Source organism: Pinus tabuliformis, chromosome Q (assembly GCF_031772625.1).
Source record: "Pinus tabuliformis cultivar Carrire ecotype Pingquan chromosome Q, CPIR1, whole genome shotgun sequence".
Lineage (NCBI taxonomy): Eukaryota > Viridiplantae > Streptophyta > Pinopsida > Pinales > Pinaceae > Pinus > Pinus tabuliformis.
The window spans coordinates 791,742,674-791,814,762 of NC_142296.1; positions in this window are offsets into that span (position 1 = coordinate 791,742,674).

The window sequence follows — 72,089 nt, forward strand, 5'->3', positions numbered from 1 at the left end:
TCAAGGAAAAGAAATTTCAAGAAGGTGATTGGGATTTGTTTAATGATTCTATGTATAAAGACTTCAAGGGCAAGTTAAGGAAAATATGGCTAGGACCTTATGTTGTAGAAAGATGCCATATCATGACCATAGATGAAGAGGCCATTCCTTTACTTGTTAATGGACACCGACTAAAAATTTACAATAGACCATTGTCAAAACAAGAATTCATTGATTATATCAATAAAACAGTGATGGTAGTGGAGCAAGTTTTAGCTCCCACCTCATCAAATCACTGATAGAAAAAAGAAAAATAATAAGGACTCAGGTGAAAACCTCCATGAGGCACTTGAGTCCCACTATCAGGTTGAAAACCTCTTGGGGCGGCCCAATGGTGTCGATATAAAAAAAAAAAAGAGAGAGAATAAATGAGAATAAAAAGATCCCTGGGTGAAAATATCTCTTGAGGTGCCCAGGGCAAACAGCTAGGATGAAAACCTCTCAGAGGTAGCCTAATTGGTTTCAAAAAAAAAGAGAAAAAAAAAAAAGAGAGAAAAGAGAAAAATCATGAAAATTTCTATTTTGTAGGCCAGCAAGAAGGACGATCAAAGAGCAAAGGAGGATCACCAAGAGACCTATTTCACTCACGTTTTATTTTTCCACTCATTTTCATTCATCACTCTACCATTTCTCTCATTTTTTCCACTCATTTCCTTTAGTTTACAAAGGGACTGTGTTTTCTACAGGATCCCATGAAAGCCTACAGGATGATCCTATAGGAATCACACTAACCCAGGAATACTACAGGAAAAAATGACCTACTATTTCAATGAAATTTCACCCCTACATCATCATTCCATGACCATACCTATGTCCACCTTCATCACCCCTGCATTCACCCTTAAAAAAAAAAATATCAGTTTCAAAAAAAAAAAATCAGTCTTCGAAAAAGAAGGAAATAGAGAGCAATAGGGAGCATCACCTGAGTATTCCTCATTCTCCACACTCCTAGTATCCTCTCCATCCATGTCACCATCCTCACACTCCCAATAGAAGGTATGATTAAGAGTTCTAAGGGTGAAGCAGCTACAGGACATCCTGTAGGAAATCCTGTAGCAGCCTATCCCACATAATAAAAATCATAAGAACAACAAGCTCCTAGAATGATGATCCAAGAGAAAAATGGACTCCAACACAACGACAACACCATCATCTTCAACACCAAGTACCTACACCACAAAAAATCATCAGAGAACAACAGAAAAGGGAAGAAGAAAAACATGTAGCCAATACACACAGTAAGCATCTTCGGTCTTCAACCACTGTAGCAAGGTATTAAGCACCACAGGTAAGTATCCCACTCACTCTCTCATGTGCATAATGTAGTCAAAAGATGTAAAGGTTATGATTAAGTTGGTTTATAAGCGAAAGGTGGCCAGTTAACTTGGCCACCTTCAATCAGTCAACAAATAAAAAACAATTTCTCCTCTCACATGTGTAGCAGTCAACTAAAAATAGAAAGGAGAAGGACAAAATAAATTAAGGCTATGGAAGCATGAAATGGGAGTTGATTACGAGGAAGTGGGGAATGATGAGGTGGGGACCAACAGTCCAAAAATGGAAATCGTACCTCGGATGCCAGCACACCACCTCAACCCAAATGACCATAAGAGGAAATAATTGTCGTCCCCGTGCATTCATGCATTCACTTCCTCAAGTCTCACTCTCACAAGTCGCTCTCATACCTAGGCAACCTATAGCAAGGAAGACACCATCGTCTTTTTGCACCGAAATTCCTACATGATTGCACATGAAATCCTACAGGACTACACACAGGATTCCTACAGGATACACATACAGTCTACAGGATAGGCTGAGAGGAATTTCAGAGGGGAAAACTTGGGGGTTGACCACAACAAACATTATGAAGAGGTAGGCTCTGTAATTAAATTCCTCTTTCCAAGGAAATTGATTAAAAAATCCTCTAGTTTAAGTGAATTTGGCAGTTGTGCAAGAGAATTGTCCACACAGTCATCTTAGTTTTTTTACTTCTACATGTCTAGTCAATTTAACGTCTTAAATTGCTCTACATAAATTATCAATCCGGGTATCGTAAACTGATGAAGTGTGGTGCACTATATGTGCTTAGTTAACCTCTTTCTTACTTCGTTGTTTTATAAAGTTATAATGTTCAACTCTTCCTAACCCTCTGCTTCCAACATATAGTACTATGTTAAGCACGATTAAGAAGTAGTCAGAAATAAGTCCAAAAAGTAATCAAGCTCTAAGGTGACAAGTAAGAAAAACCACTTTAAAGACCAGTTATAATGTTCAACTCTTCCTAACTCTCTGCTTCCAACATATAGTACTATGTGAAACACGATTAAGAAGTAGTTAGAAATAAGTCTAAAAAGTAATCAAACTTTAAACTTCCAAAGAAAGAGCTTGAAAGAAATAACTTGAAATGAAACTGAAAGCAAAGCATAAAAACCACTTTCTAATGGCACTAGACACCATTCATGCTGCTGCAAATAAAAAGGTAAGAAAATCACTTTAAAAACCGATGATAATGTTTATCTCTTCCTAACTCTCTGCTTCCAACATATGGTACTATGTAAAACACGATTAGGAAGTAGCTAGAGATGAGTTTAAAAAGTGATCAAAAATGAGAAAAATCCACTTTAAAGACTAGTTATAATATTCAGCTCTTTCTAACTCTCTGCTTCTAACATATGGTACTATGTAAAGCACGATTAGAAAGTAGTTAAAGATTAATCTAAAAAGTACTCAAAGCCAGTTGTAATTTATTAGTATTCTGATCTCTAAAAGATAAACAATTTATGATAAAGAGACCATCAATATGTTAACATACAACTTTGAGAAACTAAACTAGAAGTAAGCTAGAAAATCAAAGTAAAGGCAGCAACTTTGAATCTGTCAACTGAAAATACCATCAGATATAAAGCAAATACAACAAAGACACACAATCCCGAGAGAAAATAAAATGCAGTAATTCAAACTGTACAAGGCAGGGGCCCCCTACTACCTATGAAATCAAAGCAAAATTAAACACACTTGCATAAATTAAAATTGCATGAATGAAAATCTAATCTATTCTACAAAGCAATATTTACAAAATGAAATCTACTCTACTTACATCCTAATATGCTCCTTGACATCTACTTCACATCTCCTTCCATGTTGAGAACATCAAAGCTTTATTCAATTTCTTCAAAAGTACAAAGTACAAAAGCTTTCAAAAGCCATGGGAATAACAAGCTAAAAGGACTAAGAAAAGACTAAAGGAAAAGACTAGCAAATGAAGGAGAGAGATCTCCTATTTATACAAAAAGATGAGAGCCACCTCATTAATGATAGTCCATGAATCTCTCCCTCTACCTCTAGAGTCCTAATCAAAATAGGAACTGATAAGACACATGTCTTTTTAGAGTTACAATACAATTAGGAGATGTGACACATATCCTCATGATCCCATGATTCTTTCCAACCAAATTCAAATTTGGCCTTAGAGTGCCACATAAGGGTCTTCTAGAAGCCTCCTTTCAACCTACACATGTCAACAATCTCAACCCATTTGTTAGGTATAAGCATATGCACATTATTTTCTAATGTTTAACCACAAATTCACTTAAAAGGCTTAGAAATAATAAATATTGGAAAAACATAAAGGTGGCCCAATGATAATGAAAGTGGGATGAATGTGGTGACATAGTAGTGAAATGGAGGTGAAATGGAGGTGATATAATGGAAATAATAGTGAAAGTAATGGAAATGAATGACATTTTCAAGACTCAACATACCCCCCAACTGAAGCTATTGCATGTCCTCATGCAATATATATTACATTAACTCTTTTGATCCTTGAGCTTTGGCTTAACTTTGCATGATATCATTTGATAACTTCATATTTTTGCAAAGTGTTTCACTTGAATTGCAACATGGTTGGTTCTTGTGTTACAACCAATTTTTTTCTTTTGTTGCCTTCTATTTTGATCTTTGAACTTTGCATAATGATATTTTGATTATTGTTGCAAAGTATATCTTTATTGGATTGCATGATGGTTGGTTCTTGTGTGACAACCATGATTTTGTTTGTATCCTATTTATCCTTTAAGCACTTTTTCAAAAGCCATTGTATGCTCATAATAGCAATGTAATAATTAATATATGTTGGAAGTATGTGAGCTCGTAAATATCATATGGATATGGTGAGATATGAATATGAATGTATTCCCCCCCCAACTGATGGTATTGGCAATTTTATGAAATGAGGAAGAGAAATGTTTTTCCAACAATTATCATTCTAGCTTTTTATGGAATTCTATGGTTAAAAGTTAGAAAATTCCGTACCTTCACTTACCCTTTGGAATGGATGAGTTGTATGTGTGGTGGCTGAAATATTCTGATCATATTCTTCTTCAAGTGGCTGAACAAGAGGAGTCATGGATAGAGAGATAAGATGGCTTTTTATTGCTTCTACTAAAACTTGCTGAATCTGCTCCAAAACGCTAAAAATAATAGTCTTCATGTCTTCAAAACTCATTGGCACAATTCCTACTATGTGAAAAGATGTTCTGATGTCGAACATAGTAGGAAATTGTTGTCTTAGTGACCATTAATGGATGCCACTAGTCAACACGAGAACTCTCACCATTGATGACAATGAGAGTCAAGATGCCCAAACACATCTTGCTAGGTACGAATGAATTTGCTGATGTCGAGTCACCTAGAAGATCTAACGAACAAGGGACATTAATGTATTCCCATTGTTTGTCAGCATGAGGACTTGCCATTAAGGCATGCAAGCCTCAAGGTGTTTTTACAAAGAACTTAGACTCAAAGGACTATGGACTCAATAATTTGCATTGAAGCAGGGCTTATTTGCAGAATGAAAATGACAAGGAATGGAAAATGGAAATGGAAAATGGCAATGGAGAACAGAAATGGAAATGGCAATAAGCATGTGAATGAGCCTCTTGCTTTTATTTGTGGGTTATGAATGGATAAAAGAGATGGAAAGTGTATGTGAATGTAAGTGAAAAGTATGGAGTGGAATGAGGTGAATGGTTTATTATGAAGTATGGATGTGATGGATGGATGTGATGGAGACAATAGTATCTGAAAGTTTTTCAAGTATTTGGATCTGATTTTGCATCAACATATTTCCTCTTTGTTGCTGATCATCCTCTCATGAAACAAATTGGTCTCTTAGAGAGACACCATTCTCTTGTAGTCATTTGTCCTTCCTCCTGGAACTTGCAAAAAAAACTAATACTTCTTCTGCAATGGAATGTAAAATTATCAAAGGAGAGAGGTGGCCAATCTCTCTAGTTATGATATTTATACACAAAACTAAGAATTTGTATTAATGAAACAAGTTCTCAAAGGAAAAATCAAAAGAATTTATACCTGCTTTGGAATTAGTGCCTCAAGTTGATGTTGCTTCTTTTCAGCAATTTATTTCATTATTTGCCATTTCAAACTCTAATGATATATTTCTCATTGTATAGATCTTGTTGAGATCTTTCCAATGGTACTTAAATCATCAAAATCTGATTTTGTATGAAAAAGATAAGCTGATTTGAACAATGAGGTTTTTCTGGCTGCGGAATCAGAGAATAGCTGCGGAATTGGACTTTAGCTGTGGAATGTGCACAGTTCTGTAGCTAAAAATCTTGGATACAAAGTTAGCCATTCATCTTTCATTATCAGTCCAAAATTAATCAATACCTTCAGAAAAGTGAGAAAATAACTTGTTCATTTCATTGATTCAAAATTATTATTTTTTTTCTTGACATGCAGCGACTCAGTGTGGCGACTCAATGTGGCGACTTTGTGATAACACACAATTTGACTTCCCTTTGACCGGGGTCTTTTTCATCAAATTTGACCGAATGAATAGGACACCATCCATGTACTGACATTTCCCTAGCTACCCATGTGACTTGTTTTGCTTGATGACACCTGCAACCTAGAGTTTAACAAAACAGCTGCGGAATCTGGGATTGGCTGCGGAAACGCTGTATTGGCTGCGGAAAGTGCAGAGTGTAGAAAGTACTGTGAAATGGAGTGGCTGTGTGCGTGGAAGAGAAAAAAAATGTGCCCCTCATCCCACGGGACTCCTGGGAAGACACTGCCAACCGCCATACAATTTAATCAGTTCCAAAATTGTTACAATCCATTCCTACTTTTATATATCTTTGATGCATAAGACAATAGAATGGTTGCCAATCACAAATTTGCCAGCTATCCAGTTAAATATATCCCTCACATATCTATCATAATTATAACCAATCATAGCTATTTCACTGAGTTACCAATAACAAAGTGTTTTATCTAATCCAAGGTGTCTTATCCCACTGATGTGTCTGGAAATACGGGTGTCTATTCAAACCCAGTTGTGTACCTTATCACCTTGGATCGTTTCAATAGGATTATGTTTTTAAATTCTTCAAGATTGTCATTGTCCAATTACAGAACTTCTGCCAACACTGCATTCTAGCTATTTCCCAAACGATTTCTTCATTCACTTCATCCCACAAAACTTCAACCTTCGTACCGTATGAAAGAATACATAAATCTCTGTCTTTACGCAATGCCTTATGATACTGAATGTTTGAAGGTGTTGTGAGTCAAGATACGTCCACATGAAAACCAATTTCATATCTAGGAGTTTCAATCGCTGATCAGAAAGATTGAATTTATAAATTGCTCCACTTTAGTTCCATTTCTTCCCAACATTTAACCGGCAACGACTTCATGGGATTTAATGACAGAGAGTCGTGTTCAATTGAAACACGTCTCTAAACAGGTGTAAAGTCGTGTAATTGGTTTTATATGCCAGCATGTAATTTATCCCCATTAGAACTCCTTCCCTCAGGCACGCGGAGTTAATCAATTAATCAAACTATCAGTTAATAACTCAATTTTTCACGCGCGGCAGTCAAAAATGGGCTCCAAAGAACCGAAAATTTCTCCCAGACCGCCACAAATTTCCTCAAACGGTTTCTGGGTTATCTAATTAACCCACCTGGAAAAAAAACCCATGTTTTATTTTTTTGAAATTCATCTCCATGTGGGAAAATCGAACGTTTGAAGTTTGACATTTTTTCTGTGTTTACGTTTTTTTTTTTTTTTTTTTTTTTTTTTTCTGAGTTTTACTGTTCTGAATTGTTGCATTCGGCCTTTCTTGTTTGATCTACTATTTTGCAGGTGTGTTACACATCCCGGCTTGCTCAATACGCTCCCGTTCATCAACCCTATTAAGCTTGTGATCTTTAGACAGAGAGACAGAGTTGAAGGATTGGGGCGACTGATTGTCACAGGTTATCTGAAACGTTTCCAAACAATTGCTGTAGTGATTAATAATGATTCCTTGCATTTTTAAAACAACGACTTAAGAATTTTGTTGAGCTCAGGTTGTTTATATCACAGGTTTTGTAGGTGGCGGAAATCTAAGTAGCAGCAATTGAGCTTATTGATTCATTCTAGCTCAGATCAATCTCAAAATAATTATGGTGAATGTTGAACTCATCCCATGAAGTAGACCTGTAATCTGGTGGATATAATGGCAGAGGAAATTGGCTCCAACAGTAAGAGGATTTGACCCCTGAAATAAGATAAAATTCAGCTAACAAATTTGTCCTTTTGTCAGCAAATGCAATCGGCTTACATGCTCTCGCCCTTGGAGAAAAATGACTACTCTGCCCTTAATAATTTAATGAATCACCAGAGGCTACCTTCAAGAATTCGACCCTCTGTTTCTAATCGATAATGTAGCTATCCAAAGGTGAAATCAACTCAAAAATCTGCCACTAAATGATGAATGCCTCCTACAGGAATCAATAGGTCAAAGCTTGAACAGGGAGGCATATTTTTTTTATTGAAGCCACAGTGAAAACTAAGAATGGAGATAGCCATAGATTGTTTTTCTCTCTTTTTTTTTTCTCTGAAATTGTAAAATTTTATAAAAAGGATTAATGATTTTCAATTTCAGGCAGCAAATACTTCAAGAAAAACATGTTAAAAACAAGACTTTGACTGAGGTCCTAGGCTGGTTTTTCATCGATCTGAGCTGGGTGACTAGGATAGGATCCATGTCGGGACAATTCTGGAGATGCCCATGTGGTCGGTTTTTTCATTAGATGCCTGTAACCTGCTAAACCTTGAAACAGCTGCGGAATTGTCAGCTAGCTGCGGAATTGTCAGATAGCTGCGGGATCAGGGCAGTTTCTGCAGCTAAGTTGCAAAACCTTATTTGAACAGGACACAGTGTTTTGAAGACCACTACAAAGCATAACCAGACAATTTTGGACAATTTGAACCTATCAAAGCAGTTGAGTTTCATTTTTTCATTTTTTTTTTTTCATTTTTTTTTTTTGAATCAATTGAAATGTTTGAAGTTTATTTTGTCTCCTATTTTTTTTTTTTTTTTTTTTTTTTTTAACAATTCTTTTTCTGATCCTCCAGATCACACAGAGTGCAAGAGGAGAGCATACTCAATAATTATTATTTTGTCTTTTTTTTTACTTAACAATCCTTTTTCTGATCCTCTAGATCACACAAAGTGCAAGAGGAGAGCATACTCAAGGATTATTAATTTTTTTTAGATGTAAGAAATAAGGTCTCCTAATTACACTTCCCCGGCAACGGCGCCAAAATGTCTAGTCAATTTAACGTCTTAAATTGCTCTACATAAATTATCAATCCGGGTATCGTAAACTGATGAAGTGTGGTGCACTATATGTGCTTAGTTAACCTCTTTCTTACTTCGTTGTTTTATAAAGTTATAATGTTCAACTCTTCCTAACCCTCTGCTTCCAACATATAGTACTATGTTAAGCACGATTAAGAAGTAGTCAGAAATAAGTCCAAAAAGTAATCAAGCTCTAAGGTGACAAGTAAGAAAAACCACTTTAAAGACCAGTTATAATGTTCAACTCTTCCTAACTCTCTGCTTCCAACATATAGTACTATGTGAAACACGATTAAGAAGTAGTTAGAGATAAGTCTAAAAAGTAATCAAACTTTAAACTTGCAAAGAAAGAGCTTGAAAGAAATAACTTGAAATGAAACTGAAAGCAAAGCATAAAAACCACTTTCTAATGGCACTAGACACCATTCATGCTGCTGCAAATAAAAAGGTAAGAAATCACTTTAAAAACCAATGATAATGTTTATCTCTTCCTAACTCTCTACTTCCAACATATGGTACTATGTAAAACACGATTAGGAAGTAGCTAGAGATGAGTTTAAAAAGTGATCAAAAATGAGAAAAATCCACTTTAAAGACTAGTTATAATATTCAGCTCTTTCTAACTCTCTGCTTCTAACATATGGTACTATGTAAAGCACGATTAGAAAGTAGTTAAAGATTAATCTAAAAAGTACTCAAAGCTAGTTGTAATTTATTAGTATTCTGATCTCTAAAAGATAAACAATTTATGATAAAGAGACCATCAATATATTAACATACAACTTTGAGAAACTAAACTAGAAGTAAGCTAGAAAATCAAATTAAAGGCAACAACTTTGAATCTGTCAACTGAAAATACCATCAGATATAAAGCAAATACAACAAAGACACACAATCCCAGGAGAAAATAAAATGCAGTAATTCAAACTGTACAAGGCAGGGGCCCCCTACTACCTATGAAATCAAAGCAAAATTAAACACACTTGCATAAATTAAAATTGCATGAATGAATGAAAATCTATTCTACAAAGAAATATTTACAAAATGAAATCTACTCTACTTACATCCTAATATGCTCCTTGACATCTACTTCACATCTCCTTCCATGTTGAGAACATCAAAGCTTTATTCAATTTCTTCAAAAGTACAAAGTACAAAAGCTTTCAAAAGCCATGGGACTAACAAGCTAAAAGGACTAAGAAAAGACTAAAGGAAAAGACTAGCAAATGAAGGAGAGAGATCTCCTATTTATACAAAAAGATGAGAGCCACCTCATTAATGATAGTCCATGAATCTCTCCCTCTACCTCTAGAGTCCTAATCAAAATAGGAACTGATAAGACACATGTCTTTTTAGAGTTACAATACAATTAGGAGATGTGACACATATCCTCATGATCCCATGATTCTTTCCAACCAAATTCGAATTTGGCCTTAGAGTGCCACATAAGGGTCTTCTAGAAGCCTCCTTTCAACCTACACATGTCAACAATCTCAACCCATTTGTTAGGTATAAGCATATGCACATTATTTTCTAATGTTTAACCACAAATTCACTTAAAAGGCTTAGAAATAATAAATATTGGAAAAACATAAAGGTGGCCCAATGATAATGAAAGTGGGATGAATGTGGTGACATAGTAGTGAAATGGAGGTGAAATGGAGGTGATATAATGGACATAATAGTGAAAGTGTAATGGAAATGAATGACATTTTCAAGACTCAACACTACATTTGAAAATTGTATCAACCATCTCATCTTCTCAAACCCTCACCAACCAAGATGACAGGAGGGTTTAATAAGAGGGAGCCCACTAACACTGTGAGAATCCAACAACACCCTCAGGTACTGGAAATCTTCACAAGGCATAATTGGATGGGGTTTTTTGAAAAGTTAAGGGGTTATGATGATGAGGTGGCCCGATATTTTTCTCTCTCCCTTATTCCACTCACTAGAGTCCATGCCACTGTTGTGGTAAGAGGCCTCTCCATAGAACTCACCCCTGAACTCATCAGTAGAGTTACCACACTTCCATTAGGAGTACCATGGAGGAAGGAGGATAAAGGAGATAGCCAGGTTTCCAAAAGGAAATTCTTTTTAGAAGGTGAGGAACCCACTGAGGACAAAAATGGAGTAAGGAGAGAAATTATGCCATATCCCTAGAATGAGGTAAGCTACCAACTTATCAAATACATTTCATGTGAGGGTAGGTATAGTGTGGTCTATGGCTATCATTTTAGGCTTCTTGAAGAATTAAGATTTGGATCAAAAACACCTCCTCACCACAGGCTCATCATAGCATACTTCCTGTCGCAATCACTAATAAACTCAAGCATCAAAGTGCAAGAGGGAAATTCCCAACAGTTAATTCACCATGGCTTAATTATAATCCTTATATAAGATGCCCTCCAAAACCTCAGAATTCTTATACAATGGTCAATTTTTCAGAGACATGTAGGCAGAGGAAGACATCAAAGCTCTCACATATGATGTTAGTCCTACTGTCAATGAAGAGGAAGAGGAAGAGATTGAAGCAAAGGAAGAAGAAGTAGAGCAGGAAGAAGAAGAAACAGAAGGAGATGAAGATGAGATGGATGAAGAAGAAGATGAAATAGAAGAAAATGAGAAAGATGAAGAAGAAGAGGAGAAAGGGGAGGAGGATGATGAAGAAATAGAGGAGGATGTTAAGGAGGAAACTGATAAAGATGATGAGGATCTACAAGAGGAAGAAGAAAAGAAAGACATAGGTGAAGAAATTAAAGGGGAAGAGGGGACAAAAAACAAGGAGGATACATCTAGGGTGTCTCCAAAACCCACTGAGAGAGAGGCAGCAACTGCCCTCACTGCTCTTAACACCCCCATGAAGAAAGAAGGCAAACGATAGAGGCAGACCACCTTATATTTCGGGACAAGGAAAAGCACAAGAATAAGGCAAGGGAAACCCCAAACACCAACCAAAATTCCCATTGTGATTGAAGACTCACCTAAAAAAAAGGAGAAAATGCCTCTCCTTAAGTCTCCTATCACCTATGTGAGAAGGCCTATGACTAGATCAACCTCCTCCAAGGGAAAATAAATCCTACATGATACACAATAGAATCTATAGGAAGCAGAAGCAATCCTACAGGATACTCTATTGAACCTACAAAAGACACAAAAATTGGAAAAGGAGGTAGGCAACAGTAAGGAACTAAATAAGAGGACCCAAAGTCAAAAGAACCTAGCCCCTAACCTAACCTTGACTCCTACTACAAGTTTATTGAAGGAGGCAGGGTCATACCTCAAAAATTTGATATTCCACTATTCTTCGAGCTTAAGAAGGAGAGAGCTAGAACTCATCGATGGATGTAGATCACCAAAATCAAGGGGGTGGAATACATTGGGCACCTGGAGGAGAAGCTCAAGGAGATGAGTAGAGAACTAAGTAGCATGAGAGACAGAGAGGCCGTAACGCAAAATCAACTAGAAACATAAAATGCATGGTTGAGAGGACCACTACAAGAAAGAGAGAATCAATTGGCATGTATGGTCGGTCTCTCTTTGGAAGCAATAGTGTAGGATGCCAGCTAAATCTCATGCCCTATGCCTCAAGGAACAGTGGTTGCAGTTCTAGATCAAGACCCTAGCATAGGGAGGCACCGTGCCATTTAAGGACTACAGGTAGTTCATTGATCTTTGTGATCATAGCACACTAGAATATAGGGCCAAGATGTCTGAGTTTTATTTGCACAACATGGCCTTAATAGACATGAATGTATGGGACCCTAATGCCAAGGTAGGAGATTTACAGTTGATGGCTTTGGCATCATGGCTGAACCATGAGGAATCCAGGGCTGCAAAGCTGAAGAAGATATTGGCAAGAGAACAAACTAAACCTCTTATGATCAGAGCTGAACAATCAGATCACATGGCCCTCATCAGTACCCATAATTTGATTGCAAATGATCCTCAACTTGAAGCTAGATATCTTGTTGCCTAAGAGCAAGCAATTTCACATTTTGAGGACATGTTCAGGCTGTTATGGGATGATAGCATACATGATTGCCTGAGGAGATGGAACACATTTTCATATAGCTTAAATATAAGAGAGTACCACTCTCCTCAAAGATTGAGAGAAACACTAAACATGACACCCATGTACAAGCAATCTATACAAAGGCTGAAATTCAATTGGATTGGCCTAAAACTCAGTCCACCACTACTCTTAGGAATGCTAGAAGGAAGGAAGGAAGAAGAAGAAAAGAGGCAGTGGGAGGAGGTAGAAAGGAAAGCAGGCTTCTATGAACAAGAAGAGGAAACCACAGTAGAAGCGTGGGATGTTAGGGAGGCCACTAGAGCTATGAAGGATATGGATATTGATTGAGTTGCTCAGAGGATGAGCAACATTTTCAGTAGGGGAGTGATGATAAGCCTCATCATTAGGTAATTATATGGGCCTTAATTCACCTCCTAGCTTAGTCAAACCAACTTTTCTCACAACTTATTACATGTTTTTTATTATATTTTTTTATGAGATGAGTTAGAGTTGGATATTATTCCTAGTGGACTAATATGCATTGAATGGAGGATTGAAGGAGAATATCAAGGAATTTTGGCAAATACAAGGGAGAGGGATTGTAGGAGGTAATTCATCCTCATTTACTTCTCCCCCATTCGAATATTCCTCCATCTATCACACCAGCTCATAGTGCAAGTAGCCAAGCCATGAGGATTAGAAGGCAACCGAGAAAGTGAGAGACAAAGAGCTAGTTTATCTCGAGTTTGGGAGTTGATTCTCCCTGATTTTAAGGAATTCGTTGGGGAATTCAGTTTTATAAGTAAGGAGGCCTAGATACTCATTAGGATTCGAATTTTTGTTGTAAAAATCTAAGCTATTTTCGATCTCCAGACTTGTGAAAGTTTTATTGATGTAATTTTTTGTTTTGGTAATAAGAATGAGTTTTGTTTTGAGCCAGCACTGAGTTAAATTAGAGGGTTGAATCTCTTGGGTTAGGTCCCAACCCTAGTAGCCAAGGCTCCTCTTTCTTTTATCTATATGTTTAGATTAGTTTCATAGCTTCATTTTTAATTTTATTAGATGTGTTTTCATTATAAGTAGTGTACATTTGATTGGTTGTTTATTAGTTTGCTTCCATTTGTGCCTAAGTTCAGTAGCAGGTTAGCAGGGATAAAAGGAGTACCAAAAGTTTTTTAGTGGGTGTCTTCGCCTCATTTCCTCCCTTTGGGATCATGATTTGAGGAAGGGACCCTTATGCATCCCCAAAAACAAAGATTTCTATTTCTTGCATAATCTTTAGAGGTTACTATATTTAAGTTAGCATTTGATCAATTTTGCAAAGTAGGATTTCATTGTCATCTCTTATATCTTCACTCTTTCATTAGATCTGATCCATGCTTTCTTTCCTTTCAACAACTTTCCTCATGCATAATGTAGGCAGTTAGTTCATTAATTCTGCTTTTCTAGCTTATGAGAATGCTTCTTGTTTGCATAGCTCTGTGGTAATTATACATGTTTTATGTAGAGCAGGTGCTTCAGGAGGAGACAAATACTTCATAGCCAGCAACCACCTTCCACTCCATCCACCATAGTCATTCATTATTTTCACCATCACCTTCACTAGTTTTCATCATTTTTCATGGAAATTCTTCCAAGCACATTGAACGAATCCGACCATCCTCTATCTTTGTTGTTGATTCCTGAGTTATCATAAACATTTCCTCACTTCATTCCACCCATCTACCACCTTCCCTAAGCCTTTAATCACCTCCAACACCTTCCATTTTTCTCTCGGCTATATCATGTAGGTTTACAGGGAATCCTATAGGTTTCTAGTACATCCTGTAGGTTTTCCTGAAATGGCCTATTTTGACGCCGAATTGAGGGAAAACTTCTAGGAAGTCACCAAAAGCCTCCCAAGGGTCTCCCACACCATCCAACCATCTCCTAACCCTTCCATCCATCCTCCAACATCCTTGATTCACCTACCCTATCACCAAAAGAAATTAGTTTGCATACTTGATTTTGCACAAAAAGGCAAAAAGACAAAACATGTTTATTTCATTTCCTTTACTTGCACATTAGTGATGTTTGATGCTTCTTACTTCCATGCTTAGATAGTAGCATGGTTTCCATTTCTTCCATCAAGAAACCAAGCTTCTTCTAACTCCATAGAATTTTGGCTTGAAAACCCCAGTGGTCTCTTGCCAACTAAACTGTGACAAAAGGTAGAACCATCACTGTTACTTGTGTATACAACACTGTCACCTCCAAGTTTGTACGAACCCCGGGTTGATAAAGTAAAGCTGGTAGCCTAGGAGTCACAACATTATTGCCGCAATACTGGTGCTCATCACCAACTTTAGGGGGGATAAGGCCAACATAGTAGGGTTTGACTTCACCATTTCAACAGATTCCATTTCCATAGACAATGGAATCCCTAACCACAGAGAAATTTGGTTCAAAGGGTTGGATCTAGATATTGAGAACTACCAAGCATTCTTAAAGCCACCTTACAAGAATGCTCCCAAACACATTTTTCCCTTTAGATAATTTCTTGACAGGTATGCTCCTTTAATGAAGATGAACATGAAGTATGTTACCTGTGAGGGTAAGTTTTCAGGGTTATACCAGTATCACATAAGACTACTCATGCATTTCATAGCCATCAAACCTCTTAACCTAGCTCATTACCTATCTAAAAGCCTGGTTAAGATGATGGAGAAGGTACAGAGCAAAGGGAAAGATCACCAAGCAAACCTATTTCATTATGGGTTGGTAAAAATTATTATTTTGCATCAGTTGTCACAGGTGAACTTATCTTGGGAGGCATTCATGCAGTCAGCTTCTCTTTTGCTTGCTACTAGTCAACCTAGCAGTCAAAGTTCACCATTGGAAAGATCACCAAGACCTTAAAAATTAGATCTACAATAAAACTAGTGACAAGGACACCTACGAAAAAGGTGACAAAAACATATAGCAGAGGTAAGAGGCTTGTGTTTTCTCCTGGCAGTGCAGAAATATTTTAGCCTCCTACTGTTGGACAAGAAGCATCAGGACATCATCATGATGCACCTTTGCATAAAGAAGAACAGGTAGATTTTGATACTCACATGGCAGACCTAGAAGGGCATGAGAAAGACAATTCACCTGAGAAATTCATACAAGAGAAAGAGGTGGAAATCAGAGAGCTTAAGGATGACTTGGCAAAAGAAAACTTCATGATTGCATTCTTATAGCGGGAGAAAGAATGGGAAACTTAAGGTAAATCAGTTTTTTCTTTCTAAACCTAGGGTTTATTTGGTGGAAGATGATGATAAAGGTAAGAGTGTGATATTTGTTTATAATATTGAAGATACAGCTCCTTGGATCAAGCCAAGGAGGCCAAATACTAGAGGACTGAAAATAAATAAAGAAGTAGGGAGTGAGCCATCTCCTCCACTAGGTTAGCAAGACATGAAGGCACCATTACAATAGAATTTGAAAAGGACAGACATTGGCTAGGAATATTCAATTAACACTTGGATATGCTTTTGACAAAGGCCAACAGTGACACCATGTTTCGGAGACACATGGCCATGCACTACTACACCAAGAATTGGATCAACAATATTAGGGTTATAAATTTGAAGAAGAAATTGAAGAAAACCCTAATCAAGTTAAGGAAGAGGGAAAACCTTGATTTTCTTGTTGATACATCATTTATTTTCTAATATATCACTCACAAGATTAAATGAGCAAGATATAAACAATTTTGAAGAAATTTGGGAAATTTTTGAGTTTTTGTGCATTTTTGCAATTTTTGGCAATTTCATACTGCCAGAAGTGCAGCAAGCTTACTTTGTGCTTCTTCCCAGGGGGACTAAATGATGAATGTCGTATATGGTTGGATATATATTCACATTTACATGTCATATATACCATTGTTTTTCCATGTCAGCGTGCAGATTGAGAGAAAAAGTCAAAATACATGCCAAAAAACATGTTTCTGCCTCATTTTTGACCCCCTTGCTATGCTTCTGGAAAAGTCTTGTGAAAAGTGATTTTTAGATGCCTTGGAGAAGTGTTTTTGCATGCTTGAATTTTATAAGGACAAGTAGACATCCATTGATTTCCATATATACCTTCATTTAAGAAAATGGATGAAGAAAAGTCCCTCAAAACTTCCCTCAAACTTCACGTTGTGCTCTTGTCAAATTTGTTGTGCTTCTGAGGAAATTCGTCGTGCTTCTGTCAGGAAGTCAGATTTTCGATTTTCTTTGGTCGAAGTCAAATTTTTTTGATGTAATTACTCTTCTTTGGTATTCTTGTGATTTAATTAAATGTAATTGAGTTGGTAAATGTCAAATTCATGTAGATTCATGCTCATGAAAGCTTGTAAAGTTAAAGTGAATCAGTTTGGTCCAAATTGGGAGTTGGTTTCTAACCTCCCTAGTCTTAGGTATGGTTGGAGATATTCTTGTAAACAGTTCCTATGATGATGGATTCGACCCATGAGAGGGGGAAATGTAGTTCTTAATCTATATGTAGCTTGATCTAAGTCATAGATAGGGTTGGATGTTTGAGAATCATAGCTTGGAGATAGTGTACACTTTCTTGTAGTAATACAACAGGAAATTGTAGCTATTATGTTGGGATTCTTGTGGTATACTTTATTGACAATGTTTTTTATTAGTTTTGTCATCAATTTTAATATTAATTTCTCCTTATTACCATATCATCTCATAGGTGTTTAACAGAATTCATAAGTTATATGCTCTATTCTAATGAGATTTTCATGCTAGTGTTATGTTTCTTCTAATCAAATAATTCATGGTTACATTGTCATTCTGATTCCCTATCTTTTCATCCCTATACCACAATGACAACCTACTTATGTCACTGATAATACCCACCTTTCCCCATTATATCTCTACAATTGATCATCTGAGCCTAGACCTATGAGCTTCATCCAACAAACCCTAAAATCGAACCCTATTGAGCATAATATATAGCCTAACATCTGATTTCCTTCCCAATCATTTTATTGGTTGTGAGGTCCTTGAGATAGCATTCTCTAATTTGGTAGGCTAGCTACTAGATCTAAATATTGGTTTGAGGTTACCTCCATCGGCCTCCTTTCTCAAACTTGGGACATTTAGGATGTTGGTTTTTCTTCTTCTCAAGTGAATCCTCATGATAAATATTAAAATCACATGTGAAAATGAAGAATATTCTAACTCAAAAAGTTTTCCAACTAGTTCTCATTTTCAAACAATTAATCATGCTCATGATTTCAGCATTCAAGAACCCATTCCAATCTATGATTTTTATGATGATTGAATTCTCACTCATATTCATAGTCTTGACCCTCTCTTTAATTCACAAGTTGGTGTTGGAAATCATTCTAATTCCATTATTCTGGCCAATCCTTCTGAAGAGGAAATTACTTCAAGTCAATCTCAATTGTGTTATAACAATAATTGTATTACTACTGCAGATAGTGATTTGAATTTATTGTTATTCCTTCACTTATTTTGTTTGATTTCAATTTTTTTTTTTTCATTTTTCAATCTCTAGATATCTTATGTTGGCATATTGAGCAGTTCAGTATTGAACACTCAATTGATGCATTGCCTGAATGGGAAGATGAAGTTTCAAATCACAATCATGAACATCAAGAGCTATTACTTTTCCAATTCCAATTGATGTTCATTTCTTATCACTTGTTACTTTCCTCTCCAAAGCAGTGCCAACAAGAGAGTGTATCTTTACAATATGACCAACTATCTAATTCTATTAATGATCTTTCGTTGAATCTATCAGATTTCCATCCATATTTCATTGACACATTTGAGATACATTTGGAAAGTTTTCCCTCACATAATATTATTAATAATTTAACATATGTACATAAGGCTGATAAATTTTTGCAAGCCATTGTATCTAAAAATCCATTTCCACAATCTAGCCTATTATCTTCTCCTTTAAACATCTTCCAATCATTAATGGAAATCCATCCAAATTTCTATGATCCAATTGATATTCAACTAGAAAGGACATTTCAAGAGAAGGTAATTGTAAATAAGCTACTTTTTGTAAATACATTAACAATAATTGTACATAATGTTTTCATATTTATTTTTGTTGGTTTAAGTAGATTTATACTTTTTTTAATAATGTTTGATGTGCACATTCATGCAGAAAATAAAAATTTTAAATGGCTACATTGTAAGTTTGATTTCACCTAGCCTTAATCTTATTTTTAGATTAGGATTAGGATAGATTAGATTGTTTTTTGTTCATGTTTTGTAGATTAAATAAGAAGATGATTTTGAACATTTTTTTATTAATACATGGGAAAAGATGAAGATTCATGAGGTAGACTTATTATCAAATTATTTCAGTATGCATTTATGTCTTCATTATCATTTGTTTGTGTGTTTTACTTTAGTTTGTTCTTTTCTTCTTTAGTTTTTCGTCCTTATGTTTGTTTGTCTTCTGGCAAGTTTTCTATAGAATAATTTGGAAGACCGACCTCTACTAATAAAGTAGTTGTGAAAATTTTAATGTGGAAAATTGCCAAAACGCATTCAGAGCAGTCTTCTTTCTCATTTCCAAATATTTCATTTAGTATGATTATGAAAACGTATATGTTTTATTTGGAAGCTAAACTTATAAAAGTAAATAAACCTTGTTTGAATTTTTATAAGTAAATTTTATCACAACTCCCATTAGATTAGAAAATTCATTTTAATGAATAACATACTCACTAAGAAAGACAACATTAACATGCTAGGCATTCTTCTTAACAAGAAACATTATTTTCTTATGTCAATATCATTATTTTTACTTGTTTAAGTTGAGTATTGTTTATATCATGATTTTCTTTTTGTGGTTGTTCGCTTTTGTTTTTTTTTCTAGTTTCTCTTGGCTCTTGATTTTTGGTTTGAGTAAAAAACATTTCTCTTCTAACAACCCTTTTGGAGAGCACTTTTTGACCCAACTTTGGTTTAATATTTGCGAAATTCTTACTCTTACCTAATGAAATTCATTAGTAAAAGGAAGAATAATAAGAAGATAATTAAATTTTTATCTTTCAAACTCACATTGAAACTCTGAATTTGTTTGTATTTTATTATCATTTGGATGTTCTCTTACCTTAATACACATCAGAGAAATCTACTTTACAACATGTCGTGTCCTAAAATAGCTACTAAAGTGACAAAAATAAACAACTAAGTTTAGTATTCTATAACTCTTGCCTACCATCCTATCTCTTAAGGAGAGGATTTGTCTCCCCATATATTAACATAAATCATCAGAGTGTAATTAAAAACTATAAAAATGCCTGAAAGATAGGGGGTCTCCTAAAAGAGCTAGCCTACCATGATCATGGGCATTGATTGTCATGGCATTATCACATCTAGTTACCAAGCCATGATAATGGCTTACAACAATTCACTATAAGACAAGAGGTCTCATCACAAGTCGGCTTTCTCATGACTATCAATTCTTGTGAATGGAAATGTCAATATCGGGTCACCAAGCCAGACAATGGCTTTCAGATTAGCTAAATGAAATATGATTCCTTGGTGATGCCAAACAAAAGATGGGATCCCAAAATTTCCTTGGATTAAAAGGTAACCTTGTCAAGGCTATGGATGCTTCTTGGCAGCAGTGGCTCTACCTATGTAATGAGAGTTTAACCTTTTTCTAAACTTAATCATAAGGTCGTGTTCTTTAATTAAAGTTGTGATTAATTAATTGTTGTTCTAAACATGGTCTTGTTCTTATGATCATCACAAGAGATGTTAAAAATGATTAAACTCTGTTTTGAATTTTTCAAAGATTTCACTAAGTCTGAATTTTAGCAATTTGATGTTATTCAACGTTGTTCCTTTTATTTTAGAGTTTCATTAATATTGTCCCAAAGATATCTAGTTCTTCCCGGTATGTCTCCCTTGTTTTTGTAAAAACACAACCTCCCCCCCCCCATTATTCACTTAATTCTCATTATGAGGACCCTTCAATTGAATGATTGGGCATATTACTATTCGACATTGAGTAATTGGATTGCTCCAATTAGTTTGATTTGTTTTTATATTTCTATCAAAACTTGTTTGATCTCATTTGGACATTTGGCTTTCAAATAGCGCCTAATTGAAGATTGGATTTTTTCATTGCTTTAGCCTTATATAATGTATTTTACCTTTTATTTTATAAATTTGTCTCTTTATAAATAATTATCTTTTTGCAAATATTTATATTTGTAAATATTATTTTTTATTTTGTATCATGCATTTCATAGCCCCCGAGAAAAATACCAAGTCTTATATTACAAAGTGGACTTTATATTATGAATTGGCTTATTGACAAAAGTGGAGAAAGACATATTAAATGCATATATCAAATCTAATATTGGAGCTTTGATATCGGAGGAATTCATTTGAAATCCCTGATATTCAAAGTCTAATCCATAAAGTGGTTGTTTTCAAAAATCTAATGAATATAATAAGTGGCATATAACTTTTGGAACTATATAATAAAGCGGTTGTCGGAGGACCCACATTCCACATCATTGTTTCCATTCCCACATATCATAGGTATTGCATATCGAAGTTTCCTTTCGAGACACATTTTAAAAAATCTAATATCCTCATTCCTAAACCTCTGATCTCTGACTTCCGATAAACATGTCCCTCCGATCTCTAATCTTCAATACAATATTCTTTTTGATATCCGATCTCCAATAGCGATATAACCTCCTGCTCTAATCTCTGATAATCTCTCCATCACAGATATTCCAATATGCCTCCCCCTCCAACTTCTAATATCTGCTAGGCTCTGATATTTGGACCAGATATGATGGTCTACTTAAAAAATTGCATTTGACTACATATAAAAATTTTAAATGGTAACATTTTTAAAATTTCCGATAATCCATTCACCTCTGATATTTAGACCCGATACAGTTTTTTAAAAAGAATTAAATGTGCAATCACGTCCTCTCCATATCGGAGCCACCTAATATCGAAATTATTTCATTTTGTCTCATTTTAAAGTTGCGATGAGCTTACCTTTGTTACCAATCAGCTCTTTCGACGTATAAGTAAAAATCCACTTAATCAATTTAAAAAAGGTCTCTGTGCATAAGTATAGTTTAACACATTTTATAGTTTAGTCTATATTTCTGCCATTCTAATAAAAGTTCACTATAATAAATTAACTATGTTTTCTATTATAATAGAGAGGCGTATATGGCTGATGAGAATTAACATATCCAGTCAACATTCTTGAAGAAACTCCCCTAGGTGGCGCAAAGAAAACTTAAAATGGGCAGGGGTTGTTGAAGGTGTTATTCAAAGATCACCATGCCTGTGAATTCCACTTATCAATTCCAAGCAATTTGTACAATCTTATCAAAGCGCTAACCAAGTGGGGATTTTTTTAAACCATGGAAATCTATATTCAACCAAATCACTAACAAAATAATAACCTCCAGATCTATATCCCTTTAATAAACTCTATTGTTGAGAGATATGGGGTGATTTTTATTACTTCTCCATGTATAAATATGACTTCTTGGATGAGTCCAGGGGGGGAAATAAAATTCACAAGATAAAGTAAAGAGTAGAATAAAGAGGCATTATTAGAATAGGAAATTATTTCACATATTTATGATTTATGTGATTGGGGTTTGGTCTCTTTCAATTTTGAGTTGTGTAAAGAGGAGCAGGGTTTGCACTATTGTAATTGTTGTTTCTATCAACAGAGTTTGTGACTTGGAGGAGGCTTGTTGAGGATCAAATATTGTATTGAGCAGGAGAGGAGGTTTGATTAGTTTGTATAAAAATACTATTATTTTTAATAACAAATTGCATTCCTTTTTGGTAGCAGAATTATGTCTATGGAATTTATATTGTTCACTATTGTCAATATTGATTCTTATATTGTAGATTAGCTATCTGATCTTCAGTACATAAATATGTTATCATTTATCTCTTGTCATTACTTATTAAGATCAGATTTCTGAGTAACTATTTACTTAGAAATATGTTATCTTATTCTAATTTAATAACTAGTAATGCTATGTGAACTAATTCCTAATGCTATTGATTCATTATTTGTTGTTTTCATTAACATTATGTGAAATACTTCCTAATGTTAGTGTTTCAGCGGTTATAATTAATTGATCTATTAAACATATCATGATTAATAATTACAACGTCAATTAAATGAACTATTTCTTTAACCAGATATTCATCATAATCTTTTCATTCTAAAATCCCAATTATTATTAGCCTTGCTTTTGGTTGTATGGAGGACTAATCCTTCATCCAATCAATAGAGTATTAGGGAATATAAAGTTAGATATGCATTTATTTTAAAGACTACATTTCTTGAAGTCCTGTTCTTAAGGAGGCAAAACATTAGAATTGGTTAGGATGAGCCCTAAATCAGCTTAACGGCCCCAATGTTCCAACACAAATTGGATAGTAAATCACTAGTGTTGGTACTTGGAGAATAATTAGTTGTAAATCAATTCCTCTTTAGCCTAGAAATAACTCATAAACATGGTGATGATTCCACATAATTTCATGGTAGCTATGGAAACTATACTATGGTAACATAATGCCCTCTTCCACTTGCACACAAATTAGAAAGTAATTTGAACAATGACATTCCAACCCACCCTCCCCTCCCCCCCAAAAAAATAATTGGAATACATCATTTCCCAAGCTTGCATGCAATCCAGACTTGCATGAGAACTGCATTCTCTTCCCACAAGTTTTGAAATAATAATACTTAAGGTACATAAGACAAGCACTTGAACCTTGGGATAAGGACACTTGGAAATTTATCATAAATTATTTTTAATTCATGACTCCCTAATTCCCCACTTGTTGATTCATTTCCCCCATGGTGCTTCTAAGAAGTTATCGCCCCCAAGTGAATTTGTTTATTAGTTTATTAATTACATTATTAATTCAAATATAATGAAATGGAAAATGAATCAATGATATACTTACAAAATATGTTCAAAAGGGGAATTACATTCTCAAGTCCTTAATCAACTCCTTTCTTCTTGATTAGTAATAGTTAAATTGGAGAAGCTTATTTTTTCCCCTTTTGGTGGCCCTCTATCAAGTTCCCCTTCAAAAACCACCCCACCCAAACCCCAAATATAGTCGCAAACCCTTGATGCATAACCCATCCCTCTATGATTCTTAAATTAAAGCTCTCTTCTCTCCATCTCAGAAACCCATAAGGGGTCCCAAGATATTCCCAAGAAACTTTCTTCTCTCTCTCTCTTCTAGAGTAATGACAAGGAAGAAAATGAACTCCATTGATGATCAACTACTGAAGAATCTTAGAAGAAAACCTCAAAAGGAAAAGTGAGAAGAAACAATGAATAAAGAAACAAATTTATGCATCTAATAATTCATTTAAAGTATGCTAGGTGGAACATATAATCATATTCTCACTAAAACCATTGTGTAGTGTTGTTTTAATCAATCTTAACTGAATGAGACTGCAACATTTAATTGTCAACCCAAGGTAGGCCTTGTTGTTTCAATGGAGTTCGCACTGCTTGTGCTGATACACTCCAGCCAAGAATAAGGAAATGTAGAAAACAATAAAATATGTCGTTGATCTAAAGTGTTGAATCGAACCATGCATGTGGACATAAGAACACTTTACAGAATTAAATCATGCTTCACAACTATCAAAGTAAAGGCGCGCCACACAGGAACTAATATCTACTCCAGTTGGTTACTACCACTCTGTTGATTAACTTAGTGTAACAACATAAGGTAAATTGAAATAGCAGCGAATGTAATCCAAAATTTGTATAGCAATAGTGAGAAACCATAAATCAATTAGGTAAACTAGCATGTACACTACCTCTATCACTGAAATCCCTGCCAAAGAGGATGGCCCTTCCTCCTTAGTAGTGCATAGGAATAACAGAAAAGTAATTAATGAACCAGCTGAAGAGTAGTAACAGCATCACCGTGCTGATTAATATTAAGAATAAACTTAGAATTATAGAAGTAGAGTAACAGTACTTTTCTATATGTCATCTCCTTGTAAATGAAAAATATAGTTCCTTTATATTTTTTACAACTCGAAATTACAAAACAGATTAGTCATGAGAATCTCACGATTCTCATGCTGATAAAAATTAAAAGTAGCTACAACCTATTTCCAAATAAATATACATCAGTTATGATTGCAATTACGTGGGTCTTGTTGCTTCCAAAATAAACAATCCCTACTGTAGATAGTTGCTATGTGGAATAGTACCCACATTTTCCAGCTTCAGTGTAACAACATCGAGTGAATGGCAGCTCAGGATGTTACGACATCATTGGCGACAACACTTTTGGTGTGACAACGGACTCTGTATCAACGTGTAGTGCAACATCATCCTGTAATTACATTCAATGTGTAACAACAACCTGTAACAACATCCAAGGTGTAACAGCGAACCATTCTACCCTTCTCTGCAGTTAATTTGTGTTGCATGTCTGCTCCATAGCTTTTTTCTCACAAGCCATCACCTGAAAAGAAGAAGAGCTTCCCAAAATACTTCTTCAATACTCTCCCAGTTAGCCACAAAAAGGAATAAAGCCTCGTATTATTCGGTAAAATACAACAAAGTAACATGACAGTAGAATAGGTTAAAAAGGTGAGAAAACAGGGAAATGGATCATGTAAAGTCATAGGCCTAGAGGACATAAAGGTCAAAACTGGGGAAAGAATGTGCAGAAAATAGTTAAAAAACCACACCCAACATCTCCTCCTGACTGAAGCAACTGCATGTCCCCATGCAGAGTCTCATCTCCTTCTACTCTACCCTCAATGCAAGTCTGTGAAATTGTATGCACCAGTAGTGTCTTCACCCGAAGCTCTGAACCCTTGAATGGCCATCAACTGATGTTGCCAAGATTCCTCTTCGTAGTCACATAGGTGATAATCTCGCTGATACTCCTCTACTGGCAACCATATCAAAGGAAATTTGAATTTGAGACCAATCCAGAACGCCCCTAGTGTCTGCACAATCCAATTATATTCTGGCACCAATGTAATAGTAGCAAAAAATTTCCTGTACTCAAAAGGATCCCCTTCTTGTAATTTAGCGCTACAGGCCTCAGTGCACTTGAGACAGCCTCCTAGTGCTCAGCTTTTCATATATGCATACAAGATGAGGCAGATCCTCATGATTCTTTTTCTATAGGTGGCTGATTGTTCTCTGATTTCTGGAGTGCTTAGGAACATCTTAAACTCATGCCTGAGTTCGTAAACCATCCCTACTTCAGCTTTGACCCATAATGTTGTTCTCCCCTCATTAGCTTCTGCTGATTTCTTGGCTAGGTGCCACTCAATATGATTCCTCATGAATGAAAGGAAGGCCCACCACTACAAATCCCCCATGTAGGAGAAGACACTCACCACCATCTTCATGTTGACATATTCAAACATGATATTATGCAGGAACAACTCACACAACAATCTTTGGTCATCAAAGTCGCTAAAGCAAAACATTTCCAAAAAAGTACGAGTTGAAGAACTCAAATAGGACCTATTCTCAAAAACTGCCTTTATTTGAAATAAATAATCACGTTCCCAAAGGAACACTAGGTATGACGGGGATGATCACCTGCATGCTATCAAGTTTAGGGCAAGGTCACAGAGCTTAATATTATCATCCATCAGGTCCAAGACCTATCGATTCAGTTGATACAACTGTTCATCCTTCTTCTTTATAGTTTTGTTGTGCCTCTGTGCTTCCTCTTCTCTTTCCCATTCTTATTTTAGCCATTTTTCTCTTAGGGAATCCATCATTATTTTATGTACTTTGAGTGATATCACTCCCTCTTGTAGAGAGAGCGCCGACTGCTTCAATTTTTGCAGCTCTAGAAACAACAACACCTTCTCAGAACACCATCCTCCATCAGGACCTAGTGTTCTTCCACATGCACTATTAATTGAGGGTGTAACAACCTCCTTAGGGTGAAACTATTCCACCTCGGCTGCGGGTTCTTGTGTAACAATAGCTTTTTCAGTGGATTTTGTCACAGTTTTTTTATCTTCCTAGTCAGCTTCCATTTTCACTGTTGGTCCTTCTGTAACAACAATGTTGATTGTAGGCTCATGGATGTTAGCTTCCCCTTCCTTCCCTTGGCTGACTTACTCCTCCACTATTGGTTCTGATGAAACAACAATGTCAGCCAAGGGTTATTATGTATCCATTACCTGATCACTTTCTATGGATTGTGTCATCTCGATTGGTGGTTGTTGTGTAACAACAATGTCTTGAACAGTTTCTTGTGTATCTGTTGTCTTGATGGGGCCTGACCCAGGTTCAGAGTTAACTAGCCAAAAAAATCCCTATACTATTGGCCCTTTCAGCAACAGTCCCCGGAGTGCAGACTGAGGTCTCACTCGAAGTAGTATGGGGGGTGCTAGAACCATGTTTCCACACCCTTGAGATGTCTGAGGGGTTGATTAGGTCCACCTATTAGTCCCTTCATGCAGGTTACTTCGTGCACTTCCCTAGCCTTTGTGCAACCATAACCAAGGGCTGTGGGGCTCCTGCGCTGCTGGAGTAGCAATCTGCACTATTTCCCTAAGTCACACTCGAGATCTTACTTTTCTTCTTATACTAGTAAGTTATCTTTGCGTAAATGGATGCCTTATGTTATAGTTACTTATTCAACACATTCATATGAGGTCATGTAGTAAATAAACAGTAAACTTGCAGTTCATACCCAATAATACATAAAACAGGAAAAGATACACAAAAATATGGTAAAACTTCTCTTTATTAATGCTTCCAAAGGTTACAGACTCGACCTACCCTACGCACTCAGCAGCAGACTACTAGGCCTCTGCGCACTCAGTTGTAGAGCCTTTTCCTACTCTACGACCCAAAGACATAACTGACACTTCAACTCAATGCTTATTTTCCTTCTATTCCATTATGCTTCTATTAGATAGATGTCCCTCTTACACTTAGAGCCTCGCTCTATTTATAAAATCCCATGGTCTGTGGACCAATGAGATCTAAGACAATTAATGAGGTATTACAGACTTATGTGCGTGGATTAGTCTATGTCATTATATGCAATGGATCGATAAGATTAAAAAATGCACAGACTTTGAAGTAGTAAACAAACATAATAGATAACACATGACATAACAAATTTAATAAGGAGTTCACCCAATACTCCTGGGCTACATCTCCTAGTCCAGCCTTCAGTGGTGGCCTCTCTATTATGTATTCAAGCAGAGTTTTGTTTACAACAGTGAGCTCAATTGAGCCACACACACAAATAGATTACAATAAAAAGAGCTTCACTTGAATCCCTCAAGCCTTCTTCGAGTACACAGACTCCCATACAACTCTCAATCTGCTCTAAACTCTGTCTCGCATTTGCTTTTGAATATTGCCTGCCTGTTTGCGCTCTATCTGTGGATTTTAAAGCCATTTTTCGGCTGCCTGTTCGCTTCATCTCCTTTTCCTTCAGTCTCCCTAGCCTCTGTCCGTTCAAATCCCTCTTCCAGCGTTTCCCACGTATGGCATAATGCCTAAAGGGGAGGTGGCCACCAATTCCATAACAGAAGGATGCTTGGGTCCCTCGAACTCCATCAGATTCCCAAACGCAACCATTTTTCATCAAAACAGAAAAATAGGCATAAATAGGAAAAATCTGCCAAAACATGATATGTCGGACTTCTGGATGTCAACATATATGCAATCCCACCTATTAGATTATCGGGTCCGTAATATCGTTGCTCTGATGGGTATCAGCCCCGCCCCACTGCATAGTTTCGATGCAATGCAGCAATGCGATATATCGTAATCGCTCATCGCAATAACCCTCGAGCCATTATAAAGCGCTCATGTAATCCCCCAATAGTGATTTGTTGATCTAACATGGGTCGTCGATCTACGTGCTTGATTGACGGTCCCAATTCACTCCGCCAATCGCTGTCACAATATGTGTATACAAAGCACCGATATCCCACCTATGGTCTTCACAGATTGTGATTCCCGATCCAATCTGGACCGTTGATCGGCCAGATCGGATGGCTACTGTGCATCACTTGTTCCGCTTGTAATTACTCTATTTTTTTCACGATTTCACGGGTTTTGGGCCTCCTGATAGTGTTTCTCCACCCTGCTAAGGGTGTCCCTCTTATGATAATTTTGATCTTTTAAGGGATTTTTAACCTTGGGCATGATTTTTAAAAGATTCATGAAGACTTAGAGGGAATTCTTGGATCCATTTGGATCACGCCTTCCCACTGAAAAAGGCTTTTGGACCACCAAAAGTTGGGTTTCAAGAATCAATCAAGTGAGGATATTGCTGCCTCACTTGTCTAATCTCTATCCATTTTGTACTGCTGGGTTTTGAACCTCTGATTCCTACTCTTAGGTACTTTACATCTCCTTTGCATGTCATCCTCACCTTCCTGTCTAGAACTGTATCTTCCTGTAGCTCATTGAGGTATTCAGGTAATAGATCATCAATGGAAGGCAATTGACTTTTCTCTTCAGGATCTTCAATTAAAGAAGGTTCAAACAGCCTTAAATTTTCTACATTTACTACTAAATAGATGTGCATGTATGCTAGAAAATCAATGTAGAAAGTGTTCTCACCAATTTTCTCAAGTACCTTAAAAGGCCTATACCTTATTGGTTTCAACTTCTTTCCTTCACCTTGCATTCTGTCCTTGCTGATATACATCCATACTTGATCGCCAACTTGGAAGCTGTGCTCCACCCGGTGTTTATCATGCCTTTCCTTGTATTTGGCTTGGCTCTTTTCCAGCTGTTCCTACACTACCTGGTGAATCTCTTGGATTTTTTCAATGAATCTGGTTGCTTTATCCACATCACTATGTCCAGCAACTGCTATATCTTTTTCAAAGACAAAATCCAAGGGAGACCTTGGTATAAAACCAAAATAGGTCTCAAAAGTAGATCTCTGTGTAGAAGAATGTTTAGCACGGTTGTAAGCATGTTGCACATAACATAAGTGTTCATCCCAAATCTTGGGATGCTTGCTGCAATAACCCCTGAGAAACTGGATTACTATCCTATTGACTACCTCTGTTTGGCCATCTGTGTGTGGATGAAAGGCTATGCTTTTCTTCAGTCTGGTGTCCATTAATTCCCACAGACTTGACCAAAACTTCCCAACAAATTGGGAGTCTCAATCAGATACTATGGAAATGGGTAACCCAAAATGCACCCAAACATGCTGAAAGAACAATTTCATTGTTTGTTTAGTCGTAATCTGTTTATTAAAAGGTATTAAAATACACATTTTTCTAAACATGCCCACAATAACATATAAATAGTCATGCCCCTTTCTAGATTTTGGCAATCCCCCAACAAAGTCCATGGAAACACTTTCCCAAGGACGGGAAGGGACTGGTAGTGGAGTGTACAAGCCTAGTTTTCTATTGCTAGGCTTGCTTTTACCACACATGGTACACCCTCTTACATATCTAGAAATTTTTGCATGCATTTTTGGCCAATAGCAGTATCTTTGTAGTTGTGCAATTGTTTTTCTTACACCAAAATGACCTGATGTCAGAGAAATATGTGCTTCCATAATTATATTAATTCTCTCTGTTTGTGGAATGCATAGCTTTCCCAAATGATACAAGAGTCGGTCCTCAACATAGTAATCCAATTCTTCTACCTTTTTGCCATTACTTAAATCTACATATACATCTTTAAAGTCTATATCTTGGGTATATTGTTTAATGTAGCTTTCGTGCATTATTGAATTATGCTTAAGTATAGTAGATGCATTTATGATTAGTCTAGACAACATATCTACAACCTTATTGTGTATGCCATTTTTATATCTAATGACTAAGTGAAACTGTTGTAGGAAACCCATCAACCTATAGTGTCTTGATTGTTGCAATTTAGTTTGTGAGTGCAAGTACGAAGTGGCTGATGATCAGTATGTATTATTTTTTCTTTGCCCATTGTTAGTGTCAGTCTTTCCAGCCTTCCTCCAGTGATCAAATATGCTCTTACAAAGTGGTCTCAGAGTTTCCAAGTCAAATTTTGTCATTTCAAAGAGTTTTCAAGCAAAATTTGGTCACTAGGCATTAGATCTAGGGTTTGCTTTCACTCCTTCTAAAGTTGTCCAAATGTCGGTCTATGTCACTATTGAGCTGATTCTATCATCATTCATAGGAGTTTCATTATCATCTCAGTGTCTAATGAGTCATTTTACACCTTGTCCATGCTTCAGTTGCGCCTAGGTAAGGTCATTTCCCTCTCCTAGGGTTTTGAAGGCAATTTCTCTTGGACGGTCAAATCATCGGCAAAACTTGTATCCTGATGTTCATACACCTTCCCCTATCCTTAAAGTACCTTATCAAACACTTCCCATCCCTTAGATCCGCTAAATTCCTCATTTTTGCATAAGCCCTAGTTTCTAGCTACAACCTGGCAATTTTCTAGGTTTGGTCTGTGTTTTGCCCTTTTGGACCCCTTCCCCTCACTCAATCTCTAAGATTCCACTTTCCCCTACTTCCTAACATCCCTTCCCACTCCCAAAAATTTCCCCAAGAATTTAGAAGCCTCTTATTCCCTTCATTTCGCTCCATTTCGACAAAATTCCTTGTTTCACACATCGGGACAAGTCGCACTCAAATGATGTTCCAGAGCAATAAAAGATAAATTTTGGAAAACTGAGAGAGGGTTTTGTCCACAATATGCCAAATAAGAAAAACCTCCTTCACTTTTTGCACAGGTGTCATGGTTTTAGAGAAATGTCAAAATTACAATCGCCGGATCCAAGGAGGTTGGTCAAGGCACTAAAACGACAAAAAAGGCCCGATCCACTCCAAATTTTGGCCAAAGCCTCTTTGAATGAGCATGGAACTTTATTGGGGACTCTCAGCCCAAATTTCAAGAAATTTGGAGAAAATTTTGTCAATTGTGAATTTTTTGTGCCATTTTCAGGCAATTTGCAGGTTTTTCCCATTAACGGGTCTCACCCCCCGCGCGACCCTTCATCATGACAACTCCATTTTGCAAAAACTCAGCATTTCCAGATTTTTCATGCAAATTTATACATGCTCATGGATGGACTTGAGATTTGATGAAGTTTTGGGCCTCCAGAAAGTCAAAAAACAAGCAAAAAATGACTTTCTGCCACTTTTTTGAACTGCAGAAAGCAGTCTTGGGAGATTTGATTTTTGACAGGGCCAATGAACTCCAAATTCAAAAATTCCAGTTGGGTTGGAAATTAGACTCACATACCTTTCCAACAAGCCTACTCTTTCCCAATTTGGACACCTGGAAGTGCCCCAAAAGTGGCTCCAAAGGCACACGACCCGTCAGGCAGGGGCGCGCGACCCGTCAGGCAAACTTTTCCAAAATGCACTATATAGCTCAGAAAAACGTAGTTTGACCCATTTTGAATTTTTGGGGTGAATTATGATTATCTTTGATGTAATTATTGTACTTTTTAGACACTTTTACTCTGATGTAACATTTCTAGAAGATTCATTCATGGAAAGGGTAAATATTAAATGAATGAATTGGTTTCCTAGCTTATAGAGGCAAGTTGTTTTGACTGCCTAGTTTGTAGTGCTTAGTTTAGAAGTGGTTGAAACAGCTCCTAGGATAGTGAGCTCGACCCATGGAGGCAGGGAAAGAGGTTAGATCATCTATATTATGTACTTTCTTGCTCATTTTCATGGTTGGACTCTTGAGGGAGAAGCTACCATTGTATTATTCACTGTATCTCTGCAATTTTTGGCTAAGGAAGACCAGGGTTTTGCAGTCCTCTTTGGGATTCTTGTGGACTCATGTGTTGATGGTGTGTTTCTCAATGTACTTGTAAGCTTGTTATGTGATTCATTTCCTTTCTTTTACTTCTGCACATTAAACAAATGAAGTGTTAAAGTAAGAATTCATGCTTGCCATGCTCTGCTTTTAAGTTTGTTTAATTTCAATGTTTTCTTCTGTCTAAAGAGAATTCAAAGTTATTGTTTGCTCTCTTTAGCTCTTCATCTTTCGTTCCTGACCATCCACCTCAGTTAAAGGCATCAACACTGTCTCTTACCTCGTCCCAAGGAACCCCCTGCAGAAACTGTGTCCAATCCCCGCACCCAAAATTGCCCTCTCCTCAATTTGCCACCAAAAACCCAAAAAACCCCAAATCAAACCCTTTCTGATCAGTTTACTAGCCTAATATCAGTGATACCTTATTGGTCATCTCATCTATTGAAGATTTTACCGAGATAGACCGGAGAGAGCCTTCTCCTGCCTCGTAGGGCTAGCTACGAGGCTAAATGGTTTGATGTTGCCTTGAGGTTTACCTTTCTCAGCCTGAGGTGAAATTTCAAGCGCTAAAATACTGGCGACCATACTGGGGAGAACAATTTAATCGTTTGCTCATTGTCGTGTTATTTCATAAGTCTTAGACAGAGCCTGAAGTTACGCCAGGTAGCCTTCGAAAATGCTCTTGTTTTACATCAGCGTTAGTAGATAAACGCTGCTTCAGTCAATCTCCGTGAGCTTGTGGATACAACACTTCATTTGCATTTTACCCCAGTACATGTATCAAGTTCAGATCTGATGGTTGATGGTGAACAACGATTAGACACTGACAAGGCTGAAATCATTCACTGGCGACTCCTTCATTGAAAACTCCAGAGACCAATGCTTCATGGTGACTTCACTGCAGGAATATCAGTAGCTTTGAGATTTTCAAGATGGATCGGATTGCAAGAAGATATGCTCCCTTGAGCCGAGATCACATTCCAGGTTTTCCGAATAAGATTCCCAAGGTAGATTGGTCAAGGAATCTGCCTACATTTAATGATGATGGTAAGAAGGATGCTGCTCTACATTTGGTTAGATTTCACATGCATATTCGTAAGTTGAAGATTGATTTTCCTGAAGATTGCTTGATGAAGATATTCTTGGCCACTCTGGAAGGTAAAGCCCAATCATGGTATGAAAGTTTTCCACCTGCTTGTATTTACTGTTTAAAGGATTCTCATGCTATGTTCATTGAAAGATATAAGGACTCTTATCCATCATTGAATTTAGTTCAAGATTGTTGCAAGCATGCCTATAGTTTTATTGAAAGCCTTGAGAAGTTTTATGAAGATGATAATTTCATGGATGAAGAGATCATGGAAGCCCTGTATGAAAAGTCGTTTCAGCAGCACATAGAAATCTTAGAGGATACTTGTCAAGATCAGCAGGTTGAAGATGGCCATATGGTTGTAATTGATGAAATAGAAGAGCTTGTTTCAGATCTATCCACAGAAGAAGACAGCGTGCAGCGTAGTCAACATTCAATTTCAGAATGTGATGCAGTCAAGTTAGCTATTTCAGATCAACATTCAGATCATGATGACCAAGAATACCTTGTGTTAAATCCTGAAAAGGAGAATTTTGTTGTTGAGATCGTAGACAGCGGTATGGATTCAAATGTTCTCAGTCATGCTGCCAGTCTATCATTAGAACCGAGTCTTCATGAGGAGGTCATTCAGTCAGCTCATGAACAGCAAGGTGAGATCTTTGCTCAAGCAAGTGAAAAAGTTTCTTTGAGTGAATTTGTGGCAGACGATGTAAATGATAATATTGTGCTTGATAATATTGAAGAATGTAATAAGGAACTTGATAATTTGGGTGTGATATCATATGAAGATGACCTACCATATTGTCAGACTACAGAAGATCATAGCATTCAGGATTCCATTTCAGATTCTTCCTCATATGTCTCATGTTTTGAGATGTTATTTCAAGAGGAGATCTGCTCATCTACTTGTTCAGAATTTTTTGAGGACTAGGAACATACTCTTTCTGAAGCACATGACGAAGGCAGATCAGAATTTGAAGCAAAAGACACCTTGTTCTTTCAGCAGGAGGTGGCAGTGGCAAATCTTCATGTTTTCCAGGATCCAATGGCAGATTTGTTACAGTCAGCAATGAAAGCGATTGTTGTTGTGTTCAGTGATGAACGAGATCATGGTCAACTATGTTTTTGGATGACCAGTGATAGGTTTGTATTGTTGACCAGAAGATATGATCAGGAGAATCAATCAAGAAGGCATCTGCTTGATTGGTTGCATTGGCATTTTGATATAGTTTGATGTATATTGTTTTGTAAGAAACACAGGTGGTTGTCATCATGATTCCAAATCTTGATGGACTGCTGCCATTCAATAAGCTTTGTAAGATCTTGTTTTAGTTAAGTCAGTCATGAGTCATTTGTGAGTCAGTTTTCAGTCATTTAGGTTTCATAATTGAGTCGGTTTGAATCAATTTTCAGTCAATAAATGTGTCAAAGTTTTGTGTCAAAGGTGTAAATAATGACTCCATTGCCCAATGGTTGAAAGCACTGGTCTGCTCTCCCAGAGGTTTGCGGTTCTTGGCACCTCCAAGGAGCTACCATCCCCATTGGTGACAATGTTAGTGTCAGTCTTTCCAGCCTTCCTCCAGTGATCAAATATGCTCTTACAAAGTGGTCTCAGAGTTTCCAAGTCAAATTTTGTCATTTCAAAGAGTTTTCAAGCAAAATTTGGTCACTAGGCATTAGATCTAGGGTTTGCTTTCACTCCTTCTAAAGTTGTCCAAATGTCGATCTATGTCAATATTCAGCTGATTCTATCATCATTCATAGGATTTTCATTATCATCTCAGTGTCTAATGAGTCATTTTACACCTTGTCCATGCTTCAGTTGCGCCTAGGTAAGGTCATTTCCCTCTCCTAGGGTTTTGAAGGCAATTTCTCTTGGACGGTCAAATCATCGGCAAAACTTGTATCCTGATATTCATACACCTTCCCCTATCCTTAAAGTACCTTATCAAACACTTCCCATCCCTTAGATCCGCCAAATTCCTCATTTTTGCACAAACCCTAGTTTCTAGCTACAACCTGGCAATTTTCTAGGTTTGGCCTGTGTTTTGCCCTTTTTGACCCCTTCCCCTCACTCAATCTCTGCGATTCCACTTTCCCCTGCTTCCTAACATCCCTCCCCACTCCCAAAAATTTCCCCAAGAATTTAGAAGCCCCTTATCCCCTTCATTTCGCTCCATTTCGACAAAATTCCTTGTTTCACACATCGGGACAAGTCGCACTCAAATGATGTTCCAGAGCAATCAAAGATGAATTTTGGAAAAATGAGAGAGGTTTTTGTCGAAAATATGCCAAAGAAGAAAAACCTCCTTCACATTTTTCACAGGTGTCATGGTTTTAGAGAAATGTCAAAATTACAATCGCCGGATCCAAGGAGGTTGGCCAAGGCACTAAAACGACAGAAAAGGCCCGATCCACTCCAAATTTTGGCCAAAGCCTCTTTGACTGAGCATGGTACTTTATTGGGGACTCTCAGCCCAAATTTCAAGAAATTTGGAGAAAATTTTGTCAATTGTGAATTTTTTGTGCCATTTTCAGGCAATTTGCAGGTTTTTCCCATTAACGGGTCTCACCCCCCCCCGCAACCCTTCATCATGGCAACTCCATTTTGCAAAAACTCAGCATTTCCAGATTTTTCATGCAAATTTATACATGCTCATGGATGGACTTGAGATTTGGTGAAGTTTTGGGCCTCTAGAAAGTCAGAAAACAAGCAAAAAATGACTTTCTGCCACTTTTTTGAACTGCAGAAAGCAGTCTTGGGAGATTTGATTTTTGACAGGGCAAATGAACTCCCAATTCAAAAATTCCAGTTGGGTTGGAAAGTAGACTCATAGACCTTTCCAAAAAGCCTACTCTTGCCCAATTGGGACACCTGGAAGTGCCCCAAAAGTGGCTCCAAAGGCGCGCGACCCGTCAGGCAAACTTTTCCAAAATGCACTCTACAGCTCAGAAAAACGCAGTTTGACCCAGTTTGACTTTTTGGGGTGAATTATGATTATCTTTGATGTAATTATTGTACTTTTTAGACACTTTTACTCTTATGTAACATTTCTAGAAGATTCATTCATGAAAAGGGTAAATATTAAATGAATGAATTGGTTTCCTAGCTTATAGAGGCAAGTTGTTTTGACTGCCTAGTTTGTAGTGCTTAGTTTAGAAGTGGTTGAAACAGCTCCTAGGATAGTGAGCTCGACCCATGGAGGCAGGGAAAGAGGTTAAATCATCTATATTATGTACTTTCTTGCTCATTTTCATGGTTGGACTCTTGAGGGAGAAGCTATCATTGTATTATTCACTGTATCTCTGCAATTTTTGGCTAAGGAAGACCAGGGTTTTGCAGTCCTCTTTGGGATTCTTGTGGACTCATGTGTTGATGGTGTGTTTCTCAATGTACTTGTAAGCTTTTTATGTGATTAATTTCCTTTCTTTTACTTCTGCACATTAAACAAATGAAGTGTTAAAGTAAGAATTCATGCTTGCCATGCTCTGCTTTTAAGTTTGTTTAATTTCAATGTTTTCTTCTGTCTAGAGAGAATTCAAAGTTATTGTTTGCTCTCTTTAGATCTTCATCTTTCGTTCCTGACCATCCACCTCAGTTAAAGGCATCAACCTTGTCTCTTACCTCGCCCCAAGGAACCCCCTGCAGAAACTGTGTCCAATCCCCACACCCAAAATTGCCCTCTCCTCAATTTGCCACCAAAAACCCAAAAAACCCCAAATCAAACCCTTTCTGATCAGTTTACTAGCCTAATATTAGTGATACCTTATTGGTCATCTCATCTATTGAAGATTTTACCGAGATAGACCGGAGAGAGCCTTCTCCTGCCCCGTAGGGCTAGCTACGAGGCTAAATGGTTTGATGTTGCCTTGAGGTTTACCTTTCTCAGCCTGAGGTGAAATTTCAAGCGCTAACACCCATTAAGTAATGTTTCCACTTTTTCGCACTCTGGACTAATGCATACAATTCTTTATCATATGTAGGATAATTAACTACTGCAGAATTAAAAATCTCATAATGGTAGCATATGGGTTTACCATGTTGCATCAACACTGCTCCCATGGCATAATCACTAGCATATGTTTCTATCTCAAATGGTTGTTGAAGATTTGGAAATGCTAGTACTTGTGTTGTACTATTTTTTTCTTTCAAGGTGTCGAAGGCTTTTCGCTATTTGCCTCCCCATTGAAACACCTTGTTCAATCCTATCAAAACATGTAAAGGAGCTGCAATTAAGGAAAAGTTAGCAATAAACTTTCTCCAATATTGTGCTACTCCTAGGAAGCTTCTAACTTCTATAGCAGACTTGGGTTTAGGCCAGTTTACAGTGACTGCAACCTTAGAGGGATCTATCTTCAATTCACCACCCCCTACAATATGACCCAAATAATTCAAAGATGTTTTACCAAATTCACATTTTGATAATTTAACATAGAGATTTTCCTTTTTCAAAACATCTAGATTCTTCATTACATGCTTTAAATGTTCTTCCCATGTTTTACTAAATATAAGAATGTCATCCAAATATACAATCACAAAATCATCAATAAAATGCCTGAGTACATCATTCATTACTCTCATGAAAGTGGCAGGAGCATTAGGTAAGCCAAAAGACATAACTAGCCATTCATAGAACCCTTGCTTTGTTTTGAAAGCAATCTTCCATGCATCTTGCTCTGCTACTCTGACCTGATGGCAACCACTTCGTAGGTCCAACTTGGAAAAGTAAACAGCCTCTTTCAGCTGATCTAATAGATCATCTATGTGAGGAAGGGGATAATGATTCTTCATCATTATTTTATTCAGTGCTCGGTAATCAATGCACATCCTCCACGAACCGTCCTTCTTTCTCACAAACACAATTGGAGATCCACATGGTGATGTGCTTGGTCTTATGAACCCTTTCTCGAGCAGCTCCTATATCTGCTTCTTGATTTCTGCATTCTCTAAAGTGGATAACCTATACGTTCCGATGTTAGGCAATGGAGCATCTTGTTACAAATTAATATAATGTACAATTTCCATTTTTGGTGGCAGACCTTTAGGTTCTTGAAATAATATATCATATTCGGAAACAACTTTCGCTAAATCAACTTGATGTTTAGCATCACAACCCTCAAATATATTGGTTTTTTTTAGGTTTTCTTTCCTTTACAACCATCAGTAAAAATTGCTTGCATGAGTTTACAATTCTTTTCATCTACCCTGAGTTTATGAGAGTATAATTATTCTTGAGTTTATGAGCTCTTACAATATATTCGATTCCATCTTTAACAAGTTGATACTTATTTTCAGCTCTATAGAATATGGCTTTTCTATAATACAAGTAAGGACTTCCTAAAACAATCCCACATATATCTAAGGGAACATTATCTAACTCAACCTCATCCAAAAATACTGACCCAAAAGAAATCCTAAGTTTACATTGTCTATTCACTTGTAGTTTTGCTTTATCACATACCCAACCTAATGGATATGGCTTCATGTGACGTGTGGTTAGGAGCCCCAATTTCTTTACAATTGCTTCAGAAATTAAATTTACTTGTGAGCCACTATCAAATAAAGTATCAATCTTTTGATGCTTGGAAATAACTCTAATATGAAAAAGCTCATGTCTTCTTCTCTCATTTTCTTCACTATCAATAGTTTGGGTAGAATTACTAGTAGATGCTTCAGAATTTTTACGTTTTATACCTATGGCTGCAATTTTTGTTTCATCACCTGAGTTTGACCCCAAATCTTTTTGTATGGTAGCAGCAGTCTTCTTCTTCTTGCGATCGAACTTCTTGGGTTTTAGCTCCGGATGCAAAGACCAACAATGTTCATCCTCATGTCCATCCTTCTTGCAATGAGTGCATGAAGGTTTGGCCCTTTGTATAGATCTACCTTCCTCTATTTCCATTTCTGCTTCCTCTTTTCCTTGTTCTTTCTTGCAATGGGTTTGGATGGTCCCCCAATATCTGGGTTCACATTCTTGCCCCTAGCCTCTAGATGGGTAGCCTAGACAGATACCTCATCGATGCTAGTAGGGTTAAACATGAGAATGGTATGTCTCAAATAACTATGTAGACCACCTATATACTTCAGCAAAGTTTCAGGTGAGTCTAAGGAAATGCCTAGAATCAAAGCTCTCTTTCTAAACTCTTGGGTGTAACTTTGTACACTTTTCCCTTTTAATTGGCGAAGAGTTTGCCAACTCATCATAGCTTGCTGCATATAAGCTAGTGGATAGAATTGTTTTTTAATTGCAGAAACAAATTCACTCCAGACAGAAATAATTTTACCATGCTTCTTCAAGTCAGCTTGTGTTCTTCCTTCCCACCATACCAAGGCAGTTCCTCCAAGGCATAGGCTGGCCAGCTGAATCTTACTTCTGTCTGAATCAATGCTCTACACCCTGCAATACACATCAATCTGCCTAATCCAGTTATCCAACTTCTCTGCATTTAACTCTCCATCATATATTGGCAAATCAAATTTAACATCTAATTTAATCAAATATGCTTTCTTCCTTTTATTTTCAGGACTATCAGGAGGTGTGGGAAGATTTTCTTCTTTCCCTTTTCCTTTAGAATGGTCATTTAGGAGAGATTCTTCTATTCCTTTGTCTTGTTTGGAAGTAGAAGAATCTTCACTTCGACCTTTCTTAAATTATCGGTACATTTCCTCTACCAAGGCTCTCATGGTCATGAAACTATCCATGAACTAAGAGTCTGATTCCAAAGGATTTTCTTCTGTCATTTTCCTCTTAGGATAGACTCTACCAATTTCTGGGTTAGTTTCAACCAATCCTCCTTCTCCCAATTTAAGCTTTGATCTAGTTAGCATTCACTAATTAGTCCAGCACAAGCTTGTCTAACCTTAGCAACCTAAAGGTCTGATACCACTTGATTTGGAAATGAGATCTAAGAAAATTAATGAGGTATTATAGACTTATGTGCATGGATTAGTCTATGTCATTATATGTAATGGATCGATAAGATTGCGAAATGCACAGACTATGAAGTAGTAAACAAACATAATAGATAACACACAACACAACAAATTTAATAAGGAGTTCACCTAATACTCCTGGGCTACATCTCTTGGTCCAGCCTTTAGTGGTGGCCTCTCTATTATGTATTCAAGTAGAGTTTTGTTTACAACAGTGAGCTCAATTTGAGCCTCACACACAAACAGATTATAATAACAAGAGCTTCACTTGAATCCCTCAAGCTTCCTCTGAGTACATAGACTCCCACACAGCCCTCAATCTGCTCTAAACTCTATCTTGCATTTGCTTTTGAATAATGCCTTCCTCTTTGTGCTCTGTCTATGGCTTTTAAAGCCACTTTTGGGCTACCTGTTCACTTCATCTCCTTGTCCTTTAGTCTCCTAGGCCATTGTCTGTTCGAATCCCTCTTCCAACGTTTCCCAGGTATGGCATAACACCTGAAGGGTAGGTGGCCACTGATTCCGTAATGGAAGGATTCCTTGGTCCCTTGAACTCCATCAAATTCCCAAACACAGCCATTTTTCATCAACATAGAAAAATAGGCATAAACAGGAAAAATCCGCCAAAACATGATATGTCGGACTTCAAAGTACTTTAAATATGGTTTAATCCCCTATCAGGTCCATAATATTGCTTCAACACTTTTCCATTTGGTTTTTCATTTGTTCACGGAAATGCGTTTTACAAAGGAAAACAAAGTTTTCCAGACTTCAACATATATGTAATCCTGCCTATTAGATTATCGAGTCTGTAACATCATTGCCCTAATGGGTATTGGCCCCGCCCCACTGCATAGTTCCAATGCAATGCAGCGATGCAATATATCACAATCGCTCATCGCCATAACCCTCGGGCCATTATAAAGCACTTTTGTAATCCCCTGATAGTGATTCGTCGATCTAATATGGGCCGTTGATCTACATGCTTGATCGATGGTCCGGATTCACTCCGCCAATCACTATTGCAATATGTGTATATAAAGCACCGATATCCCGCCTATGGTCTCTGCCGATTGCGATTGTTGATCTGATCTGGATTGTTGATTGGCCAGATCAGATGGCTACTATGCATCACTTTCCGCTTTTAATTACTTTGTTTTTTTCACGATTTCACGAGTTTTGGGCCTCCTGATAGTGTTTCTCTGCCCTGCTAAGGCTGTCCCTCTTATGATAATTTTGATCTTTTAAGGGATTTTTAACCTTGGGCATGATTTTTAAAAGATTCATGAAGACTTAGAGGGCATTCTTGGATCCATTTAGATCACATGGGTAGATCTTTCAAACCGACATTACATTACAAAAACAAGGGTGGACAACCCCATGACTCTATTATGACTTTGTGCTCCGCACCCACAAATCGCAGAGTCTTTACAATGGACTTAGTCAAAACTTGGGATTTAAGCCCCAAAACATGCCTTGGGGGGATTCCACACCCAACAATCCCCCAACACAAACATCATGACTCGCCCTTGAGTCACTCTGTTAGTGCAGAGATCTTCGCATAGAGACCCTCCAACTCCACTCGAGCAGTTGCAAGGTCGGCAGTGCACTGAGCGGCTGTCTGCTGAATCTCCTATACACATTGTTCCGAGATCACGGTGTTAGAACTACTTCCCTAGATCTATTCCTACATCTCTTGCATCTGTTTATAGTCTCATGCCTCCTTCCAACTACTTGGAGCGCGACGACTGTGCTTCTATTGGCTAGTCAGATAGTCGGGTCACCCGCGTATGGCTTCAATAGACTACTATTCACTTTGCCTGGGAAAGGTTCTCCATTTAGCTTTACCAGCTCCACTGTGCCTTCATCTATGACCTCCTTAACAACACATGGTCCCAGCCAATGCATTTAGAACTTTCCCAGGAATTTATCAAACTTACTGTCATACAGTAACAATAAATCATTTACCTTGAAGCTACACAACTTAATATGTCAATTGTGCTAGGCCTTTTTGTGCTACTTTTGTACCTACTAATGGAAGCCAACCAGAAACTGTTCCTCTTCAAGTTCTACTAACTCCACGAGCCTCTCCTCCAGGGCTCCATGGTCCGTCATACCTGTGAACGTTGCTATGCGCAAACTAGGCATAATATACTCCATTGGCATGATAGCTTCCACACCATAGACCAACCGGAAAGGTGTCTATCCCGTCAGTTTCTTACATGTTGTCCTATAAGCCCATAGTACAGCAAGTATGTGCAGGTCCCAATCACTCTGCTATGCGTTGCATACTTTGGTCAAAGTAGTCTCCAGTATTTTGTTAAATGCTTCTACTATCCCATTGGCTTGGGGGTGATATGGTCTACTTTTTTGATGATACACCTGAAACTCTTCTGTCAGTGTGTTCATTTTTTTTTTCAGGAAATGTGTACTGTGATCTCTCATCAAGATCTTCGTACATCCAAATCGTGTCAATATGTGTTCAAACAAAATCTTCATGACCATGGCAGCCATGCAATCTTTTACCGGCTGTGCTTCGGCCCAACAAGTCAGGTACTTTGTTGTAGTGATAATGTATCTTGCTCCCATCTTTCCCTAAGGTTTGATAGGTCCTATGAAGTCGATGGCCCATTTTTCAAAGGGCTGCAACATCACTTGCAGATTCAAAGGCATCTCATCCCTCTGCAATGGCTTACCTGTTCTTTGACATACATCACAGGCCTTGTAATGTGCTTTTGAATCCTGATGAAGGGTTGGGCACCACAACCCTACATGGAGAATATTTTTCATGGTCACTCACCTTGCATAATGTCCTCCTATAGCACCCCCATGTGCATCTGTGAGGATATGACTTCGTTCAAATTTAGGTACATACCTTCGTAGTATCTCATCATTTCCCATCTTATATAGGTGCCCTGCAATGACAGAAAAATAAAATGCGTGCACCACCAGTTCCTTCTTCTATTGGACTGAGTACTCTTTTGACGTAGTTATAGTCATGAGAAAATGGATTATGTCTTCAAATTGTCCATCTGCTACACGCACAACAAAGATTTGTGCGTCAGGTAATCCTTCCTCCAAATTAGTAGGTTCCTCTCCCATCTCAATTTGCGACAAGTGATTCAGTCCCACGTTCAGGCATCCAGGCTTCACAACGACCTCAAAATCATATTCTTGGAACAATAAGAGCCACATGCATATGCGCCCCCCCAACACAGGCTTATTGACCAAGTGTTTCAGCATGGATTGATCTGTATACATCTTGAAGTGTCCCCTAGCAAATAGTGCCGATATTTTTGGAGCACATACACCATAGCCAATCCCTCGCGTTCAATTATGGAATAGTTATTTTCTACTTTAGACAACCTATGACTTGTGAATGTGATATGGTGATCCAAGCCCTCTCCACCCTCCTATGTTAGTACTGCTCCCAACACTATACACAATGTGTCAACATGGACATGAAACTCCTCGTCCCATTTTGGGAACACCAAGATCAGCGCAGAGGCCAATTTTTCTTTTAGTACATCTAGGCTCTTCATGCAGTCATCATTCCAGCAAAATGTGACATCCTTTTTCAACAGATTCTCCATCGGCGTGGTGATCTGGGCATAACTTTTGATGAACTTCCTGTAATACCCCATATGTCCCAGGGTAGCGTGCAGCTGTTTGACACTTCGTGATGCTTCCAAATTCAGAATCACCACAATCTTCGTGAGGTCTACCATTAGTCCCTATTTGCAAACCACATGTCCCAATAGGTTCCCAAATGGAACAAGGAACATACACTTCTTGAGGTTCAGCATGATTTGGTGGCATCGTCAGGTATCCAACATCAAGCGTAAGCTCACTACATGGTGCTTAACCAATCCAAATACAGTCCAATCATCCAGATAAACCTCCAGACACTTATGGATATAGTCCTTGAATGTGGTAACAACTATGCGTGAAAATATGGTCGGCGTGTTCTTCAACCCAAATGACATAATGATGTATTGAAAGAAACCCCATTCAATCGCAAAGGTTTTCTTACTCCTATCTTCCGGTGCGATTTTGATCTGGTGGTATCCTAAGAATCTGTTAGTGAAAGAATATGCTTCTTGCCTGTCGACATTTTCCAATACTTCATCTATGAACGAAGTTGGGAATGGGTCATGCACACATGCATCATTAAATTTTCTAATATCCACGCATATTCGTATCTTTCCCTTTTGCTTCTTTTCTTGCACCACCATAGGTATTAACCAATTGGATTCTTCCACTGGCTCAATGATTCCAGCTGCGAGCATCTTGTCTAGCTATATGCAGACCTTCTCCTTGTACTTCATATTCAAGTAGTAAGGCCTTTGCTTAACTAGCTATGTGTCGGGCTTTAATGTGATCCGCATCATTCCTAAATCTCCTATGATTCCTTTTAAGTCCGTGATCTTGGTGGGGAATAAGTCCTAGTACTCGCGGAGTAACTCATCGACTTTATCCATCATCACATCATCCCAGTAGTCGTCGAGTGTTTCATACATAGGTTCGGCTTCCGTACCAATTTTCACCTGATTTGTTTTTACCGATGCGGTTATGTTAGGGTCTTCAATTAGTGGCCCTTGAACCTCGCGATATCCTTCAGTTTATGGAATGTTAACTTTCCATGGATCCTCATCATCTTCTTCAGTTTTTACATTATAACACTCTAGCATGCAGCTCAGCTGAGTCACCCATTCAGGCTGAATCAATTCTATTGGCTCCTAGGGTATTTTAAAGATAATGGATTTTACTGCTTGTAATGCATCATCAACAGTATCCCAACGTCGATCCTTAAATGTGAAGGTTAACAGGAACCCTTCACGCAAGATATCCCATTCACTCGTCCCATGGTGGGGCTCCTTCTCTATATACCAGTTCATGGGTATAACATCTATGGTATGAAAGAACAAGTGCACCCACTCAGGTTGTGGCTCTTCCCCATAGACCTTTGTCCATTTAGCGAGGTGCACACGTGGATCATCCCATTCGTCATATTTGTCTTTTAATCGCATCTTAGGCTTCCCAAACCGCATGTGCATCATTCTCTTGCATTTGTGTCAGTCCTCAAAGCTTCCTTGGGCAAACCCCACCACCTTGCGAGTGTAGCACACAATACCCATTTCAAAGCCTCGAAACATTGTTGTTCCGGCACCTCTCTTTAAAATTTGTTCAAGAAGTCATCTACCTCACTTAATCCATCATACGTAGGCAGATCCCTTACCTCCGTTGATACACAAAGTAGCAATCTTGTCATCATGTTGCAGTTTAGCGTGGTTATCTCATGTAACAAGTTCTGCCATCGCTCTATCTCTTCATCTGAATCCGATGTACAGGAGTTTTCGTGCTCCCATGAAATTTGTCCATCCGCAGTGGGATTTAGTCAATCTTGCTGTCACACAGTTATCTTGTAGTGCAGTCCAGGTCATCGTTGCTTTCATAGTCACGCACTGGCTCCATGTAGCATGGTCCTTCTGCAGGGTCCAAAGGTATGACTACGTGTAGAGACTTTTTCTCAAAAATCATCTTGCGCTTCTGTTGTAGCCAGCAACAACCCCCCTTTTATTTAGTGTTATTACTAACACTAAATAAGTGGGGGACCCTTAGTCAAAAAAATTAAAAAATCAATTAGTACTTATATTTCCTTTTTTTAATAAAACTTACAATCATAAGCTTAGGAGAATAACCATTAAAAAATCAAAAAGCCTAAGTTTTATGATAAAGAAGGATCATTCCTTAGGAAATATCGCATCGCAAAAGGATCATGGATACCCCCTTGCAAGCCGAATTCTAACATTGCGAGATAGCGATACGTGACTATGGACATATATCGCATCGCGTGTGTCAAACACCGCTCATGTTGAAAAACTTTAAAATGCCAATATGCAACGGTGCATATCGCAAATCGTAGGAAATAGATTAACGAAAATTGTCATATGCCGCGCTCCCACGATATTGCGATATTGCGATATTGTGATAGAGCAATTATCCGATATTGTGATAGAGCAATTATGCGATATTGTGATAGAGCAATTATGTGATATTGCGACAAAAGTGGCAATGCGATAGAACGATTATGTGATAATGTGATATTGTAAGTTTGCGATATATCGAGCAAGCGATGTCGTGATTCAGCTATGTTGCAATCTGCGATATTGCGAAGCAAATCGTAAAATCACTTCATCGCAGATCTTTCGGGCTCGTGGTTTGAAAAAGTATTTTCCATAAACCAAGACTTGGTTATGAACTTTAATGCTAATTAATGAGTTAGTTATCAGTAATTAATGGAATAGGGTTTTGTGCTTATCAACAAATCATTTCACGTAAGGTGGTGTATTATATATGTCTTCAACATTTAAAGCTTTCCCGTCACCTTTTCCTGATCATTATTCTCACCTCATGTGTAAATTGTAGGAACGAAGAACAGAGAATGATACAAAGTAGTACACAGGATACTATGGGAAAGAAAGGCAAAGCCCCGAGCTCTGAAGAGAAGCAAATGGCACCCTTGTATACAAAAACTGCTTGCAACCGAGATGCTAGTATTGCTACCTGGGAAGGCATGTACAATCTACTTGAGGAAGAGAATCCCAGAGTAATGGAGGTCGAGGCTACTACAGGCTCACATAGTTCCTCTGAGGCGTCCATCACAAAACTGACTTGTTCATTCATACACTGAATAGCGGCGAGGCCCAAAATTCTTCCATATACAGACATGGTTAAATGGATACTAGACAGTGCTGATATCAGAAACAGACAGTTTAAGACTCAGGGTCAAGGACTCATTGGCTCATTCGCTTCACAAGATTTGAGGCTTATGTATCATTTACCAGAGCCAAAGGCAACTTATAACAAACAGTTCATGGAGAAGTTTGCAAAAGAAAACCAAGACCTGGAAAAATGCACCAAAGACTGGTCAAGAAGGGATGAACCACTAAAAAAGGATAAACATGGTATTTATAGTACTGGATTTCTCACCTCTCCATATTTCTTTGCTGCTGCCATGCTTTGTAGACTTTTTAGAATGCCAGACATTAACAAATTTTCATCTGAATGGCTACCATTATTGGATGCCGCCACAAATGCTACTATAATGGATTGGGCTAAAATATTGTCTGATAATTTAGTCATGTCCATTGTAAATTACCGGTCTAAAAGCACTGTTTCTCATAGAATTTACCCCGCTTTTTACTTATCTGCGTATGTGATGGATGCGATTTGTTATGTTTCCAAGTTTCCTTTGCTGAGTTGGAAATGGACGACTCAAGACCCCTCACCCATTCATATTTATCATAAAGAATTGTGGGATTCTTTCACCCCATATTTCTACAAGAATTTTCATGGAGTCATGTTGCCCCTGTACAAAATATTGAATGATAAAGATCCTCCAAGATGTCCTCCTGAAGCAGACGTAGACATACTCCCTGTTATAGCTCCAAATCTCACTTTTAAATATTGGCGATATAATAATGGATCCCTGACCCGATAAATGTTATTTAATTGAGACACTATCAATTGAGAATCAAGATATACTACCAACGAGTCGATCCCATAAGAAATTGCCTCGGATAATAAATTGATAACAACTATATACTCGGCCATATTGTTTGAAGCAGGACCGATACACACGCCTCTCGATACCATCAATTGACCAGCTGGATAATAAAGTACCCAAGCTGCGGAAGCAAGATTCTGAGTGTGTCGACTAGCACCATCGGCGAACCCAAAATAGACCAAATCATCCATCAGCACCTGCCACAGCAAACCAAAAAGCACTGCTATCAGAAAACGCTCGACGATATATGTATAAATATATACATAAAGTACAAAGACGTCATTGCCCAGCCTGAACTAAGCGAAGTACTTCTTTAGGTAGAGCCCATTTCGGGGCTCCGCCAGCTTGTTCCCTTCAAATTCGATTAACTCATACGACCCTTTTTCTAAAACTCGTTTAACAATGAAAGGACCGTACCACATAGGCCTAAATTTGCCTGCCCCCAAGGTGTCTTTATCTTGGTCGTAGACCAAGACAAGGTCACCTTTAGAAAAGACTCGAGGACGGACAGACTTATCGTACTGCGTTTTAACCCTTTTCTTATGAGCCTCATTCATCGTGGCGGCATCTCGACGCTGCTCATTGAGATGTTCCAAGTGAACTAGGCGCTCTTCGAGACTTGAAGTCTCTGGAAGGAGTTCAATAGCCAACTTAAGAGATGGAATTTCACATTCGACCGGGAAGATGGATTCCATCCCATAAACCAACTGAAAAGGTGTAAAACCAGTAGCCGTTTTGATGGAGGTTCGGTATGCCCATAGAGCTGGATACAACATAATGTGCCAGTTGGACCGATTTTTATCGATCGTTCATTGGAGTATCGTCTTAAGAGTTTTGTTAACTACCTCGACCTGCCCATTGGCCTGAGGATAATAAGGGGACGAATGCTCCTGACAGAAGCCTAATTTACGAGCCAATTCGGACATCAGTTGATTCTGGAAATGACTGCCATGGTCAGTGACAATCTCCTTTGGGATACCGAATCTTGAGATGATCTGATTGAAAAGAAACAAAGCTGCCATGTCACTATCGTTCTTATAAGTAGGCATGGCCTCAACCCACTTCGTGAATTAGTCTATAGCTACGATAATGTACTTGTGATTCGCCGCTGAAGGTGGATTACAAGTCGTAAATTCAATGCCCCACTTAGTAAAGGGACCGATGGTGACAACGGGAAAAAGAGGAGCTGGATGCGCACGCATCTTCCGAGTAAAAATTTGACACGGGTGGCAGCGTTTGACTGCTTCCACACAGTCCTTAAAGGTGAAGTCCAAAAATAGCCGGCATGTAAGATGCATTGGGCTGTAGCAAGCCCTGATAGATGACCACCACAAGCTCCGTTGTGGCAATCATTGAGCATGGACTCTGCTTCCTCTAAGGTTAAACAACTCCGGAGGATTGAGTCAACCCCTCGACGATATAATGTGTCACCAACAATCACATAGTTTTTTGCCAGGTGACGTAATTTGCGACGTTCATCCTTGGAGAAAGTAGAGGGGCACTTCGAAGTCTGGAGATAAACAATGATATCTTCATACCAAGGGTCTTGTGAAGAGATGAGGAATATATGTTCGTCGGTTAAACTTTCCTCATAAACAATATTGTCTCCACAAGGTAGCTCCGAGATAAGTTCCGCAAAAACCATGGATTTCTTAGACTTGGCAGACAAGAACTCGAGATCGAATTCTTGCAAAATGACAATCCATCTGTTATACTTGCCCCCAATCACTTGCCTACTGAGGACAAATTGAAATGGATTGACTGCCGCTAAGACAAAAGTTTTACGTAGCAAAATATAATGACGGAGCCGTTGGACAGCATGGACAGCTGCCAAGGCCAACTTCTCAACCGGAGAATAGCGAAGCTCAGGGCCTATTAAGCCTCGGCTCAAATAATAAATGACGTGCTCGGCGAGAGCATCGTCCTCCTGAACTAGAACCATACCAATGGTTGATTCTGCTGCAGCGAGATATAAAAGGAAGTCTCTACCATAATCCGGTGGACTCAAAAGCGGGGCAGAGACTAATGCTTTTTTCAAAGCATCAAATGACCGCTGCGCAAAGTCATCCCATATAAATGGAACTCCTTTCCGTAGTAGACGCATGAACCCTTTAGTGATCTCGGCATAATTTTCTATAAACCGTCTTAAGAAGTTAGCCTTCCCTTGAAGACTTTGAAGTTGCCGAAGTGAAGACGGGGGAGGCAACTGAATTATTGCCTCAACCTTGAAGGGATCAACCTGAATCCCTTCATTGGACATAATAAACCCTAACAGCCGACCGGACGTAACCGCGAAAACGCACTTGTTGGGATTCAACCGGATTTTATAAAAACGACATTGCTCAAAGACTAATCGAAGATGACTAGGGTGATATGTTCTCTTTCGAGAACGAGCAGCGAGATCATCTAAGTATGCCTCGATGACATGTTTGATGTCGTGGAAAGCGTATGACATGGCCCGCTGAAAAGTGGCTCCGGCATTTTTAAGACCAAAAGGCATCTTTCGATATGCAAAGGTACCCCAGGGACATATGAAGGTTGTCTTATGCTGATCTTCAGGATGGATAGAAATTTGATTATAACCTGAAAAACCATCCATGAAGGAAAAAATCTCGTTACCCGCACACTCGTCGATAATTTGATCAATAAATGGCATGGGGTAATTGTCTTTTGGACAAGCCTTATTTAGATCCCTAAAATCGATGCATACTCGGATTGTTCCTTGGTTTTTATCTACGGGGACTGGATTAGAAACCCAATCGGTAAGAGGAACAGGGTATATAAAACCCGCCTTTAGCAGCTTCTAGACTTCAGCTTTGATAGCTGCTGCTTTCCTAGGGTTAACCGGTCGAAGTCTTTGACGAACAGGTTTCGCATTTTCATATGTCTTGATCTCATGTTGAACTATAGAAGGATCAATGCCAGGCATTTCTTCATAAGACGAAGCAAATACGTCACGATATTCCTTAAAGAGGTCGGTGTAGATTTGAATTTCTTCAGGGGAACACTCGATTCCGATGAAGATATTCTCAATGATGTTAGGGTCCCTAGAGATGTTGATGGGTATCATTTTTGAAATTACCGACATATTACCTTCGGCACAAATGTGTGTTGGAGCCAAAGGGTTCGACACCATATCAACATCACTAGTACAGAGCTCGGAAAACCTAGATTCCACTTCCTGCAAAGGAGGAAGAAAGTACGAACGATGGTGTAAGTCTTCCCAAGGTTGATCTATACCCATCATTACTTCAAGGATTACTTCTTCAGAAGGTAAAATTGAATCCAAGCAATCCAAGGTAGAGATAGAATCTAGGCTCCAGGCTGGGGCCACATGACCATCCAACTCTTCTTCAGAAAAAGGAGTGGAGTGGTTATCTGTAGAGTCTACGATAGACTGATATCTAAGCTCAGCTGCGGATATAGGAAACGCCATTCCATTTGCTTTTCCTTCAACTAATGTGGTCGTAGGTGAAGGCAAGGTCCAAGGGTCGGAAAAATAATGAGTTCGGAAGAACTCTTCTCGAGGAGACTCCTTGGATGATGAAATAGCATTGATTTTTGCAAAAGGAGAGGGAAGATCAAACGTACCCATCAATGAGGAATACATCCCTACTCCTAAATTCTCAGTCAGCGGGCGAGGGTTATCCACCAAAGGAACAGTAGAGTCGGAGCTTACTTGAGGATCGATTGGGGAATAGTCCAATTGATCAACCTTAATGATTTTCCCCTCATGAGGAAAGCAAATGACACGAAACAGAGTCGATACGACGGCTTCCATTTCGTATACCCAGTTCCTTCCTAATAGGAGATTATAGTCTAGGTTAGCATCTATGACTTCAACTTCGATATTAACGACCTTCCCTCCAACACATATAGGAAAGGCTGGGATAATCCCATGCGGCTTGTGAGAATGACCATCAAATGCAGTCAAGACGGTTGGTGAAGGAACAGCCGAAGATGAACCAATAGCCTTCCAACATGACATCGACATGACACATGTGGAAGCTCCTTCATCTATAACGGTGCGAAAAATATTGATTTTCCGGTATGTAGACTTTATCTGAAAAGCCATATGATGAGGGAGTCACTTTTTGACATTTAACATGTCAAAAGTGAGCACTAAAGAGTTAGCCGGATCAACTGCTCCAATTGCGGAGAGTAAAGCACTTCTCTGAGCCGGACACGACTGGAGAACCTCTAAAGTGGACATAGCACACGGGCTTTGAGCTAGATCCTCCACAATGGAGTAATTCTGGGCAGCCCTGGCATTAGGGTTAATCGTCGCGCATTTGGCGGAACCTTTCGGTATCCGAGGTATAGTCTCAACAGGGGGTCACTCAATATGAAGGTCAGTACTTCCGGGAACAGTTTTATCCTTAGATGTTTTGGCTTCACCATAATCATGTGACCGAGTAGTCACATGGACATTTGAACCCATCATAAAAACATTTGATGCTTTTTCCCCTTCCTGGTTGGCCCCTGAGGAGGTCCCAGGGTTCGAACTCGCACCAGCAAGAAGTTGCTGCCCTTGGGGAAAAGGGTTAGTTAACACAGCTTGCGAACTAGAAGTCCCTTGCTGTCCTAACAAGCACTGAGCATCTTCAATCCTAGGGCAGAGATGAGTTATATGGTCTCCACTGCATAACTTGCAAGGAAACTTAACTTTCTTTCTCGACTCACCTTTACCACCACCAGCGTTGTTACCGGATTTATTTGCATCGGGCTTCCCATCCAAGTTCTTCTTCTTACCACGTCCTTTCCTTTTCCCATTGGAATTTTGATTTCCTTTGGGATTATCGGATTGGACGGCATTAATTGAAGAAGTTTGGGAAGTGGGAGGATTAGACAATGTGACTTGGTTGTTAGAAGCATTTTGCAAAGACAACTGCTGCAATTGATTCAACAAGTTCACTGTAGTTGTGTCTACTGACCCAACGATACCATCCGCATGTGGACCTGGATTCGGCTTAGCTAAATCAACCTTATATCCAGGAGCATCTGGAAAGTACTTTTGTAGGATCCCAGACTAAGAGTAGATCAATTCTAATTGCTGGGCCCTAAAAATGGCTTGCTCCTCAGAATAGACCCCAGACATGGAGACATCCTTGGAGATCTCGGGTTGTAAAGACTTCAAAAACCACTCGAGACGGTATTCCGGAGGAATTTCGGCTTTAATGAGCCTCTTTCTCCGTCTCCATTCCTGAATGTGATCGGAAATGTGAGTAGCCTTATCCTGACGAAAGGTGGCCAGAAGTTCAGTTCCGGCGTCATAGCGGATAGGCAACTGAAAGTGATTTAAGAAGATGTTGGCCAAGTCAGCGAACGATGTAAAGCTGCCCCCAGGCAACTCTATATACCATTTGGCCGCATTACCAGTCAAGGTGCGCTGAAAGAGTCTCAACCTAACCGAGTCATCGATAAGGGAGTTAGATGAGCACCACAAATGGAATGTGGTCACATGGTCGCCTGGGTCTTCACCACTCTTCCCTTCGAATTTTGGAATGTCCGAAGGGAGTTTGGTTGGGACCGGAGGCCAAGCCAGATTATACCTGATTGGGTCATTTGTTAACTTAGTGAGATCTGGCAAGTTTAACGTTGCCAGAAACGGAAGCCTAGGAGGACCTTGGGGATTCCACCCAGAGTGGGCAGAACTCCCAAAGCTCTGAAAAGATTGTCCTGGAATTTGGGAGGCACCAGGCTGCCCGAAGTGACCAGTAGAACCGGCTGAACCAAAAGGCAAGCCTTGTAGTCCAGCAAAATTCAGATTTTGACCAACTCCTGCCGTATAACCTCCATAACCAGCAAAGTTTCCTCCTAAAGGATTGTAGGGAGTTGATAACCCCTGATACAGATTCCAAGCCGAAGCAAGGGGAGGAATACTTTGAAACGAACTAACCGTGGTGTACGGCCTATTCCCTTGTTGGCAGATAAACGGATTCCCAGTTCCCGCGCTACTAACCCCAGGGTTATTCCAACCTTGGAAAGGATTGTTGCTTTGTCCTATTGAAGAAAAAGGCATGGATCCTACCGTCGGGTTGGAATGTGGTATATGACCACTTCCAAAAGGAAAACCCTGGAATGAAGCCGATCCGCCCATCATGGACGTAGCGGCACTAAATGGAACCGATGGAATACCCTGTGATTGGGTGCCAAAAGGGAAGAGTCCAGTACCAAAAGCATTGGTTTGGGCATTTCCACTCGTGGACGGAATGGAGGTAGACCCAACTAGTGATGTGCTCGCAAAAGATCCAAACAAGGAAGTGGAGGGGATGGAAATAGTTCCTCCCCCTTGCACGGATGTGGGGGTTTGCATAGTCGTAGCACTTGTAGAAGCCATGCTTCCAGTAGTGATCATGAATGGTAAGCGCGTAGTGTAACCTGGACTTGATGGTCTATGTGACGGAGTCCCAACGTATTGCAATACTTCTGGATGACTAAATGGTAGGGGAGAATTCGGAGCCCCTAACGACTCTGAGAATTCTTCTACCTCTACGTTATTCTCCGCTTGAAAAAGAACTCGAGAAAGGACTAGAGTATCCCTCTCTTGTTCAGAAGTACCAGGCCTTACTTGGGCACTAATGCCCCCGCTAGGAGGATCAATCTTCGATGCGTGAACCGGCATAGGATGAAGCCCACCGGTGGTATTGCCTCTGCGCCTTCTAGGAGATGGCTCTAAACTTGGTGGCGAGAGACCACGAAGTCTTCGAGACCGTCTTGGAGATCGGTCAGCCACTTTGAATTTCTTGTTATGATCTAACTAAAGACTCAAAAAATTGAAAGCTAGGCCAACTAGGAGCACAGAGCACACATTATAAAGTCCCTAAAGATATAGCCAGTCAAACAACTTCCACGTATTTCCGCTCCGGGTGATTAAGACCGGACACCAAAATACGAGAAAGTGAAATAAGCGGCCTTCCGAAGATAGTCGGGGATGATGAGGGCCCAGTCCTATCAGCGAAGGTATCAGAGGAAGTTACGCTAACCTCCTAACAACAGCCTGCGCCGGTGCAAGCCCCCAAGCTTCGCAAGGGTGCCCTCCAGTAGTACTGTCGAGAGTGATGCAACATCGACCTCAGGTGCCACGGGATTCCCCTCCGCAGCCGCCTGTGTAGATCCCTAGGAGAGGCAACTATGGGTACCAACTCGTAGCAGAAGCCAGGCAGAACAGTCGTGAGGTAAGTTCGGACAAGTAGGAGAGGGGGTATCTCTCTTCCCTGTCTTCACAGACCCTCGTGCTTAACTCCCAGATCTGGAGCTTTCCTGGTCTTCCTAACGCTATTGGATTTTCTCTCGTTATTCAGACTCTTATGTTTGACGTTTATATGGCCTTGGAGAGTTAACTCTCCACTCGCCTAATCCAAGGCCCTAAAATCCTAAACTTGTTGGTGTAACTGACTAAAACAAAAAGTTCTAGTGGATTTTAATTAGCGCTTGATTTTATTAGGCTGTTCTTTAAGTCACAAGGTAATGGATATGAAACTTGTGGTGTTTTATGGATGCAAAAGAAATTAATAAAACTTAGCTATATGCACATGCACTTTTTGTTTTCGATGAAGAGAAATTTCTATGAGGTTCAGAGGTACTTCTAATATAAACAAATTTTCCTTTTCTTTTCAGACTCCACACTCACAAAAACTAACAAAACTATATATGCCTAAAAAGAGATGCAAATCTATCCTAATGCAAGAACTATATGTGGATGCAAGATTTAAAGACTACCCTAAAAACAAAGAAGGAAAGTTGCTGCCTTATCAAATTTGTCTTGCCACTAAAATTCTTAGATAGAAGATGATGTGTTACCAATCATTTCGTCCAAACAATAAAAACAAGTTCTAAGATAAACACAAAGCACTTTCACTTCACAAAAAAAGGAAATCAAATGAAAAGCAAGTTTAAGAAAGCGAAACTCAAAACTTTCAAAAGATTTTCTTTCAATCAAGCCAAGAAGTCTTTTTCAAAGAATGCTCTCAAAAATACTGACACCAATGATTGATGAATAGGCAACCAAACACTTTTGTGAATTGACACCTTTCAAATGATGAAAACCCAACAAAAATAAATGCGTTTGAAATCGCTCTTGACAATCAAAAGCAGCAATGAAAGTCCAAGAGATCAAAAGACAAGTTTCAAGAAAATGGTAACAAACAACTTTCCCGAAACGAAGGAGCAAATGGTCACAAAAATGGTTTCGTTAAGCAAACAAAAGGGTCACCAAAACAAAATGAACACAAAGATTGAATCCAATCTTCCTACTCTGCCAAAACAGCGCAGTCAAGATTCTTAACCAGAAATCTTATGTGTCAAAAAACAATGACGCTTGCAATCAACGAAAACAAGACTAATACTCCTTATAATTAGAGAGAGTTCAGAACAAGATGCCCCCTGTTAAACAGAGGACTGTTACTGGAAAATGACTGCTTCAAACTGACCCAAACCACCAGACAAACATTCAACAAAAAGAAAATTTATAAATCTTGAAAATTATATAATATACGCGCCTGCAGTGATATGCAGAGTGCGTGTACACGCGACTGTAACTGAGGAAACCTGCGTATACGCGGGTTCACTTAGTTAAAATTGCGTATATACGCTTCTGTAATCTAGCAAAACAGCGTATCTGAAGATTTTCAAAAAAAAAAAAAATACAGACTGAAAAAACTGGAAAAGCTTAGAGTTCAAGAACAGATCAGACAGTCAGAGCCAGCAAACATAGGGGCTGAGCCTTTATTGGCTTGAAGACTACCCAAACTAGGAACAACAAGAGTGTTGTTCCCCAGCGGAGTCGCCAATTCTGGTTGAGGGGAAATTACCCCTAGGGTCCTTTGGGTTAAGACTCTACCAGACTGAAAATTGCTTATTCAAAGAAACACACACACAGCCATTATCTTTACTGTAAGCAAATTCTAATGTTGAGGGTACGTACCTAAGGTCCTACGTTCGAGAAGACCTTTAGGGTCCAAACCCTTCTTGGAGTTCCCTTCTTCTCCTTTGACCTGTAAAACAAACAAATCAAAGAACACAACAGTACAAGGACAAATACTTATACATAAACCATCTTCATGCTATAAAGTTAGTTATAAAAATCTTTAAGTAACTACTCGCATAAGAATTCAAAACAAGAATCTCATAAGCACAAAGAAAGATTGTTTCGGGAACCAAGACGTGTTTCTTTATATAAAGGCAAGTAAAGTACATATAACAGAAAGATTTCACCTGAAACACCTTCAGCAGGCTCCAAGCAAAGCTTCCTCTCGGATTCGTTCCAGCCTCAAGCCTCCAACAAGAGCTCCTTCCAAGTCTTACTCAATGGTGATATAAAAGATGAATGATCACCAATACACATGGAAACAAGGGTTTCCTATGCAAAATGGGGGAAGTGCAGAAAGCACCAAGGACTTCAGACCTGGTCTAAGGGGAAAATCTCAGCATAATAATCTTGCTCTCCTTTTCTCTCTCCTTTAGGCCTTCCCTTTGATGTCTTTTTATACCATCTCCAAAGTAGTTTTTTAGTTAGGAGTTGGTTGGGAACAGTTGGGCCACGGGCACTAACAGGTGATCAGCAGGTAAAACCCGCGATCTCCACCTGAAAATAAGGAATTATTTATTTTTTTAAGTATTTTAATACATACACGCGGGTTGGGTATACACAGACCCGCGTGTACACGCGTTTAACTCAGGGCAATGTTGCGTATAAGGGATAAAACACTGTTTTTTAAATTTTAGGACCAGGTATGGAAGGAGGGGTTGCCCTAGGCCATGAGTGCAGCATCACAAACCATAAAAGTGAGATTTGGAGGGTTCGTTCGTGCCTCCTTCATGGCGAACTTATACAGAGTCATCATATGCTGCCACATAGTCACATTGAGTCATGCTTTTGTTCAAGGGAAGTTAGCCTGAGTCAGCCTCTTTGCGGTGTCTCTTGACTCATTTTTCAGTCGGCCATCCCTGGTTGTCAGCGTCATGTCTATCATCACATCAGTTATATTGGTCTTTTACTCTTACCAGTTTGAGAAGGTCCCCATTGACTTCTTGTTGGCGGGTCTTGTCCTTATCAACGACGACACCTTGCTCTGAGGACAGGCCTAGAGCCGCACCCTGGCCCTATTTTCATTATTGATAGGTCACCTTGTGCTCAGCATCGATCAGTATCATGGGTCTTTGACTGAGTGGTTTCCCTTGTGTTCGACATCAGCATACATTATCACACATTGGGATTCATGCAGTACCTTGGTTTCCATTTGACCCTATTGGTGGATACCTCGCCTCTGTGTCAGCTTTCATTATTGGTTGGTTCAGAGGGTTTCTGCCGTGCGCTAGCCACATCTTGTGTACGCCGGAAACATACTTCGGTTGGGTTCCTGCATCTTTTTTCGTCTGATTCCTTCCACATTATTGGCCTACGGGTTACACTCGCACTAGATTGATGGAGGATGCCTTAATGCCTTCCTTCTAGTGGATCTTTCCCTATCGACTCCGACTCATTGCTCTGGGGGAAAGATCTAGAGTCCATTTGGCAGTACCTTGGGGTTTGCAGTCATTAGTGGCAGATCCTTCGCTATCGACAGTGGGAAACCATCATTGTCTCCTAATCGATAGATTCTCACAGGTGTTCGACTTCAACTCATCTATTCACACTTGTTAGATTGTACTGGGTACCTTGACGCTCATTATCATTATCGGTGAGTAGTCTTGCGTTTGTTGACGGTATACATCAATGACCGGTAATCAAACGATTTCTCACATGGTCGACTTCAGATCATTTATTCCCATGGTGTAGAAATGTACCACGGCGGTCGGTGAAGACCTCAGGTTGTATCAGCATTCATTGGTTCACTTGACAGTTGCTTCTGTTGCTGCTAGTTGATACCACTCCACCTTATATGTTGCAGTCAGTCATGGCGACATTCTATATGCTGGCACCTGAGTTTGCAGTGTAGTACCATCCTATTCCATCATGTTCAGTTGGTACCTTTTGAGATCAGTCTTTGATATCAGTGATCCGTTGCATCTTTCAGCATCATTGACAGTCTTATATGTGATATTCAGACATGTACTTGCTCATTATGATCAGATGATCCATTATGTATCTTCCAGTCATTTATACTTGTGTACTTAGTGGATCCGCTTGTACTTGATATGCAGACATGCTTTACTTTTTCTGAGCATGGGTATGCCCGCCTCAGACAGTGTTTCTTTCTGATCTCCTTTTGGTGGCTTGCCAGGCTGAATTCTGGTGAAGTCCTCCTCGGTTTCTCGACAGACTTCCTTTCCATGTACTGACATAATATATTTCAGCCATCATGTTCCCCTTCTGACCTCATATATTAGGGGGCATCTGTTATAGCTCCAAATCTCACTTTTATGGTTTGTGATGCTGCACTCATGGCCTAGGGCAACCCCTCCTTCCAGACCTGGTCCTAAAATTTAAAAAACAGTGTTTTATCCCTTATATGCGACATTGCCCTGAGTTAAACACGTGTACACGCGGGTCTGTGTATACCCAACCCACGTGTATGTATTAAAACACTTAAAAAAATAAATAATTCCTTATTTTCGGGCGGAGATCGCGGGTTTTACCTGCGGATCACCTGTTAGTGCCCGTGGCCCAACTGTTCCCAACCAACTCCTAACTAAAAAACTACTTTGGAGATGGTATAAAAAGACATCAAAGGGAAGGCCTAAAGGAGAGAGAAAAGGAGAGAAAGATTATTATGCTGAGATTTTCCCCTTAGACCAGGTCTAAAGTCCTTGGTGCTTTCTGCACTTCCCCCATTTTGCATAGGAAACCCTTGTTTCCATGTGTATTGGTGATCATTCATCTTTTATATCACCATTGAGTAAGACTTGGAAGGAGCTCTTGTTGGAGGCTTGAGACTGGAACGAATCCGAGAGGAAGCTTTGCTTGGAGCCTGCTGAAGGTGTTTCAGGTGAAATCTTTCCGTTATATGTACTTTACTTGCCTTTATATAAAGAAACACATTTTGGTTCCCGAAACAATCTTTCTTTGTGCTTATGAGATTCTTGTTTTGAATTCTTATGCGAGTAGTTACTTAAAGATTTTTATAACTAACTTTATAGCATGAAGATGGTTTATGTATAAGTATTTGTCCTTGTACTGTTGTGTTCTTTGATTTGTTTGTTTTACAGGTCAAAGGAGAAGAAGGGAACTCCAAGAAGGGTTTGGACCCTAAAGGTCTTCTCGAACGTAGGACCTTAGGTACGTACCCTCAACATTATAATTTGCTTACAGTAAAGATAATGGTTGTGTGTGTGTTTCTTTGAATAAGCAATTTTCAGTCTGGTAGAGTCTTAACCCAAAGGACCCTAGGGGTACTTTCCCCTCAACCACTCCCTATCGTGAGATGGTTCGGAGAAGAACTGTTTACATATGTCAGAGTATTTGGAAGTACTGCTTCCCCTCACATCTTACCCTTGTATGTCCCTAATAAACTCATGGCACGAGAAATTGCTTATCAAACTTGCGGAGAAGGAGGTTTGACTAAATATTTGAAGGACAAAAATAAGGCTATTTGGCCACAATTTCCTGTAGCCTGTGGGGCCTTTTCACTATTTGATATAGGTCATTCATTCATGGAAGTAAACAACATAACGTGTTTACAATTATTCAAGTTTCCAACAAGACCGTTCGACCCTCATGATATTGCTAAGAATTTCACTACTGCACTCAAAATAAAGGTGTTTTCTAGAAAAGATGATGTTTTTGATGACATATTCCAATAGAAAAACACGCTTGAAGAAATTCTACATTCGGCCCAAATGTGATTCTCTCCAGCAGAATTTCAAGAGTTCAAGACATACAGGGAAAGGAGATTAGCTAGTATCCCCTTGGAAAAACTACGCTTGGAACCCGAAAGGGAACCAACTCCGAGTATCAGTCTCAGTAGAAGTTCAAGCACAGACAGGTCTAAATCTAAGTCTGGAAAAGAAACATTTGAACATTCCAAGAGATCAAAAACTGACCATGGTAAAAGCGAGGGGTCAATAAAGGATATTGCCCAATCAAAAGAGCTCCCACAGCAACATGCTTTTACCTCCCCACAAACAGATCCTCCCCCTCCCATCGTTCAGCCATCAAAAAACAGAACCGAACTAGATAAAGAATGGGAGACCTTTAATGAGTTGATCAATCTAGAGGGGCCAAATACAAAGACACCTGCAAGTGATGTACAAGCAATATAAGATATAATTACAGGAACAATTAGCAATGTCCCAGAGATAGAATATATTCCCATCACCCCATCCTCTGAACTTATCCTCACATTAGAAGAGATTCCTCCTCTTGATGTATTTTATAGTCCACAACTCAGGGAAGCAAAACAAGTAGCAGAAGAAGCAGCCACGGTAGCAAACAATGTTATTGATTGTATAAATGAAAATTGGCATAGAGAAAACCTGATCACAGAAACAACTCCAGGGTATCTACTAAAGGCACAGCAACTACAGACAGACTTGAGACAGAAGGCTCAAGAAAAGGCAGAATCAGTCCAAAGGTTAAGCAAGTTGAATTGGGATTCTTATTAGATGTACTTGGTAAAACCACATAGCCAATGCATGACTCTCAAGTGTATCATCAATTTTGCCGAGAAGATGGCTCCAACTCTCACCGATTCTGTTTTCTCAGCACAGCTAAAATCAGAAGTCAGCCAGCCGACTCTTCTCAAGCAGATACTGTACGCGTGCGATTTCAAGGATCAGACACACAGTTAGTTAGTAATTTTAATTTTTTTAGTTTTAATTTAGTTTTATTTTTGCCTAAGATGAGGACGGTCATTTAAACCGCATCCTACATTTTTGTAATAAGTTATTTTTAGATTTAGTTAGTAGTATTTAAACCCTTCTCATGCATTTAGAGAAGGGTCTTGAAATTTTTCAAAAACTTATCCCCAGAACATGCACTTTTGTACCCTCTGAGGAGGTTTTGATGAATGAATGGAAAATCATTTATTGAAATCTTCATTTAATATCTGCTACTGATGTTGCACTTCTGTACTCTTAGTGGATGTTGGATTAAGAAGAGATAAATCATTATCACTTGAAGCTCATGAGTAGGACTAGTTATAAATGGTACTTCTATCTCTTAACTATTTTTGCTTTTGTGTTAAAAGTGATATTCAAGTTTAGTTTTTTATATATTAAGGTGTGAATGTTTGAGTTATCATTTGGCACTTTTGTACGGTGATATCTATTTATTTATGTTTAATATATGAATAGCTTATTATGCAATATGTTTTTTACAACTGTTTCTTCTAATTTTTTATACAAAGTGGTTCATCTTTATTGAATTCTTTTCTCATAACAGTTGAATGATCTTTATTACCAATTGTTATTTGAAATCATTTTAGATAGCATAACAAAAGGATTACACTCCAAGTTAGTGTAGAATTAGATGTTTCTGCTTATTAGAATAAAATTTGCATGTTATTAGATTAGAGTTAGAATTAGAGCATCTCACTTAGAAAATTTTAGAAGGGAAATATCAATTCTTCACACACATACACATAAATTGGGAAACTGGTCCCATATCCCTAGTTGGACCCACTATACCAAACAGAAAAGGAGCTGCTAACCAAGGTCCGAACCGGGTGGGTATCCCCCTTTTTGTAGACCCAATTTTCGAGGCTTCATCATATTTGGCGCTAGAAGGAGGGCTGAAACTGTGAATGGAAAGTAAATCCAAATCTAAATACCATTATAAGAGTAAATCACCCTCACCATCTCCCTCGACTTCTCCATCACATTTAGAATCTTTAAATCCAGATCCAGAAGTAGCAAGAGTAACAGTCGCTACTACAAACCCTGACATTTCAGAACAATCTACTATTGAACCTCCTGAAGTTGAATATTTGATTCACAAACTTCAGCAATTTCCTATATCTCCTTAAAAATTTGATAAATCTCAAGGCAGTGTGACTTCGCAATATAACCCTGCTCATCCTCTTACCAGATTAAAGAGTGAAAAGTTTGGTGTTCAGCCAACTGAGTTACCTCTACCTACAAGCAAGAGAGCAAGGAAATCTCCTAAAGGGTCCGATAGTGAGACTCGTTCATCATCATCATCCATCTCAACCTCTTCACCGCGAAGTCAACCATCCACTCCTCCACTTCAGATCATTGTCCATCAGTCCACCAGCACTACCACATCTTCTTCTCAATCATCTAGAGTCATAATATCCTCATCTTCTCAACCGCAGGGATCATCTTCTACAATTTCCTCTGTTAGCAGTTCAACGATGGCCCAATCTCCATGGAATAACCTAGGGGCAGTCTTAATGCCTGCACCCTTGAGTTAGCTACCAGCCCATCCAGAAAAATGGCTGCCTAAGTTTAACCCTGAGGAGGGCATGCTAGCAGAAGAACATATAAATAACTTTATGTTATTCATAAATCTTATTGGAGTTACCAATGAATACACTATTGTTTGAATATTTCCTTATACTCTGCAAGGAATAGTCGGATCATGGTATTTCTCATTACCGTCTAGATCTATTACTAGTTGGGAGATTTTCCAAAAACAATTCTTGATTAAGTTTGTGATGATATGTCTACGGCAACACTGATCAATGACCTTTCTAACCTTAGGGCCGAGTCAAAATAACCTATCAAAGATTTCAATTTACGTTTCAATAAAATCTTAAATAAAATTCCTGCTGCTTCCCAGCCTAGCGAAGAAGTGTGAAGTGAATGGTACATTACTGCTTTACCATCAAACTTAGCATTCTTTGTTTATAGGGCTAACAAAACAACTTTAATTGAAAATATGAAAGAAGCAATAGCAGTAGAGAAACGTATTATAGCCCTAGAAAAGAAAAATGTGGTAGAAGAATGGAAATCCAAGAAGGTTACTTTCAAGGAAGATCCCAAGAAAAAACAATTAAAAGATCCATTCGATTTAGAAGGATTGCAAAAAGTTTTGAAGACCATGTCTAACGAGATGGTCGAAATTAAGAAACAAGTGGCAGAAAATTCTTCTAAAAAGCCGTATAGACCTTTTAAAAGAAACCCTTTGACAGATTCGAAACCCCCTAACATTATTACAAGTGCTGAATCCGAAGAAGAAGAAGAGGAAATCACTACTGAAGAACATATCGATGAAGAAGAAGTTGTAGAATTACAAGGTATGTGGGATTTCATCCTCCCAGATGAAGAGGATCAAGAGGCATTCCTAGTTAGTACTCGTAGTAGAAATCAACTTGATCCTCCTCAACCTTCACCTAAGCCAAAGAGCGCAAGATCGATGACTAAGGATAAAGTCACAGCCAAGAAAACATCACCTAAAGCGACTCAAACCAACCCAGTCCAAACAGATCCATCAACTCCATCTGAAACACTGATTGTTTCGGATGAAATGGAGTATAATATCATAGAAGACATGAAAAATACTAGGGCCAATATCACTCTTTACGAATTGAGCAAGTTAAAACACCAGCAAAAGATACTTTTGAAAGAATTGCATGTTGTACCAGTTGCACCTTTACCAGCCGCTATAATCTCTCAAGCTTCCCATGATATGGGAAGACCTCCAGCTAATGTGATTAATAAAGTTGATCCAAACGATATCACCTTAATTGGAGGTAGATTGAGATCTCATACTCCCCCATTTATTCTTACTTATGAAATTTTCAATAAAAAATTGCATAATTTCTTAGTGGATTCTAGAGCTTCATTGAATATTTTACCAAAGTCAATATGTGCAAAATTGAATGTTCAACCACAAAAATCCGTTGTGTGCATAGTTCAACTACATCGATCACAAGTCGAAGTGATTGGTGAATTAAATTAGGTTACCATAAGGCTATCATCCAACCCAAAGGTATGTCAAGTTATCGATATTTTAGTTGCTGATATTTCAGAATTTTATGGCTTGATTCTTAGCAGAGATTGGTCAGAAAAACTTCATGGATACTTTGCAACTGACTGGTCGCACATGTGGCTCCCTTACAATGGTAAACCAAGTCAAATAAAAGTTGAGCAGGAAAGACATCAAAAATACATAGTAACAAAACTGGAGGGAGAAAATGAACCAGTAGCATACAACAATAACATTATTGGCAACTACTCAGTAGATTCTTTCCTAGGAAATTTTAATGCTCATACTTCACCTTACTTAGAGCATTCTGTTTTATCTCAAGTAGAAAATTTCTCTCAAACAGATAGTTCTAGATGTATCAAGTTTATAGATAGTCCTGTAAATAAATCTTTATTTTGGAAATTATTTTTTGATGGTTCTAAGTCTAACGAAGGAGCAGGAGCAGGATGCATGTTAATAAGTCCAGAGGGAGATAAGACTATGCTAACTTGCAGACTTGAATTTGATTGCACCAACAATGCATCAGAATATGAGGCTTTAGTCCAAGGGTTGTACAAAGCAATTGGATTAGACGTCAAATATCTTCAAGTTTTCAGAGATTCTGAAATTGTAATCAGACAGGTACATAATACTATGCATTGTTTATCAGATCATTTAAAATATTACCAATCTTTAGTTCAAGATCTGTCTGAACACTTTATAGCATTTAATATTTCATCAATTCCCAGACTCTAGAATGCTAGTGCAAACCTCTTAGCTAATGTAGCTTCCAAGCTCATTCCTTCAGAAGATTTTAGCCCTGATCAATTTTCAATTGAATTGATTTTTAGACCATCTATTCCTGATAACATTACCAATTAGAGGATTTTCAATGACGATCCCGATATTTTGAGTTTCCTCACATCTGAAGGATCCTACACTAATCAAATAATTGACGAAGACCAACATGACCGACAATTGCAACAAGATAGCACTAACAATGCTATACCAAAGTCAATAGTCAAGTTAGAAGATCTTTATGATTTGAAAGATCAATTTAAAAGATATACCAATTCAAAACTCCAAAGTTCAACTTTGAACTATGGATTAGTAAATCTAGGAACTAATGCAAAACCACAGAATATTAATCTAGGCCTTGGTCTAGTTCCTAAAGAAAAATTAGCGTATATTCGTCTCTTGAGACAATACAAAAGTGTCTTTGCTTGGAATTACAATGAACTCAAAACGTACGACACCTCCATCATCCAACATACTATTCCAATGATAGACAATGAAAAACCTGTCCAACAAAAGTTGAGAAAGATCCATCCCAATCTAGAAAACTAGATCAAATCTGAACTCAATAAGTTATTGAAAGCTAAAATAATTTTGCCCGTTCGACATTCCAAATGGGTTTACAATATGGTCCCTATTAGAAAGAAAAATGGAGACATTAGAATCTGTATTGACTTTCGAAATCTTAACAAATCCTACCAAAAGGATAATTTTCCTTTGCCTCCCATGGAACAAATATTGCAGGCGGTCGCGGGCTCAGAATTGATGTCCTTCTTGGATGGATTCTCAGGATACAATCAAGTGTTGGTACATCCCGATGATCAATTAAAAACCACATTCAGAACTAAATGGGGCACATACGCATATCAAAAGATGCCATTTGGTCTGATTAATGCTGGTGCCACATTTCAGAGAGCTATGGACATCGCATTCAAAGGGTTAGTTCATACATCAATGGTAATCTATTTGGATGATATAACTGTATATTCCAAGAAACGAAACAATCATCTTAGAGATTTAAAACAAATCTTCCAAAGTTGTCAAAGGTATGGAATTTCACTAAACCCGAAAAAATCCTTTTTCGCATTAAGTGAAGGAAAACTTCTCGGATTCATAGTGTCAAAATCTGGAATTCACATTGATCCTGACATAATCAAGGAGATTTATGTAGTACCCCTACCTCACAACAAGAAAGCCATGCAATATTTTCTTGGCCAGATTAACTTTTTAAAGAGATTTGTTCCAGATTTTTCAAGAATCGTGTCTCCTTTACAAGCAATGATTAAAAAGAACTCAAACTTTAAATGGGGCCAACATGAACATGAGGCATTCAATCTGATCAAACAAGCAATTGTTAATGCTCCATCTTTAGCAACTCCGAATTTTTCCGATCCTTTTGTTTTATATACATTTGCCTCTAATAGATCATATGCGGCGATACTCACTCAAGTAAATCAAGAAAAGGTGGAAGCCCCAATTGTTTTTTTTAGTTCCAATTTACAATGGGCTGAGTTGAATTATTCAGATGTGGAGAAACAAGCTTATGTTATTTTCAAAGAAATTAAATATTTCAGACCTTTTCTACTCAAAAACATACAAAAATCATAGTACCATTTCCAGCGGTAAGAAATCTTCTAGTACAGAAAGATGTGGGTGAGAAAAGAGCTAATTGGGTTACTGCCTTACAGGAATATGATGTGGAAATCAGACCAAAAAATATTGTAAAAGGTCAAGGCTTTTGCAAAATGCTGGAAGGAGCATCGCTGATGTCCGAAATTCCATCTGCAGAGATACAAATGTACGAGGTAAGCCTAAACGATGTTGAGTCATTATATGCTGATATAATTTACTATCTAAAGAATGGATATGCTCCTTCAAACCTCGATCATACCAAGAAAAGAGCTCTAAGGTTGAAGGCCAAACAATATCAACTCATAAATGAGGTTCTTTTTAGAATAAATTATGATTATGTTCTCCTTAGATGTCTTGAGAAATCTAAAGCTGAAAAAGTCTTGCAGGAACTCCATGATGGGCCAGTGGGTGGACACTATGTTGGAGATGCTACTGCTCATAAAATTTTACGCACAGGCTATTACTGGCCCACATTATTCAAAGACTCACATGACTACGTGAGGAAATTTCAAGTCTGTCAAACCGCTGCTGGGAGACAAATCAAACCATCCTTGCCACTGCAACCAGTCAACATTGAGCAGCCTTTCGATCAGTGGGGATTGGACGTAATAGGTGAGATCGTTCCTCACTCTTCTAAACAACATAGATATATCCTTACAACAATATATTACTTTACTAAATGGGTAGAAGCAGTTCCACTCAAGACGACTAATGCTGAAAAGATCATCGAGTTCATATATCAGTTCATAATCACCAGGTTTTTGTTGCCTTCTACTTTAATGTTTGATAATGCATCATATTTTTCTGGTAATGCAATGACCGAATTTACACTCAAAAGAGGTTTCAAACTTAAATAACTTTCCAATTATTACCCATAAGGGAATGGGTTAGCTGAATCTACAAATAAAAACTTAATTAGAATTATTAAGTGAACCATTGACCAAAATCATAAAAATTTGCATAAGTCTTTAATATATGCTTTATGGGCAGATCGAATAACACAGAAAGCCTCCATTGGTACTTCTCCTTTTAATTTAGTTTATGGGAAAGAAGTGGTCTTCCAACTCATTTGGTAATTCCCTCTTTAGCCTTGGTTCAATATGTTGATGAAGCACCAACTTCTTCCTTACAACTAAGGCAACAGGAAATAATCAAGTTAGAAGAACAATGAGAACTGGCCAAGATAACTCACGCTCATCATCAAGCATTAGTAAAAGCCTCTTTTGATTCCAACATGATATCCAGAAAAGATTTTTAGATGGGATATCTAGTTTTAAAATGGGACAAGGCTCATGAGGAAAAAGGGAAACATACAAAATTTCAAAGAATGTGGCTTGGCCCTTTTCAAATCATAGAAGTCATATGTTCTTCTACATTTATGTTACAGGATTTAATAGAAAAAAGATTCTTTACCTGTTAACGGTCAGATCCTCAAAAAATATTTTCCATAGGAGATCATTCTTCTATTTTGTAGAATAATTATTTTAGTTTCATAATAAAACCAGTTGCAAATGGTTACATTCGGAATTCACGAAAAAGACATAAATTCCCTTTTAGATTTTGTTTTTTCACTTGTATAAATAGAATTCTTTTAGAAAATTGATCATTATTATTGAAAGATACAGTTAAAAAAATTCTATACCTAGAAATGATACTAGTTTCAACTTTGTAAATTTTGATAAAAAAAACAACCTTTAGTAAGAAATTGTTTTATATCAGTCCAACGAAAGGTATCAATAACAAAAATGAATATTCTCTGTAGAAAATCTCTTTCCAAAAACTCCATCACTGTCATCCAGAGATATCTTAAGGAAACAATGACTTCCTCCCCACTTAGGAAACTTCAACGTTCAGGGAATGATCCAATGATATACTTTAAACTTAAAGAGTAAGAGGTCTCATCACGAGACGACTTATCATGATCATAGATATTATAGCTTGCTGACTTTGGCAACATTGCATACTACAACAGGGCAATGACTAAAGATTGTTGCAATCAAAAGACAAGGGGTCTCATCACGAGCCAACTTGTTTAGCAAAACTATAAATCAAGTGAATGATTGTGTCAAAAATTGGCTACCAAACCAAGACATTTTTCTTTAAGGGTGAAAAATAAAATGAAAGCAATAAGTGTGGATATGGATTTCTCTTTGAAAATTGTAAATTTCTCTAAGTACGATACAAGATCATTGCTGGGTAACAGGTAACCCTGTCGAGGCTATAAACGCCTGCTGGCAGCAGAGGCTCTACCTACGACAAATGAGCATATTCAAAACTGACTTACAGAGAAGGCTTTGTTTTTATCTTTATAAACCAAGTAATGATTGATGCAGATAAAAGGACTAGCTTGAGGGAATAAATAATCAAAATTGAAAATAGAAGAAACGAAATATCATTAATAGATAAAAGCACAATGTACTTTGTCTTTCTATAATAAAGTTTAATTTCCTGGAAAATTTTCTGTTTTGGAAGTTTAGAAAATACAAAAGAAAAGCAGAGATAACTGGTTCTTCCAAGTGAATTGCCAATTGTTGTAGCCAGCAACAACCCCCCTTTTTATTTAGTGTTATTACTAACACTAAATAAGTGGGAAACCCTTAGTCAAAAAAATTAAAAAATCAATTAGTACTTATATTTCCTTTTTTTAATAAAACTTATCGTCATAAGCTTAGGAGAATACCCTTTAAAAAATCAAAAAGCCTAAGTTTTATGATAAAGTAGGATCATTGCTTAGGAAATATCGCATTGCAAAAGGATCATGGATACCCCCTTGCAAGCCGAATTCTAAGATTGCAAGATCGCGATACGGGACTACGGACATATATCGCATCGCATGCGTCAAACACCGCTCGCGTTGAAAAAATTTAAACTGCCAATATGCGACGGCGCATATCTCAAATCGCAGGAAACAGATTAACGAAAATTGTCATATGCCGCACTCCTGCGATATTGCGATAGAGAAATTATGCGATATTGCGACAAAAGCAACAATGCGATAGAACGATTATGAGATAATGAGATATTGTAAGTTTGCGATATATTGAGCAAGCAATGTCGTGATTCTGCGATGTTTCGATCTGCAATATTGCGAAGCAAATCCCAAAATAGCTTCGTCGCAAATCTTTTGGGCTCGTGGTTCGAAAAAGTATTTTCCATAAACCAAGACCCGGTTATGTGCTTTAATGCTAATTAATGAGTTAGTTGCCAATAATTAATCGAATAGGGTTTCATACTTATCAAAAAATCATTTCACATAAGATGGTGTATTTTATATGTCTTCGGCATTTAAAGCTTTCCTGTCACCTTTTCCTGATCATTATTCTCACCTCGTGTAAATTGTAGGAATGAAGAACAGAGAACGATACAAAGCAGTACGCAAGATACTATGGGAAAGAAACGCAAAGCCCCGAGCTCTGAAGAGAAGGAAATGGCGCCCTTGTATATAGACACCGCTTGCAACCGAGACGTTGGTATTGCTACCTGGGAAGGCACATACAATCTACTTGAGGAAGAGAATCCTAGAGTAATGGAGGTCGAGGCTATTGCAAGCGCACATAGTTCCTCTGAGGCGTCCATCACAAAACTGGCTTGCTCATTCTTATACCGAATAGCGGCGAGGCCCAAAATTCTTCCATATACAGACATGGTTAAATGGATACTGGACAGTGCTGATATCAGAAACAGATAGTTTAAGACTCAAGATCAAGGACTAATTGGCTCATTCACTTCACAAGATTTGAGGCTCATGTATCATTTACCAGAGCCACAAGCAACTTATAACAAACAGTTCATGGAGAATTTTGCAAAAGAAAACCAAGACCTAGCAGAATGCACCAAAGACTGGTCAAGAAGGGACGAACTACTAAAAAAGGATAAACATGGTATGTATAGTATTGGTTCTCTCACCTCTCCATATTTCTTTGTTGCTGCCATGCTTTGTAGAATTTTTGGAATGCTAGACATTAACAAAGTTTCATCTGAATGGCTACCATTATTGTATGTCGCCACGAATGCTACTATCATGGATTGGGCTAAAATATTGTTTGATAATTTAGTCACGACCATTGTAAATTATCGGTCTAAAATAATTGTTTCTCAGAGAATTTATCCCCCTTTCTACTTATCTATGTGTGTGATGGATGTGATTTGTTATGCTTCCAAGTTTCCTTTGATGGGTTGGAAATGGACGACTCAAGACCCCTCGCCCATTCATATTTATCATAAAGAATTGTGGGATTCTAAGTTCACCCCTTATTTCTACAAGATTTTTCATGGAGTCATGCTGCCCCTGTATAAAATATTGAATGATAAAGATCCTCCAAGATGTTCTCCTGAAGCAGACGTAGACATACTCCCTATCGCGAGATGGTTTGGAGAAGAACTGTTTACATATGTCAGAGTATTTGGAAGTACCACTTCCCCTCACATCTTACCCTTGTATATCCTTGATAAACTCATGGCATGAGAAATTTCTTATCAAACTTGCGGAGAAGGAGGTTTGACTAAAGATTTGAAGGACAAAAAGAAGGCTATTTGGCCACAATTTCCTGTAGCCTGTGGGGCCTTTTCACTATTTGATGTAGGTCATGCATTCATGGAAGTAAACAACATAACGTGTTTACAATTATTTAAGTTTCCAGAAAGACTGTTTGACCCTCATGATATTGTTCAGATTGCAACAAGATGATGGAGCTTAGTGAAAAGAGTCGCCTTCACTAAGTGGGCCCGCAGGCAAATTATGGCGCAAGTT